This window comes from Talpa occidentalis, unplaced genomic scaffold, assembly GCF_014898055.3.
Source record: "Talpa occidentalis isolate TD23 unplaced genomic scaffold, MPIMG_talOcc4v2.1 talOcc4.6, whole genome shotgun sequence".
Lineage (NCBI taxonomy): Eukaryota > Metazoa > Chordata > Mammalia > Eulipotyphla > Talpidae > Talpa > Talpa occidentalis.
In genome coordinates this window covers 39,788,471-39,860,559 of record NW_023604972.1, presented here as the reverse complement: position 1 = coordinate 39,860,559, position 72,089 = coordinate 39,788,471, and the positions used below count along the sequence as shown (strand labels likewise).

General features: G+C 36.1%; 2 protein-coding genes and 2 pseudogenes across 6 annotated transcripts; all 4 read left to right on the top strand.

The window, feature by feature from the left end:
- Positions 1-5,158: 5,158 nt before the first annotated feature.
- LOC119260663 (UDP-glucuronosyltransferase 2B4-like) lies at positions 5,159-18,653 on the top strand. Of its 3 annotated transcripts, XM_037529665.1 has the most exons (7): positions 5,159-5,420; positions 5,760-5,882; positions 8,146-8,294; positions 13,885-14,016; positions 15,715-15,802; positions 17,106-17,325; positions 18,377-18,653. In XM_037529665.1, exons 1-7 carry the CDS (start codon positions 5,159-5,161, stop codon positions 18,651-18,653), a joined length of 1,251 nt encoding a protein of 416 aa, XP_037385562.1. The 3 variants fall into 3 exon arrangements, with proteins under 3 accessions (XP_037385562.1, XP_037385560.1, XP_037385559.1); XM_037529663.1 differs by lacking the exon at positions 5,760-5,882 and having other exon boundaries at positions 5,159-5,630; XM_037529662.1 differs by having other exon boundaries at positions 5,159-5,882.
- Positions 18,654-21,207: 2,554 nt separating this feature from the next.
- LOC119260312 (UDP-glucuronosyltransferase 2B31-like) lies at positions 21,208-21,948 on the top strand (annotated as a pseudogene).
- An 11,198-nt stretch (positions 21,949-33,146) lies between these two features.
- LOC119260664 (UDP-glucuronosyltransferase 2B31-like) lies at positions 33,147-52,570 on the top strand. 3 transcript variants are annotated; one of them, XM_037529667.1, is made up of 6 exons: positions 33,147-33,870; positions 34,753-34,901; positions 38,332-38,463; positions 39,779-39,866; positions 40,803-41,022; positions 52,294-52,570. In XM_037529667.1, the coding sequence occupies exons 1-6, from the start codon at positions 33,147-33,149 to the stop codon at positions 52,568-52,570; spliced, it is 1,590 nt and encodes a 529-aa protein (XP_037385564.1). The 3 variants fall into 3 exon arrangements, with proteins under 3 accessions (XP_037385564.1, XP_037385563.1, XP_037385565.1); XM_037529666.1 differs by lacking the exon at positions 52,294-52,570 and adding an exon at positions 42,160-42,436; XM_037529668.1 differs by lacking the exons at positions 38,332-38,463; positions 52,294-52,570 and adding an exon at positions 42,160-42,436.
- Positions 52,571-54,771: 2,201 nt separating this feature from the next.
- On the top strand, positions 54,772-71,593 carry LOC119260516 (UDP-glucuronosyltransferase 2B4-like; annotated as a pseudogene).
- Positions 71,594-72,089: the final 496 nt, after the last annotated feature.

Genomic DNA, 72,089 nt, shown 5'->3' with positions numbered 1-72,089 from the left:
CTGAGTTTAGGTGCCAGCTGAATTCTTCTCCTTGGAGACACTGATAAATCTTGGCACAAACTCACTATTTCTTTGAACCCTAAAAATAAAATGAACTATTTTGATAATCATAAAAATTTGAGGGACAACCTAACTAAGGTTGTATCCTATATGAGGCCATGCCTACAAGACAGTAAAAGGTGGTTATTTCATCTAATGCATGGAAACCAACAGAGAATTAAGAAAAGTGAAGAAATAGAGGGATATGTTCCAAATGAAAGAACAAGAAAACCACAAAGATATTAATGACATTACATAAGTGATAAAAATATTGATATCTGGGAAGCCATCTCAAAGTAAAACCAGACATTCATATGAGAGTAATTGCATTATCTTGTCCTTGAACTGCATTAAAGATATCTAGCCAGTGCCAAAATAAATTGTTTTAAGAAGATATCAAGCAAACAAATGTTTAAGAAATCATTCAAATCATGAGCACTGATAAATATGCACTTTCAGCTGAAGGACAGAATCAGTTAATTTCCCTTTTCATCTTTTCTAAAGCATATGTTGCCAATTACATATAGTCAAGAACCAGTAATTACTGAAGTTGCTAATACTAATCAATGCACATTTTAAACTACTAACATATCTTCCTCTACTTGTCCCAGAAAAGTCCCTGATATTGATCCTCTTGGGGAACATTTTAGGTTTTCTACCTAAATTCAATGAAACTTACTATACAACAATACAGTTAATGGGTCAAATGTTAAAGACAAGGAGAAAATCTTACACCAAGGAGAAAAAAACTTGTTACATGTAAGGGAACCCTCATAATACTATCTGATATTTCAGAAACTTTACAGGTTAGAAAGAACTAGCTTAAAAAAAAAGTATCAGCATAATAATTTCAAAAAGATGAAAGAAAAATAGTTGCCGCCAAGAGCAGTCTACTGGCAAAACTGACCTTCATTTTTGAAGTAATTACAAAGAGTCTTCCTGTCAAGTAATGTCAGGCCTAGCCTATAAACAGGGCTTCCAACAAATGTTAAAGGAACTTATCTAGGTTTAAGCAAAATTCAAAAAACTGAATTTACAGATACTAGTAATAAAATTGAAGTAGTAAACAAATCCTCCACAAAAGCCATTGTCCAGGGCCAGGTAGTTTCACTGGTGAATTCTCCCAAACATTAGAGCAACCTACTCACACTTTTCTTATGAGACCAGAATGATCCTGATACTAAAACCAGATAAACACACCACAAAAAGAGGAAATGATAGGCAATGTCTTTGATGAATAAAGATGGAAATATCCAAAAAGAAAATGCCAACTAGTTACATTAAAAATAGCATGACCAACTGGGAGTTATTCCAGGGATGAACTATGGCTCAACATCTGCAAATAAGTCAACATGTTATATTCCATCAACAAATGGATGTATAAAAACCATATGATCACCTCATTAGGTGCAGAAAAAGTACCTGATATAGCTCAACATCTACTTGATTAAACACTCTCAATAAAGTGGGAAAATTAAGGTCATATGGCAGGACACAGTCAAAGTGAAAAACTGAAAACTTCTTTTAAGAAGAAGAGCAATAAAAGAATGCTCTCTTGCCACTTTTATTCAACGTGTTATTACAAGTCACAACCAGAGCATTGAAGAAAGGAAAAAATGCAAAGTCATTCAAGTTTGCAGGGGGAAGTAAATCTGTCATGATTTTTAGATAACATGATCTGATTCATAGAAAAAGCTTTTAGGAAATATGAATGAATTCAGTGAAGTTGCCTGAGACAAAAGCAACATGCAAAATTTTGTTGTTACCACACACTAATAACAAACAATCAGAAAGAAAAATTAACAAAGCAGTTTCACTTACAGCTCCATCAAAAAAGAATAAAATATGAGAGACAAAGTTTAACAGAGTAAAGTAATTGCATACTAAGAACTCAAAGGAATTGATGAAAGTGAAATAAGGCACCCAAAATGGTAGGATTCTATGCTCAAGCAATGGAATATCAATATTAGTAAAATGTCCATGGCTTTATTGTCATTTGTAAGAAAGCTTTGCCTCTCAATGTCACTGGGATTTACTAAAACTTTCTTAAGGGCATTTTATCATTACATATCTGTCTGTGAAAAGAGTTCACCTGGTAGTGAAACCACCAGATCTTACTTTTATACAGTGAGAAACCTCCACGTTGTTTTCCATAGGTGGGAGATCTATCTACATCTCCGTCAACTGTATATGAGAGTTCCTTTTTTTTTTTAATTCACATCCTCTTCCTCACTTGTTGTTTCTGGTATTATTTTATGGACCACTCTCACAAGTGTGAGATGGTATCCTAGTGTGATTTTAATTTTCATTTCCCTGATGATAACAATGAAGAGCATTTTTCATGTATCTGTTTACTATTTCTGTGTTTTCTTTGGAGAACTGGCAAGTTAACTCTCTGTCCTTTTTGGGATTGAGTTAATTGTTTTCTTTTTATTGAGTTGCAGGAGTGGTTTATGTACTTGGGAATATGAGTCCTTTTTCAGATATATGGCATGCAAATATTTTCTCCCTTTCAGTATGGTATCATTTTGTTTTACTGATCGTTTCTGTTACTTTTAGTTTGATGTAATTCCTTCTTTTACATTTGCTTTGTTTTCCTTGACTTTGAATCTTAAACAATGGAATTGAATCAGCTATTACAGAATGAATTTTTGCCATTTGTGACAATTTGTATGGAACTAAGCAGGATAATCCTAATTCTAAGTAAAATGATTCAGGAGAAAAACAAGTACAGATGATTTCATTTATAAGTGTAACATACAGATAAAATGAAGGATAACACAAAACAAAGCCAGTAACAAACTCTTGCCATCTGACTGCAAAACTAAAACAACCAGAAAGGAGGGATGTATGGAGTTATGGGAAACTGGAAGGTAGGGTGTCCGATGGAACATGTTATATCAACAGCATTGTTGGGTCTATGGTGGAGGGAATGGTGTGAAAACATCTATTTGAAGATGCTTGAATCAATAGCCCCTAAACGAATTCAATGTTGTAAACCAACTTCAAATCAATGAATGTAATTGGTGGGAACAAAATGTGTAAATACATACAGATCAATTTTAAATACTATTGAGAGTCTAGAAATCAGTCTTATGATCAATGGATTCCTTTTATTTTTATTTTTTTTTTACAAGAGTACAAAGCAATTCAGTAGGAAAAGCATTGTCTTTGCAAGATGGTGCTAGGAGACACCTGGATATCCATAGGCAAGAACAATTTTGAACACTGCTGTTCAACCACACCCCAAAATTAACTAAAAAATGCATAAAGTACGTAACTGTATCAGCTGAAATCATAAAGTTCCCTTAAGAAAGTTTTAGCAATGCTAGTGACATTGAAAGGCAAAGCTTTCTTACAAATGACAATAAAGCACACCAACAGAGGAAAATAGATAAGTTGGAATTCATCAAAATTAAAAATTTTGTACCTCAAAAGGGTACTATCAAAAAAGTGAAGAAAACCCACCAATAAAAATCATTAAAGAATTTCTATCTAGGACAAATAAAGAAGTATTACAGCTTAATAATAAAAACTACAAGGTAATTTAAATAAATGGTTATATCATTATAAATATTTCATTTATAATAACTTTACCCTACATTGCCTCTTCTCTTTATAGGTATTTATGGATAACTAAATTTCAATGTGAAATCAACTATCTAAGAAGCACCAAAAAAAGCTAATACTCTGAAATTCCATGACAGACATTTATTTATTTATTTGTTTGTTTGTTTGTTTGTATATTTATTTATTTTTAGGTAACATTGAGTTGCAATACTATTTGATCCAGGCAAATAGGTTCACTTGTCGAAAGAACATATATTGCATGATTCCATTTAATGTTTTTGCTTTTTTTTTTTTTTTTTTTTTTTTTTTTAATATAGAGGCATGTTTTATTTATTTATTTATTTGTTTGTTTATTTTGTTTATACATGCACTGGGTACAGTCAGAAGCGCAGGAGGGTGAGAGAATTCACCAGAGCCAGAGCAGGGAGCAGAGCAGGCAGAAGGACCGAAGTCCACTGCTGAGGGGAGCAGCGGGCGGCAGGAGAGGTCTGCGCGCCATGCGGGACCCTCCTCCGGTGGCCGGGGTGCAGCCGGGGATCGAACTGGCGCCGCAGAGGCCCCGGGCAGCTCCGCAACCCAGCGCTCAACCGCTGCGCCACCGGGGAGGCCCCATGTTTTTGCTTTTTTTTTTAAGATTACTTATTTTTATACAAGAACCTGGGTACAGGCCAGATGCGCAGGAGTATAAGAGGATTCACCAGAGACAGAGTGGGAACAGAACAGGCAGACTGACGAAATACCCTGCTGAGGGGAACAGGAGGCGGCACAGGAGAGGTCTGTTTCGCCTTATGGGATTCTCCCCGGCAGCCGAGATCGAACCCACACTGCAGAGGCTCCGGACAACTTCACAGTGCAGCACTCAACCGCATGCGCCACCAGGGAGGCCCTGCATGATTCCATTTAGAGAAATTGTTCAGATGACGCAAATCTATAGAGACAAAACCACATGATTCTTGGCTAGAATAGGAGAGACACAGAAATTAGGCAGATCCAGACAAAGCATAAAGGTTTCTTTTGGGAATGATAAAATTCTCTGAATTTAATACCATGGAAGCTGCAAAATTCTCTGCATATACTACAAAGGACTTAATTCTACATTTTAAATCAGCAAATAAGTGGTATTAGAATTAAATATTAAGAAAGCTTTTATAAAACCAAAACAAACAAACAATCTCTTAATCAAAGACTCCAAGTCAATTGCAATTGGTTGCACAAGAGTTTTCTCTTTATTTCTTCTGACAGCAGATGCAGCCAGTCATTACCCCCTTTCCATTGTTCTTGATATGCTTCTAAAATATATTGTGTAAGATAGGTGACTTACACTTATAAGGTCATTAACTCTTGAGACATTGGACCCATTTGTCTACAAACAAGGACATGTGATTTTGCTTTCTTCACATGCCACATGAATAGCCTGATTGTTAACATATATTGACTTTAAGGTGTGGCAGTTATGATTTAACTTCCTGGTATATTTCTCCAGCGTACAACCATGAGTAACACCAGAAAGGAGAAAACAATTTTAAAAGGAGCTTCGCATTTCACCAGGATGTCCATGAAATGGACTTCAGCTCTCCTTCTGCTTCAACTGGCTTGTTACTTTAGCTCTGGGAGTTGTGGAAAGGTGCTGGTGTGGCCCACAGGATACAGCCATTGGATGAATATACAAACAATCCTGGATGAACTTGTTGAGAGAGGACACGAAGTGGTTGTTGTGACATCTTCAGCTTTCATTGTTACTATTCCCAACCAACCATCTGCCATTAAATTTGAGATCTATCATACATCTATCTCTAAATCTGAGTTTGAAAGTCTTGTGAAGAATATACTGGATGATTACACATATGATATGCCTAAAGACTCCTATTGGTCCTACTCTGTAAAATCACAAGATATCCTTTGGAAATATTTTGATGTTCTTCAACAGTTTTGTGCAGATGCAGTCAAGAACAAGAGACTTATGAAAAAACTCCAAGAATCAAGATTTGATCTCATTCTTGCAGATGCTGTGGGACCCTGTGGTGAGCTGCTAGCAGAGCTGCTTAACGTACCTTTTGTGTACACTCTACGCTTCACACCTGGATATGAATTTGAAAAGCATATTGGAAAACTTCCAATCCCACCTTCCTATGCACCTGTTGTTTTGTCAGAATTAAGTGATCAAATGACATTCATGGAAAGGGTGAAAAATATGATATATGTACTCTACTTTGACTTTTGGTTCCAAGGAATAAATCACAGGAAGTGGAATGAGTTTTACAGTGAAATACTGGGTAAGTCATGTTTTTAGTTGGTAGAGTTATGTCTTACCTTCCAGTATCTTGGAAGGTAATTTTTATAATTATATGGTCAGAGGGATTTGCCCAATATGAGTGAAGTGATGATTGTTAATAAGAATGATCACTCAATCTCAAAACTATTATGGAAAAGTTTATATTACAGGATAAATTGGAACCCTGTGTTCCATGATTATTGTAAGACACCTAAGGGATTCAAGAAACTCAAACTAAATACTGAGTATTTCTTGCCATATCATATCCAGTCTTGCTTATCTCTTTGAAACCTTGCTTTTTTTAAACAGAATTTTTTGTCCACAGCAATATTGATTGCACATTTTGCATAGAATCTCTGCATACACTGATGACTAGTTCCCCATTATCAACATTTCAAGAGAAGTGGTTCACTTTTACAGCTGATAATCCTATACACCACATCATTTAAACTTCACCTTCTTCTGTAATGGTGTTGTACATACTATGGATTTTGACAACTTCTAATTATGTGTATTGACCTTTATTATAAAATACAAAGTAGTTTCACTACTAATAAAAATCCTCTAGGTTGTACCTTTTTATCCTACATATTCATGAAACACTATTATTTATCATAGAGGAAAGACATTAGAAATTTTATTAACTAATCAAAACAGACAGTAGATGTTACATATTTCTGGCAAGCATTCCATGGAGCATAGAAGAGACTATTTATTCTGATTTTTTTTCTCAGTCTATTTATATGAAAAATCAGCTCTTTTCCCATATATTCTGGAGAACTGTTTTTAACAATAAAGAGATAGTGGCACAATCAAAAACTCAGACCTATAATCTGAATTTTTGCTATTACTACACATTCTAAGTGCTTACAAATCATCCCATCAAAAGCTTAAAATCTGGCTGTGGCATGGAGATAGAAGTTTCTAGCCTTTTTGAGAACTGTGCTTCTCATCAAAGAGACAGTGAACAAAATTAAGATCACCACTTATTTTTCCATATATCTTAAAAATTTCCAGTTTTGATTTGCTATTATCATTAATTCTTTGAAAAATGTCATTAAAATTCTAACATGAGCCAAATACAGTAGTATGTACAATAAATCAAAATGAACAGCTTAATAGGGAAAACTGATTCAAGGGGAACTGGTTTCTAACTGTAGAAACTCAACTTACAAGGTAAAGTGCTTCTGGACCTCCCCGGTGGCGCAGTGGTTGAGCGGTGGGTTGCGAAGCTGCCCACGGCCTCTGCAACGCCGGTTCAATCCCCGGCTGCTCCCCGGCCACCGGAGAAGGGTCCCACATGGCGCGCAGACCTCTCCTGCCGCCCACTGCTCCCCTCAGCAGTGTACTTTAGTCCTTCTGCTGCTCTGCTCCCCGCTCTGGCTCTGGTGGATTCTCTCACCCTCCCGCGATTCTAACTGTACCCAGTGCATGTATAAACAAACAAACAAACAAACAAACAAATAAATAAATAAAACATGCCTCTATAAAAAAAAATTAAAAAAAAAAAGGAAAAGTGCTTCCATTTGTTGGAGCTCAAATAATAAAGTACATTTTACCTCTGCCACATATGCAGCTTTACAAATTAAACAACTGCAAGCTTAATTCTATGTTTATTTAGGTTGAGTACTCATTTGTGCTCATGAATGTACTAATGTAATACTAGAGATAAAAGTGTTGACATACAAATTGTTGTTCCAACAACAAAATCCATTTATCCAGAAACAAAAATCCCAAAAAGAGTGCACCAAAAATGGTCCTGATATATCAACATATACACCTTGACAGTGTATTTGAGAAACTCTCTGTATGTCTTTGGAAGGACCTCCCACTCAGTCCTGCCAGAGGGTGAAACAACCTGAATTACTTTGGGAGAAGTAAGGCCCCTGTGAAATCCTGTACTTGCTGATAGACACATTAGGGGCACAGTCTTTCTAGGCCCTTGACCATTTAATTGACCTTACGTAAGTTTGTTAAATAGAATTCATATAAAATAACAGTGTTCATTTATTTTGCACAAAAGTATCTTAAGCTCCTATGTAATATATACATATTTACATAGGCATAACAAGTACATTTTTATATATTAAATTTTTATCATATATAGCTTTCCTATACTACACACATGGTACATATACTGGTATTATCAGACCACAAACAGTTTTACGTCTTTGTCTACACAATTCAAGCCCCTTTCAGAAACTTACCAGGTATTTAAATTAAAATATACTCATTTCCTTTACCTTTGTTTATTTCCCTTCCAGGGAGACCCACTACATTAGCTGAGACCATGGGGAAAGCTGAAATGTGGCTCATTCGAACCTACTGGGATTTTGAGTTTCCTCGCCCATTCTTACCAAATTTTGAGTTTGTTGGAGGACTCCACTGCAAACCTGCCAAACCCCTGCCTAAGGTAACCTGGTACACTTTGTTTTGCTTTCTCTTGCTTTGAAGCTCTTCACTAATATTTGATATTACAAGGAACATCACTCCTGAAAAAGAAAAATTTCCATCCCAACAATATTTGCAGCCAACCCCATTTGTTTCCCTGCTGTCACTGTAGCAACTGCTCGTTTGATGTTCGAGAGTTTGACATCCTAGAGCACCTACTAAACAGGTCTTTCTTGCCACACCACAAGTCTGTACAAAATCTTGTCCAAGACTTACAGAACATTGGCTGACAAAATAAGCACAGAGAAAAGGCACACTGCATATATATAAGAAAGACCATCAATTCTGCATTTTTGTTCAACACTAGATAATTTCTACCATCTATTATCTGAAAACTGCCCTTAGTATAAAATTGAAAAAGAAATATGTTAGCGTAAAGATGATATTTCTTATGAAGGAAAACAAAAGCTAATACATTGTAAATTAATATCATTTCAGGCAAAATTTAAAAACAAACATCCTTCTGAAATAGTAATATGAAATTTTGCACATCCTGTTGCTTTCCAATGGGTAGCAACATAAAATGACGATAATATTCAAGGCTTATACTCTCACCAAATTGAATTACAAATATTAACTATGTAAAAGAATCTTTCATAAGCTCTAGAGCCTGATGTATAATTTCCATAAGAAAATTTCATTTTTTCAACTTTATTGTGGTATAAAGGATATGTAAAATTGTAGGACTTTTAAAGTACAAACCATAATTATCTAGCTTACGTACATATTGTAAGAGGTTTCCCTAATCTGTTAATTAACACATTCATCACTTCACAAATGTGAATCTCTGTGTGTGTGTGTGTGTGTGTGTGTGTGTATCCACTCCAGCCCATTCATGAATGCTGATTAAAGAACATCTGTAATTGCAGTTTTATTTTGTTAAACTTACTCTTACTTGACATGTACGTACGAATATATGTTACCTCCTCCTTCAAATTGAGACCTCCTTAAGTTTAGAAAGGTGTCATTCATGGTTTGTTTGTTTTTTGTTTTTTTTTTTTTGCAAAATTCAGTAAGGATTCTTCCACACAGGAGACACTCAATTTGCTGTCCTTTTTTAATCAAGTTGTGTCCTTTTTTTGTTTGAGTTAGTTATGTTTAGGACATCAATCCCTTGTCTGATATATAACTTACAAATAGCTTGAATATAATAATGATTTTCTTTTTCACTTTGCCATGCAGCTGATTTTAGAACAATATATTGCATTTGTTAATATTCTTTTTTGATTGCTTTGTTATAGGAGACAAATCCATAAAGACATCACTGAGGTCAATGTCAAAGAGATTATAATTTGTTTTCTATGTATTGAAAATGTTTTGAATATGTTTTCTATGTATTCATTTCTTATATATTTACTATTTTGAATGAAATTTTGTATATGGCTTAAGATATTGGCATGGATTCATTCTTCTGCATATTGCTGTCCAGTTTCCCACACCATTTGTTATTTCCTTTCTCCCTTGCTCTTTTTTTTTTAATTATTTTTATATCATTTTTCATTTTTGCACAATATATGCATTTTCAGCTTGGTTAAACCCACGTAGAATTCCATCCTCCTTATTTTGACACTAAACCCTCTTCCCCCCCACCATATTATGTCTCTGATTTAGAGTTGCTTGTTGATTTGGATTTTTACTTTATTATAATTAGGCTTTTTCTTGGCCCCTTATTTAGGTTTTCTAAATTCCTGCTATGAGTGAGATGATCTGGTATTTTTCTTTTTCTTTCGACTTATTTCTCTGAGCATGATCCCTTCCAGCTCCATCCATGTTGCTGCAAATTGCGTGAGTTTGTCTTTTTTTGATTGCTGAGTAATATTCCATTGGATATATGTACCACACTTGATCCAGTCACCAATTTTGGGCATTTGGATTGTTTCCAGATCTTAGCCATTGCAAATAGTGCTGCTATAAACATAGGGGTGCAGGTGCCCTTTTCCTCAACCTACTAAAGATGGAACTTCCATATGATCCAGCAATTCCACTCATAGGTATTTACCCAATGGACACAGAAATTTTCTACCTTGCTCTTGATTCCTTTGTTATGTATTAATTGCCCATACATGTGAGTTTATTTCAGGATCTCTATTGCTTCTGTTGATTTGAGTGCCTCTCTTATTCAATTATCATTCAATTATCATTCAGTTTTCCTGAATCCACTGATATATTCTTGGTTCGTAGTATAGTTTGAAATTATAAAACATGGCACCTTCATTTTTGTTCTGTTTTCTCAGGTGTTTTAGGCAAATGTGGTTTTTCATGGACCAAAAACATTTGGGTATTTTTTTTTCTATTTCTGTGAAAATCATCATTGAGAGCTTAATAGTGATTGTATTAAACTACCTGTTCCTTTGGTAAAATATAGTCATTTGAACAATGCTGATTTTTCCCATGCACAAGCACAGATATCTTTCCATTTGTTTGTGTCTCCCCTATTTTAAGTGGATAACAGCACAAGAGTTTGAAAGCATTCTAAACTCCATGTTTTTACTCTCCTTTACAGACCTGGTACGTTTCAGCTGCCACAGTATCTTCTGTGCCTCAAATTTTCAGTCATTTTTTCTTTGAATAAATTTTCTTCTTTTTACTCTCCTACTGGGAGCCACATTATGCATGTTTGTCTGAATGACAGTGTTTCACATGTTCCCAAGACTGTTTCACTCTGTCTCATTCCTTTTTTTTTAATAATCTGATTGTATGGCACTCACAGTGTTGTCTTAGAATTTCTTGATCCTTTTGCACATTCTCTAGTTGGATTCGAACCATTTTGAAATTCTCATAGCTATTATGTCTTAATTCTTTGACTTCTGTTGGGTCTTATGTGCTATTTTCTAAGTCTTTTGAAATTCTCCTGTAGCTCATGCATTGTTTTTATGAACAGGGTAGCATTATGTGAGCATTATTTTGACAAATTATATCCAATAAGTCACTTATGTCCATTTTATTAATGTCTGTCCAGAGTTTGGTCATTTTTTAAAAAGTACTTCTCAGTTGCTTCATTTTCTGTGACTTTTCATTTTGGTTTTTAGACATTAGATAATATAGCCAAGACTTGAAATCTGACACAGGGGTCTCCTATAGGAGATGAACATTTCCAGACTTGTATACAAGCTCCTTCCAAAGATAGCTTTATGGTTAGATGTATGCTGTTTTGGGAGGATGCAGCTGGTGTCAGCTGGCTTACCTGAAGGATTTCAGTCAGGAGGATTTCAGTCAGCTCCTGCATGTTTGTCCAATTAGAACCTCACCTTGAGCCACAGCTTTTACTATATGCAAATAGGCCCTTTTCAGGAAAGGACTTGGTGTTGGACAATCCTTTCTGTTCCCTGAGATATGAGCCTTAGATAGTGAGCTGTGGTAAGTTGAATCCACTGAGAACTCATTTTTTTGTTTACCAAGGTATTATGATCAAAATAATCATTAATAGTAGTTATTGTTTTAAGTTGCAAAAAAATTACTTGAACCCTTCAGAATGATGTGAAATTTTCTGATTATTACATAAAGAAAGATTGCTCAAAAATTACTTGCTTTCATTAATTATTAGATACTCTCATAATAACTGTATTTCCTTTATGAGAAAAAAAGACATTTGGCAGATTGTATCATGTTTCTTAAAATGTGTATAATCTTTTACTTCATAATAATATATACAAGTGAAACTACATAGGAAAAAAGTAATGAAGATACAGAAACAAAAATGCGAAAACAATAAATGATGGTAAAAGAAAGATGGATCTATACTATTTAAAGAACTATGGAATCATTAAATGACTGATATGCACATGAAATCTAATAAGACAATTTTCCTTTTGGATGGAAAGAAATATACTTTGAGATTATAATTTTCTGAATATATATTATATATGAATATTTAGTTATGCAAATAGAACAAAACACTGGAATGAAAACTTGAACATTTGCAATGAGGTTATTTCTGGGTAAAATATTGGTATTTTCTTTCTGTTTCTTTTTTTCATGCTTTTCCAAATGTTCTTACAATGAGCATGAGTTATTTTCACAAGGATATCACAGTATGATCAGTTCATGTCAATGTTAATCTGTATATGGAGCTTGTATTACATAACACTGGAGGGACCATCTACCACAGTATGACTTTAAGAATGCAATTTGGGGCCCCCCTGGTGGCGAAGGTGGTTGAGCTCAGTGCTGTGAATCTGTCCTCAGCCTCTGCAATGCTGGTTCGATCCCACCAGCCTCAGAGAAACACATATGACAAGCAGACCTCTTCTGTCTCGCCCGCTGCTCCCCTCAGCAGTGTATTTCGTCAGTCTTCCTGTTCTGTTCCCTCTCTACCTCTGGTGAATCCTGTCACACTCCCATGCATCTGGCCTGTACCCTGGTTCTTGTGTAAATAAATAAACATAAATCTTTAAAAAAAAAAAAAGAAATTATTGTGGTGCAGCATTGGGGAAAATATGACAAAATTTATGGTAAAGATTAAAGGGATATAGGACAGAAAGACATATACAGTCATGCATATAATTAACATTCTTATTGCTCATATAGGGAAATAAAATATCAAAAAGCCGGGCCTCCCCTGGTGGCGCAGGCGATTGAGCGCCGCATTGTGAAGTTGTCAGCAAACTCTGCAGAGCTGGTTCATTCCCCGGCCGCCTGCAAGGGTCCCATAAAAAAAAAAAAATCAAAAAGCCAAATAAACTAATTCCTTAGGAAATGAATTTAGAATAAATACAAGTGATTACTGACTGATAATAATAAGGAATTAAAGAGTTAATACCTTGCTGTATGTCTTCTTTCCAGAATCTACATTAGCTATTCTAATGATGTGAATGAAGAGCCTGGGTCTATATTGTCTAACAGCTTCTACACTGCTGTGCCCTTCCCTCATAAATTACTCATACTAGTAACAAAAAGTGAGAGTTCCTCCAAACTGAAAATAGAATTACCATATGGCCCAGCAATGCCACTTTTTCGTATATATCAATGCCACTTTTGGTATACTTAATTCAAAGCAAGATCTCAATGAGGTTGCTGCGCATCCATCTTCATAGCAACTCTATTCACAGCAGTCAGTGGAAACAACCCAAGTATACAAAGTCCTGAGTCAACAAACATAATGCTGTTCACACACAAGATTCTATGAACTTTGAGCATACAATGCTGAGTGAAATGGGCCATTTACAATATGACAATTACTTAAATGATTCCAATTATATGAACTCTAGAGGAAGTAAATCCATAGAAAAAGAGTACAGTGATGGTTACCAGTGGCTGGTAAAGGGTCAAAGGGAGATCTATTATGTAATGCCTAGAGAATTTCAGTTTTGCAAGAGGAAAAATGTCTGCAGATTGTACAACCATGGGAATATACTTACACCACTAAACTAAAATCTTAGATATTATCAAAAAGTAAATGTTATGTTATTTATACTTTGCCACTTTTTGTAAAAGGCACTGTTCTAGTAATTCCTAAAATCCATGATGGTCTCTCCTTAGCTATTTGAGCAATCCTTCTAGTACGGTTGCTGTGCTGTTGCTCTTTTGTGATGCAGCAAATTTTTCCTTCACAGGAAATGGAAGAGTTTGCACAGAGCTCTGGAGAAAATGGTATTGTGGTGTTTACTCTGGGCTCAATGGTCAGTAACATGCCAGAAGATAGAGCGAATGCAATTGCATCGGCCCTGGCCCAGATTCCACAAAAGGTTAGATAAAGTATCTTAATATTGGACAACTAAATGTGACCATTAACTCTGCAGTGGATGTGGATTTATGCATGAATGGTAAATTATGAAGATAACTCTGCTTTCTCGCTGACATTAGCTCAAACCAAAATATATATGGCAGGTGTTAACACAGTGAGAAGTATGTTTCATGTGGCATTACTGTTAGGATTGAAATTAAATGTAGGTAAGAGGCACAGAGTGAAGATTTGCTATTATAATGGTATTGTGTGAAGATATTGGAAACAGAAATTCTACACTGTCATTTGTTACTTTTGCAAGAATTCTGAGTGCAGGGTATATAACCGATGTTATCAGAAAGGATTAAACTTTAACTGCAACCTTAAGCAGAAAAGCGATAGAGTTTGAAGGCATCATGCAATTTGGGCTTCTCAGTAATTCAGGCATCTTTCCCCTAAAACTTTTGGAACTAGCCTGTTTGGGGTACTGGTCATGGTACTATTCAGATGAACAATGGCCAGGCTTCACAAGCTATTTCCACGTATATTCTAGGCAGACACAGTGACTAAGAATATGAAGAAGAGGATATTATAAGGTGAACCCTACATTACCTGGGCTAGAAAAATTGCACCTCTACTCGTGAGAATACAAATAATTTCCTTTCCATTTTATAGAACACACCTCATTCTCTGTGCCTTTGTGGAGTATTGTTAGTTTTCTACTGGAACAGCTTCTACTTAGCGCCTGAGCTAAATTTTTGCCAGAATCTGAAGTTGCTTTAAAGATGCATAGCAAAACTATGTAAAACACTTGTAAAGTATAATGCAAGTTAAGAGTTTGGCTGGGGAATTCCAAAATCAGAATCACTGTTAATAGAGGTGGAAATCCTGGGTTATAGGTCTCATGTTAATCAATGTTATTAATGCCTTGCAGTCCTCACTGATATATTAACAACTAGTAAAATAAAATTTAATATATCACAATTTTGGTTTATTTCACCATCTCTGCTGTTATTTAATATAGCCAGCAGGCTCCTCTTTTCTCCATTTAAGAATTTCCAAACTGAAAGCAGAAATAACACTCTAGGTTAAAGTGAAATATTACCTCTTGAAATTTTTCTTATTATCAGTACCAAAAATAAGTTACTGTATTTTCTACCAGAGAAAATTTGTAATCCACAGAATTATTTAGTTCTCTGAATAAGTAGAGTGGATAAATTAGCCTTTTGCATATAAAAAGATGTAAAGTGCCATAAAATAACTTATGGAACAAGTAGACATAAGTAAACTTCATTCTGTGACACACAGAAGAAAGAAATACTGAAATGCCACACTGGAAGATGACAATTATATAATAAATAGATAAAAACAAGTAAGTGTGAAGATTGTAGCAATGTCCTGCTCTTTCTGCCCTAAAATTATACTGACTAAATATCTCTAAAATACTTGAATTGGTCCAATATAGACAAATATTTGTCTAATACAGACACCACAATGTTGAAACATCATGATTGTATCCATTCCTGAATGAATATTAACGCCAATGTGGTTTATCTATTATTCCAGTTTTAATAGTATACTCATATTTAATGCTTCTTCTCCTATTGCATACCTTGAGAAATGCACCTAACTAGATTATCCCTTAACTTCTGCAGAATTCAATCATGCTCTAATGTTGTAATCTGACTATTGAAGTAAGATATTTTCTTTACCTTAACAGGTTCTATGGAGATTTGATGGCAAGAGGCCAGATACCTTAGGGGCAAATACGCGACTATATAAGTGGATCCCTCAGAATGACCTTCTTGGTAAGACTCTGAAAGCAAACACTGAAATAAGGGTAACTACAACCAGAGTGCTATTTCACATGGAAAGAAATATATGGAACATTGTTATTGCATAATATGAATATAAAATTTAAGTACTTTATTTTTATATTGCAGTCTTATATGGAAAAAATAAGACCTAACGGTTGGAAATTTATGATAAACATATTCATTTCTATTTTTTTTAAAGATTTATTTATTTATAGAAGCACTGGGTACAGTCAGAAGCGCGGTAGGGTGAGAGAATTCACCAGAGCCAGAGCGGGGAACAGAACAGGCAAACTGACCAAGAAATACACTGCTGAGGGGAGCAGCAGGCTAGGCAGGAGAGGTCTGTCACACCATGTGGGACCCTCGCCCGCCCAGCAGCTGGGGATCAAATCCCCTTCCCAGCCCAGCACTCAAACACTGCGCCACCAGGGGAGGTCAAACATATTCATTTCTTATGGCCAGAATCAAAATATCTTTATTTCAAGTGTGATTTTCATAGAAAATTTTATAAAAACTATGTGGATTATTCATTTTTTTGCTCAAATTTTAGTAATTTGTCAGCTGTTTACACGTCATACTATTTGCAGGATCGATTCTCACACCTGCATATGTGCACATGCTTCACTCACCTCCACCAACACTCCCCCTTCCTTTTGTACCCCTGCCTTCCTCCCTCCCCTCATTGCCACTGGAAACCAGGATGTTTTTCACCTGGATTATCTGCCCTCTAGTTCTCCCACCTTATTTCTACTTTTTCCTTTCCATACCAGTATTCAGTGAAAATGAAAAACAATAGTACCTCTTTTATTACCAGTGACTCTAAAGGAAATTAGATTTTAAAAATTCTCTAATTTTTATGGGAAAATAACCAGAGCATTAAAATATCTCATTGTCATCTTTTCTTCTGATGACTCCAGTGTCACCAGTGTCAAACTTCCTGCAAACTTGATGTCTGCATATTTGAACTAGTGATTTCACTCTTTGTTTCATGGACTATGTCCTAATATGTCATCTTAAGTTCTTTATTTCTCACAGGCTATTTTTTCAATCCACGTTGTTCTTATGAATGTGTTCAATGCCAAATTTGTTCACCCACAAATCATCAACATTGCTAATTTACTTCTCTGAAAGGTAAAAATGCTTCTTGCTCTGAGATCTGAAAACCTTCATGAATTTTATATGTAATCTGTTATCTACACTATCATGAATCTTTCAGTGCCATATATTACCATAATCTCACTTTATCTCTCAGACTTGTAGTTAATAATATTATGAAATCTATGCTCAATTTTAGGTCATCCTAAAACCAAAGCCTTCATTACCCATGGTGGAACCAATGGCATCTATGAGGCGATCTACCATGGTGTCCCGATGGTGGGCATTCCCCTGTTTGCAGATCAACCTGATAATATTGCTCATATGATGGCAAAGGGGGCAGCTGTCAGAGTGGACTTTGACAAACTGTCAAGCACAGACTTGCTCAATGCTTTGAAGAAAGTCATTAACGACCCTTCGTGAGTATCACAATTTTTTAATGGACAGTATTTGTACATAGGTTCTTTTGTCACCTATAAATACGAGTTTCACATTTTTATGTAATAATTATGAAACTATCAGTATATTACCACCAGAGATCAAATATTTTTCAAGTAGACATTTAGTTTTTTTAAATGTATTTTTTGTTGTGCTTTAAGCAATCTTGTTTATTTTTTCACAATATAGGATTTCTTCCCTCAGGGGTGACCACTATTGTTTTCCTACCGCTTACAATCCTCTACCATGCTGTGCTCTCTTCCCCACCTTTTCTCTACTCTATGCCTCTCCCTCCATCTCCCTGCCTGAGCAGAGGCACAATTAATACAGCCTGGTACGGGAAGAAAACACACAGACCAATAGAACAGATTTGAATGACCAGAAATAAACTCACATATATATGCAAGTGAAACTAGGACAAAAGAGTCAAAACTATACCCCAGAACAAGGAAATCCTCTTCAATAAGTGGTGTTGGGGAAACTGGACAACTACATGCAAGATAATACAAGATGTTGCCAAAGTATTGAACATGTAGAGGCACATAGTCCAAACACCATATCTGAATTTAATTCTAAACGCGATAGGAAACAGTTGGAAATTTTGAGCAGGGGTGTGTCCTCACTGCACATTTATTTCAAAGCCATTCTGATGGCATTATGGGAAATAACAATAGAGGGAGAAAAGAGAGCAACACAGGGAATCAGTGAAGAGTCATTTCACACATGATAATTCTAGAAATGCTTAATAAGGATCAATCTAAAAGTTTGTTTCGACATATTTGTGTATGTTTTTCTTGGTAAAAAGATTTAATTATGCCTCCTTATATGATATTTTCCCTTTTGGAAATAGTTCTCATTCTGAATATTCTAATTTTAAAGTGAAGCTCTTCTGTGAAGACCCAATAAAACAAATACTTCATTGCAATGACATTTATTTTGACTCATATGTGTGGATTTCAAAAACTTTTAAGAAATGATATCTTAGGCAAATTAGCTTCTTTCCAATATCTATAAATTTGTGTTTCTCTCTAGGTATAAGGAAAATGTTATGAAACTATCAAGGATACAGCATGATCAGCCAATGAAGCCTCTGGATAGAGCTGTTTTCTGGATTGAGTTTGTCATGCGTAATAAGGGAGCCAAGCACCTGCGGCCAGCCTCCCATGACCTCACCTGGGTCCAGTACCACTCCTTGGATGTGATCGGGTTCCTGCTGGCCTGTGTGGCAACTGCTGTGTATGTTATCACAAAATGTTGTCTGTTTTGTTACCAGAAGTTTGTCAAAACCAGAAAGAACAAAAGAGAATAGTTGCTTCTCAGTCCTGAAGTTAGTATGTCTCATACAGGTTTCTCTAGTTTATTCCTGAAAGGAATTGAGGGTTAAGTGTCCCTTTTTCTTGTTATGTTCGATTTTTTTCTTCTAATTTCATGTCTCAGACCAAAATTGTTTTTGAGAAATTTATTACCCAATTGAGAATTAGAGATAAGTCATTCCAAAGAGAAAATAGCTGGAGAAGACTAAAGAAATATAAAAATGCATGAGTTACATTGTACAAAAATGAAAAATGATGTAAAATATAGAAAATAAAATTATTGAAAAGATAAACTCATGCCATTCGCAGCAAAATGGATGGAGCTGAAGGGATTACACTCAGTGAAATAAATCAGAAGGAAAAAGATAAATATCGGGTGGTTTCACTTACAGGAGGATCATAGGGGAACCAAATAAGGGACCAGGAAAAAAATGAAAATAAATTAATAAAGTTAACAGGCAACTATAAGTCAGAGACATTCTGTAGGAGAGGGAAAGGGATCAAAACAGGGGGGGAAAGAGCACAAGGGACTACGGTGATGGTGAACGCGTGAATTAGTGGTGGGAATTCTATAGGGACTACACCTGAGAGGAGAAAGATTACATTGCACAAAAATGAACAATGATGTAAAATATATATAAATAAATAATTTAAAAAAAAATAAATATTTTTAAATATATGTGTGATGTGATTGTGGGAGACTTCTTAGGGACCACACATGAGCGGAGATATCAAATATTGTACAAAAATAAAAAACAATATAAGAAAATAAAAAAGATTAATTAAAATAAACACTCATTTTGCTATATCCTCATGTGGTAGAAGGGACAAGTGAAATCTCTGAAGTCTTTTTCTGTAAGGGCAATAATCCCATTCACAAGGACTCCAGTCCATAACCTATCACCTAGCAGAGGACCCACCTCCTAATACCATCATATTAGGACCAAGGTTTCAACCATCTATGCTCTGGAGTGATATAAATGTGCAGTCTAAGGCAAATACTGTACTATACAATTAGAATAGTTTAGTGATAAAATGAGCACTTAAATAGTTACTTTCATAGGCTCCAATGAAAGTATTCTTACATTTAACAAATAATTCGTAAAAAAAAAAACTTTGTACCTCAAAAGGATACTATCACAAAATAGAAAATATTTCAGTCTTATCTAATATCTATAATATATAAAGCACTATTACAGCTTAATAATAAAGACAAATAAGTTAATTTAAATAAATTAATAAAAGCTTATTGCCATTATTTCATGTGGAATAATCCTATCTTACATTTTTATAAACATTTATTGAGGACTATATTCCAATGTGAAAGCACCTATCTAAGAAGAATCAAATAAAATATAAACACTCATTTGAAATCCATGACACCTATTTTACTTATTCATTTATTTATTTGTTCATTCATTCACTGTTCATTACTCATTCATTCGTGTGTTGCAACACTGCATACCATCTAAGCCAATAGCTTTGCATGTCAAAAGAACATATATTGCATGATTCCCTTTGCAGAAATTGTTCAGATAAGGAAAATCTGTAGAGAATAAAACTAGCTATATTCTTGGATAGAACGTGGGTGAGAGAGAATTTAGGAAGATCCAGCAAAAGTGTAAAGGTTTCTGTTGATGAAGGTAAAATGCTATGAATTTGATATCATGGAAGGTGCAAATTTCTATAAATACACTATAAAAACTGAATTCTACATTTTAAATGCAGCAAGAGAATAGAATGTGAGTGAAATATTAAGAAAACTTTTATTAAAAACAAACAATATCTAGGGCCTCCCCGGTGGCGCAGCGGTTGAGCGCTGGGTTGCGAAGCTGCCTGCGGCCTCTGCGGCGCCGGTTCAATCCCCGGCTGCTCCCCGGCCACTGGAGGAGGGTCCCACATGGCGCGCAGACCTCTCCTGCCGCCCGCTGCTCCCCTCAGCAGTGTACTTCGGTCCTTCTGTCTGCTCTGCTCCCCGCTCTGGCTCTGGTGAATTCTCTCACCCTCCCGCGCTTCTGACTGTACCCAGTGCATGTATAAACAAAACAAACAAGCAAACCAGCAAACAAATAAATAAAGCATGCCTCTATCAAAAAAAAAAAATAAAAAAATAAATAAAAACAAACAATATCTTATTCCAAGTAATTTGCACTCAGCTGCACAAGTGTTTTCTTTTTATTCTTCTATCAGCAGATGGCAAACTGCATCTTTTTACCCTTTCCACTGTTCTTGACTTTCTTCCAATTCTATAATTCTGTAATTAATTATTAATTCTATAATTAATTCTTCTATATTCATTCTAACATTAATTCTTACCTGGTGATAACACTACTAATCTTCAGAAAGATATTAAACCTATTTGTATACAAACAAGGTCATATATACTTTTGCTTTCTCCACATGTAACACAAATATTTTGATTGTAAACAATAATTTACTTTGAAGTGTGCCAGTCATAGTTTAACTTCCTGATTGATTTCTCCAAGATATAACCATGAGCAATGCCAGAAAAGAAAAACAATTTTAAAAGGAGTTTCAGATTTCACCAAGATGTCTGTGAAATGGACTTCAGATCTTCTGCTGCTTCAACTGGGTTGTTACTTTAGCTTTGGGAGTTGTGGAAAGGTGCTGGTGTGGCCCACGACCCTAGCCACTGGATCAACATGAAGACAATTCTGGATGAACTTGTTGAGAGAGGCTATGAAGTGGTTGTTCTGACATCTAGAGCTTCCATTCTTACTGATCCCAGTGAACCATCTGCCATTAAATTTGAAGTTTTTCCTACATTGTCTCTCAAAATGATTTTAAAAGTGCTTTCAAGCAAATAGTGAGTGAATGGACATATGAGTTCCCTAAAGACATCTTTTGGTCACACTTTTCAAAAATGCAAGAATTGGTTTGGAAACTTTTGCCTATTTCTGAAAAGCTCTGTGAAGGTGCAGTCAAGCACAAGAAACATGAAAAAACTCCAAGAATCAAGACTTGATCTCATTCTTGCAGATTCCGTGGGACCCTGTGGTGAGCTGCTGGCAGAGCTACTTAAAGTACCTTTTGTGTACACTCTACGCCTCACACCTGGATATGAATTTGAAAAGCATGTTGGAAAAATTCCAATCCCACCTTCCTATGTACCTGTTGTTTTGTCAGAATTAAGTGATCAAATGACATTCATGGTAAGTGAAAATTATGATATATGTGCTCTACTTTGACTTTTGGTTCCAAGGAATAAATTACAGGAAGTGGAATGAGTTTTATAATGAAGTACTAGGTATGTCATGTTTTTGGCGGTAGAGTTATGTCTTACCTTCTAGTATCTTGGAAGGGAATGTTTTATAATTATATGGTCAGAGGGATTTGTCCATTATGAGTGAAGTGATGATTGTTAATAAGAATGATCACTCAATCTCAAAACTATCATGGAAAGGTTAAAATTACAGGATAATTTGGAAGCCTGTGTTTCCTGATTATTGCAAGACACCTTAGGGATTCAGGAAACACAAATTAAACAGAAAGAATCAATGTAAATTCATATCCATTCTTGCTTATCTATCTGTAATGTATGTTATTTTACACAGAATTTTTAGGTCGACAGAAACATTTACTGTTGATTTTGCAAATAACTCCTGCATACATGCATGCATAAAATTCCCTCTTATCAGCACTTCTAAGAAGAGTGGTATATTTGTTGCAGTTGATGATCCTACATCATTCAAACTTCACACTCCAGTGTAATAGTGTTATGCGTTCTACGGGTTTTGACAAATTGTAATAACATGTATTCACCTTTATTATAAAATACAAAATAGTTTCACTGACTGAAAAATCCTCCTGTTATACCTTTTTATCCTACATATTATATGATACACTCTTATTTATTATTTAGAAAATGCATTAGAAATTTTTTACCTACCCTGATCAAAGCAGACACTAGAATGAGAAGTTACATATTTTTAACAAAGAATTATATGGAGCATTGGAGATTGTTTCCTCTGATATTTTTCTCAATTTACTTGTGTAAAAATTCATCTATTTTCCCATAAATACTCTGAAGAAGTGTTTTAACAATAAAGAGAGAGGCACTATTGCAAAATATGACCTATAATTTTAATTTTACGATGATTACACATTGTTTGCACAACTACATACAAATTATCTCATAAAAGTCTTAAAATCTTGCTGAGGAGTACAGTTACAAATTTTTATTAGATGTTTGAAAACTGCTTCTCATCAAAGATACAGTGAACAAAATTAAGGATCACCACTTCTTTTTCATTCATTGTAAAAATCATCCAGTTATGATTTGCAGTTATCATGCATTCTTAGAAAAATGTTATTAAAATTCTAACATGAAGCAAATTCAGTAGTGGGTAAAATAAATTAAGCCATATTTTCAGGAACTTAGTGGCTTAATAGGGAAAACTAATTCCAGGGAATAAGTTTCCCCAATTGTAGAAACTAGACTTACCAGGGAAAGTTCTTCCATTTCCTAATCTATGTGGAGCTCAAGTAATAAAGTATATTTTGCCTCTGTTGCATTTGCAGCTTTAAAGAGTAAGCTACTACAAGTTTAATTCTATATTGACTTAGGCTGAGTAATCAGTTATGCTCATGAATGTACTGAGGTGCTATTAGAGATGACACTGTTGACATCCAAAGGCAATCAGCTATTCCAACAACAAAATGTGTTTGTACAGAAACAAAATTCCCAAAAAGTGCACCAAAAGTGATCCTGATATATCATCAGTAAAAGTAAATGTTGTGTAATTGTATTTTGCCACTTCTTGGAAAAGCCACTATTCTAGTACTTCCTAATCCTGATGGTCTCCTTTTAGTTTTAAACAATCCTGTTAGTACTGTTTATTGTGCTGTTGCTCTTTTGTGATGGAGCAAATTTTCCTTCACAGGAAGTGGAAGAGTTTGCACAGAGCTCTGGAGGAAATGGTATTGTGATTTTACTCTGGGCTCAATGGTCAGTAACATGTCAGAAGAAAGAGCAAATGCGATTGCATAGGCAGATACCACAAAAGGTTAAATAAAGTATCTTCAAAGTGGACAACAACTAAATGTAACCATTAACTCTGCAGTAGATGTGGATTTATGCATGCATGCCAAATTATAAAGATGGTTCTGCTTTATCTCCCCCATAAGCTCAAACCAAAATATACATGGCAAGGATTAAAGGGTTAGAAGGGTATTTTTTATGATAATCACCTGGCATTAACTTTGTAATTGAAATTAAATATAGTTAAGGGGCACAAAGTGTAGATTAGCTATTATAATGGTATTTGGGGAAGTATCTGAAACAAAATTCTGCTCTTTCCTTTCTTCCCTTTTCCATGCAAGAATGCTGAGGGCATAGTACATGCCACAGTACAGATGTCATCAAAGGATAAATGTTAACTGTAACCTTAAGCAGAAAGTGATAAAGTTTGAAGGTATCATGCAATATTGGCTTGTCAGTAATCCACGCCTCTCTCCTCTAAAACTTTTGGAACTAGCCTGGTGAGTTCAGTTTACTGTTCAGCTTACTATTCAGATAAAGAATGGCCAGGATTTACCGAGCTGTTTCCATGTACCTGAGCCAAACACAATGACTACGATATGAGTAAGAAAAGAGAGGATTACAAGGAGTGAACCTGAAATCACCTGAGTTAGAAAAAATATCATATGCACCTCTATTGATGAGACATACAAATAATTGCTCCCCATTTTATAGAACAAACCTCATTCTCCCTGTCTTTGAGGAGTACTTGTTAGTTTTCTAACTGGAACAGTTTCTACTTATCACCTGAGCAAAATTTTTGCTGGAATCTGAGTTGTTTTAACATCACATAGCAAAACTAAGTAAAACACGTGAAAATTATACTCCAGATTATAAGTTTTGTTGGAGAATTCCAAAATCAGAATCATTGTTACTGGACATGGAAATCCTATGTCGTAGGTCTCATGGTAATCAATGCTGTTGATGCCTTGTGTAGCCTCACTGATGTATTAACAACCAGTAGAATAAAATTTGATATATCACAATTTTGGTTCATTTCATCATCTCTGCTGTTGTTTATAGCCAGCAGACTGCTCTTTTCTCCATTTAAGAATTTCCAAGCTGAATGCAGAAATAACACTCTAGGTTAGAGTAAAAAATTACCTCTTAAATTGTTCTTCCAAGTGTGCTTAGAATTAATATCAAAAAATAAGTAACTGCAATTTCTAGCAGAGAAAATTTATATTATTAAAAAATATCAATATACAGAATTATTTATTTCTCTAGAACTGTTGAGTAGATAAACATTTGCAAACGAAAAGATATGAAGTGCTGAAAATAACTTATGGAACAAGTAGATATATATAAATTCCATTCTGTCACACGTTGAAGAAAGAAAGACTGTAATGCCACATTGGATAATAACATGTATATAATAAATACATAAAACAATTAAATCTGAAATTTATTGCAATGTTCTATTCTTTCTGCCCTAAAATTATCTGAATAAAAATTTCTAAAAATTTGAATTGGTCATTGAAAATTTCATTTGTCTACTATAGACAATTATTCATATAGGCAAAGTGTGAAATATCATGATTACATCATATTTGAATCAACACAGAAGAAATACACAAATTTCTCTTGATGTCATTGTAGATATAAAAGCACACATATTTGACACCCCCAGTCCTCATTATCTATTCTCTGAGAAATGTACCTAACTAGATTATTCCTTTAGTTCTGTAGAATTCAAGCATGCTTTAACGATGAAATTTGACTAATGCCATAAGACCTTTTCTTTCTCTAACAGGTTCTATGGAGATTTGATGGCAAGAGGCCAGATACCTTAGAGGCAAACACTCAACTGTATAAATGGATCCCTCAGAATGACCTTGGCAAGACTCTAAAAACCAAACACTGAAATAAGAGTAACTACCACCAGAGTGACTTTTGGGGTCTCTTTTTACCTTTTTGAGTTTGAAATCTCTTTTATCTGATATAAGTATAGCTGTTCCTGCTTTCTTTTCTATTTGCTGGTAGGATTGTTTTCCATCCTTTAACTTCGAGTCTATTTTTATCTTTTGTAGCTAAATGTGTTTCCTGGAGACAGCAACAGGTTGGGTTTTGTTTCTTAATCCAGACTGTGACTCTGTGTCTTTTTATTGAAGAGTTTAGTCCATTTGCATTTAAAGGTAATATTGATATGTTAGTATCTGTATTTGCCATTGTGTTTGTCTTTCCTTTGATTTTATTTATTTATTCTTTTAATAACTTTTTTTTTTTGCCTTCTTTCATTGTTATTCTTCCATCTGAGATTCTGCCTTTAGGACTCCTTGTAGTATTTTTTGGTGGGGGTTTAGTCGTAATGATTCCAGAGTTTCTGTTTATCTTGGAAGGTCCTTAGTCTTTCTTCATAGAGGAAGGAAATCTTTGCAGGATAGAGTATTCTTGGTTGGCATCTGTTGTCTTGAAGTCTTTGACTATGTCCCTCCACTCTCTCCTTGCCCGTAGTGTTTCTTCAGAGAAGTCTGATGTCATCTGATTGGTTTTCCTTTCTATGTTATCTGTTTCTTCTCTCTTGTCAGCTTCATTATTTTTCCCTTGTCTTGCAATCTTGGGAGCTTTACTATTATGTGTCTTGCTGTATTTTTCCTTTCGTCATGGAAGTTTGGTGTTCTTCTTGCTTCTTGCATATCAATTTTCAGCTCCTTCTTCATGTTTGGGAAGTTCTCTTCAATTATTTCCTTGAATATTTTCTCTGTTCCTAGGTCTCTTTCCTCTCCTTCTGGGATTCCTGTAACTCTTATATTTCCTTTCCTCATGGAGTCAGATAGTTCCCAAAGTCTGTCTTCAGTCTTTTTCATTTGTACTTCTCTTTCCTTTTCTGTTTTGGTTTTAATATTTCTGTGTCTTCGAGAGTGCTTATTCGTTCTTCTAGTTCCTCTATTCTGTTATCACTGCTTTTCCCAGCATTCTTTAGCTCTTCTGCTAATCCTTTGATCTCCTGCAGTTCCTTCATTTCCCTACTTTAGGACTCAAATTCATTCTTCTGAGTTGTTTTCCTTAATGACTTCCATCAGTTTTTATAATCATGGCAATTTTAAATTCTCTTTCTGGAAGTCTCAGAAGTTCTTAAAGTCACTGTAGGTGCAAGCTGGTGGGTGGGTTATTTTGTGTGGTGTGTCTTTTTTCTGAGGTGTTACTACTTTGCTTGTAGTTTTTCTTTTCCCTGCTGCCTGTCTTCTAATTTGCCTTATGCGTTGGGACACTGTGCCACTGGTACTGGCTGGCATCTTTCTGGTGTGTTCTTTCAGGAGTTTTAGAAACTGGCCATCCAAATGGGTCAAAAACTGTTATGCCAGAAGTCTAGTGAGGCAGTGGTATTTTGAGTATGGTAATGGTCACTGCCACAGAGTCTCTCCTCCTTCTGTGTTGTTACAAAGGTGCGTCTTGAAGTCCCACATACTTCCCTGCAGTTGGGCGGCTGGATTGCACTCTGGGTTCCAAATCTCTGGATCATCCTCTGAGCTCCGACTTCCTGCCAGGTGGGACCAGGCTTGTGGGGGCCCCAGCTTACCTCTGAATACGCAGGGAATCTTCTCCCTCTGGCTCCACAGGGAGCCTTCTGCCAGATTCAAGCAGTCTTTTTTAAGAAAGGTTCCTGTTCTAAAATGACACTTTGGAGACAGGCACACTCTTCTGCACGCCTGGTCTGCTCTGGCCCTGGGTGCCCACTCCCCGTCTTGGTTCGGACTGCTGGCCAAAAGAGGTCTGGCCTGGGTGAACTTCCCAGCTCACCTCTGGCTCCTCCAGGAGCCTTCTGCCGGTTTCAAGCAGTCTTTCCTGAAGAAAGGTCCCTAATCTATGGGATGTTAGTGATTTTTTTTTCTGGTCACTATGTGGTACCAGAGATCTCTCCTAGTGTCCTTGGGGAGCTGTTTTTTTTACCCCATGGGACAGGGAAACAGAGTGGGATTGGTGGTGAAAACCTCAACGGCTTTGGAGTGCTGTGTCTGCCTTGTGCCCCACTGTCATGGGGATCCCACGCCCCGAATTTCATGCTCCGGGTCTCAGTTTCAAAGCCCTCAGGTCCAGGACGCAGGATGTAGCCCAGTTCAGTGTCCACAGAAATGGCGCCTTTTGCACCCGGCTCTCGTGTCCAAGCGCCTGGTTTCTGATTACTCAGTGAGGGACATTCACCTCAGTGAGGGCCCCCGTGTGTCTCCCTGCAAGCCTAGGTCACAGGTGCGGGGACCTGAGCAGCTGCGATCTGCATATCATTTTCAAGTGCACCGTTTTTCCTGCACAAGCTTACTGGCTGGCCTGGGGCTTTTTGTAGGTCTCCAGGAGTCTTTGTTTTTCTCTGATGGTGCCTGGAGCCGTTCGCTCACCTCCGTGGCAAATCCCACAGGGTTCTCCACAGCTCCAGTTCACGGGGTGTGGTGGCTGAAATAGTTCCTTTCCACTCACAGTCCCGCTTGATGTGTAGTTTGTTCTTGTTGGTTGTTTTAGTTTTTTTGCTTTTTCCTCCTTTCTGTTGGTCGGAGAGTGCCGACTTTGTGGGTGGGGGAGGGTAGCAGGGTTCTGAGCTTTCCTCCCTTCTAGTCCTATATTATGGCAACTTTTTTCTTCAGGTAGTTTGCTGGAGTCGCCCGTTTATCTCTCCTAGTGTTTATCTCTCCTAGTGGCCACTTTTCCTTCCTATTAGCTTTTTTTTAATGGGAGATCTTACTCGCCGCATTTCCTCACCACCATGTTGATCCCCTTCCTGCAGTCTTGAAGTCTGCCTTTTTAGAATCAATGACTAACTGTTTGAGGGGCTACATTCTAAAGTTGTATTAAATTTTTCTTCTCAGAAATGTTTTTATGTAACAAATTTGTATCCATTTTCCACCTAAAAATCAAACAACAATGTCAATTTGCAATCTCTAGTAGACAAAAATGCTTCTTGCTATGAGATCTGAGAGACTTCAATGAATTTTATGTGTAATCTGTTATCCACAACACAATGCCTCTTTCAGTTTTGTGCATTTCCATAATCTCATTTTTTATCTCTCAGACTTGTAGTTAAAAATATTCTGAAATCAATCCTCAATTTTAGGTCATCCAAAACCAAAGCCCTATAATCCATGGTGGACCCGATGGCACATGTGAGGTGATATAACATGGCATCCCAGTGGTGGGTGTTAGCCTGTTTGGGATCAACCTGATAATATTGCTCATAAGATGGCAATCAGAGTGACTGTCAGATTGGACTTTGAAACAATGTAAAGTACAGACTTGCTTGCTGCATTGAAAAAAAGTCATTAATGACCTTTTGTGAGTATCACAATTTTTTTACAGATTTATTTTTTATATATACAAAAAACTGGGGTACAGGCAAGAGGCGCAGGAGAGTGAGAGGGTTCACCAGAGACAGAGGAGGGAGCAGAATAGGCAGACCGACCAAAAACACTGCTGAGGGGAGCAGCAGGCGAGACAGGAGAGGTCTGCCGCACCATGTGGGTAGTGACCTGGGTGGCCAGGAATCGAACCTGTGCTTCTGAGGCTGCGGACAGCTTCTCAGTGCTGCGCTCAACCCTCTGCACCCCAGAGAAGGCCCCCTTTTCTGTTTTATTTGTCATGTTGTTACATAGGAGAGGAATCACTGGGTTTTATGGATGCATTTTGATATTTTGAGAAACCTCCATACTATGTTCCATCATCTGCACCACGTTACAGCCCCACCAGTGATGTAAACAGTTTCTTCCCTCCACATCATTGCCATAGCTTATGCTTTCTGATGATTTAATATGGGTTATTCTTCCAAGTAGGAGGTAGTATGTCATTGTCGTTTTAATTAACATTTTTGTACATTTGTTGAGCATCTGTATTGTCTCTTTAGAGATGTTCCTATTTTGCTTTAATACCCATGTTTTGATTGGTCTATTGGCATTTCATCTATTGATTTGTGTATGTTCTTTGTAGGTCTTGGATTTTAGCAGCTTGTCAGTTGTATTATGGACAATTATTTTCCCCAATTAATGGGGTATCTTTTCATTTTAACAATTATGTCTTTACCTATGCAGAAACTATTTAGTTTGATAGCATCCATTTGTTTATTTTTGGTTATTTTCCCTTGTTTTTCATTTTAATTCCCAAAGGCATCACTGAATCTAATGTAGTGCAGTGCTTCGTCTACTTTTTCTTCTCTTTAGATAAGGTTTCAGGTTTGTATCTCACTTGTTAGTCCATTTTATGCTCATTTTCCTGCATGGTGGTGTGATAGTGTACTAGATTCATTGTCTTGAGTTTGACCATATAGTTTCACCTATACCATTTATTGAAGAGACTCTCCATTTTTCATTGTGTGCTCATGGCTCCATCATAATAGATTCAATGCTGAAGTAAGTATAAATTTATTGCTGAACTCTCGATTCCATGCCGTTTTTTTGGTTTCTCTATTTTTATTACAATATCCTACTATTTTTTCACAGTAGTTTTGTAGTACAGTTTTAAATCTGGGAAAGTGATACATGAGACAAAGTCATATAATTTTCTAAGGAAATGAACATATATATTCCCATCATCCAACGTATCTGGATTAATTCCAAATGTGATGACAAGTCATAATTAAATTTTGAGCAAAGGTGTTTCCTAATTGCATATATGTATCAAAGTCATTCTGACTGATTGATAGGAAAGAATGGAAAGGATAAAAGAGAAGAACACAGGAAATTAGTGAGTACTCATTTCACAAACAATGAGATATTTATTCTATAATACTTAAAAAGGATCAATGTGAAAGTTTATACTGAACATTAAATATATATATATATGTATACACACATGCAAATATATAAGCACACACACTTTTTTACATACATAAATTTATTTATATAGTCTTTGATATAAAAAATTTAACTATTCTTTTTAAGATACTTTCAATTTTTGAAATATTTGTCAATCAGAAAATTCACAAGTTAAAGATAAACGATCTAGAGAGACCTAATAAAACTTAGTACATCAATCCACAAAGATGCAAATATCCAAGAAGAAAATGCCAACAAATTACATTAAAAAAAGGATGATCAACTGGGATTTATTGCAGGAATGAAGTATGGCTCAACATCTGCAAATAAGTCAACACATTATATTGCATCAACAAATGGATGTATAAAAACCATATGTTCACTGCTTTAGGTGCAGAAAAAGTACTTGATATAGCTCAACATCTACTTGATTAAACACTCTCAATGAAGTGGAATAATTAAGGTCATATGACAGGACACAGTCAATGTGAAAAACTGAAACTTCTTTTAAGAGGAACAATAAGAGAATTCTCTCTCTGCCACTTTTATTCAATGTGTTATTACAAGTCACAACCAGAACTATGAGGCAAGAAAAACTGCAAGGTGATCAAAGTTAGAAGGGGAAATAAAAGCTGTCCTAAAATTTAGATAACATGATTTTTATTCATAGAAAAAATGCTTAATTTATTAAAAGTTCATGAATTTAAATTAAATTATTTAATTAAAATTTTTAAATTAAATTCACTTAATTAAAAATTAATGAATTTCATAAAGTTGCATGAGGCAAAACCAACATATCAAATTTTGTTGTTTCTGCACACTAAAAATAACCTATCAGAAAGAAAAATTCAAGGAGCTGTTGTCATTTATGACTCCATCAACAAAGAATAAGACCTGTCTGCCCCTGTGAGGAAAGTCAGGTAAAGGGAGGGCCCAGCAGCCCACCAGAGAGCAGCAAACACCTGGGAGAGTCTTTTGGCCCACACACAGCACCAGCGATAGCATGAACTCTGGAGGGATGGGAATGGGGAAGTGGGGAGGCCAATGGAGTGTGATGTGGATTTACTGGGCCTATAGTAGAGGGAATGGCATGAGAACATACATTTGAGGAAGCTTGAGTCTATAACCCATAAAAAATACAATGTTGTAAACCAATTTCAAATCAATGAACATAATAGGTGTGGTGGGGGAAAGGTGTAGGTACATATAGATCTATTAAATATTGAGAGTCTAGAAATCAGTCTTATGATCAATGGATTCCTTTTTTTCAAGAAGAGTGCAAAGACAGTTCTGGAGGAAAAGCATTGCCTTTACAGAAAACACTGCTAGGAGACACCTGGTTGTCCATGTGCAAGAATAATTCTGAAAACTTTGCTTCACCACAATCTAAAATTCACTATTAAATGGAGAATATATATAACCTTACCAACTGAGATGATAAAATTCCCTTAAGAAAATATGAGTAAATCCTAGTGATTTGAGTTAGGCAACGTCTTCTTAGAAATGACAATAAAGCACACCAATAGACAAAAATAGATAAGTTGGACTTCATCAAATTAAAAATTTGGGGACATCAAATGGTTACTATCCAGAAAATGAACAAAACCCACAAAGAAAATATGAAAGGACTTATATCTAAGATATACAAAGCAGTACTGCAGCTTAACAACAAAGACTAATAAGCTAATTTAAAGATTATAATTATTTAATTTAAAATTCATTATTTCATTTTTAATAATTATTTCACCTATAATCACCCTACCCTACATAGCATCTACTGTTTATAAATACTTATAGATGACTAAATGTCAGTGTGAAAGCAACTATCTTAGAATTACTAAATAAAATATAATTCTAATCTGAAAGTCAGTGACATCTATTTATTTATCTGCTTGTTTATTTATTTCAGGTAACATTGGTTGCAAAACTATATACGAGCTACACAAATAGATTCACAAACCTAAAGAAAATAGATTACATGATTCCATTAACAGAAACATTTAGATTATGCAAAATTTGTACAGACAAAACTAAATTTTTTCTTGGCTAGAACAGAGAGAGACAGAACTTAGGAAGATCCAGTCAAAGTGTAAAGGCTCCTTCTTGGGATGATAAATTCTATGAATTTAATATCATAGAAGGTACAAAATTCTTTGAAAATATTATGAAAGACTGAAATCTACATTTTAAATTCAGCAAATGAATAGTATGAGAATTAAATACTAAGAAAGCTTTAAAAAACCAAACAGAGCAATCTCAAGCAATGATTCTAAGCCATTAGGACACAGCGGCGGAAGAGTTTTCTCTTTAATTTATCTGTCAGCAGGTGGCAAACATGGTCATCTCTCATTTTCTGCTATTCTTGACACTCTTCTAAAATATAGCACATAAAATAAGTGACTTACACTTGTAAGGGCATTAAATCTTAACTGGCAATAGCATTTATAATCTTCAAACAGACACTGAACCCGAACAAGTTCGCTTTGTTTGTATACAAGCATATATAGTTTCATATATAGTTTTGCAACCCAATGTTCACTTTGTTTGTACTTTTGATTTCGCCACATACCACAAAACGTTCTGATTGTTAACACTATCTATTGACTTTGAGGTGTGCAGTTACAGTTTAACTTTGTGATTTATTTTTCTTGGATATAAACATGAGCAATGAGAAAGAAAAGCTGTTTTTAAAAGAAGCACCACATTTCACCAGGATGTCTGTGAAATGGACTTCAGTTTTTCTGCTGCTTCAGCTGGCCTTTTACTTTAGCTCTGGGAGTTGTGGCAAGGTGCTGGTGTGGCCCGCGGAATACAGTCTTTGGATAACAATGAAAACAGTCCTGGATGAACTTATTGAGAGAGGTCACGAAGTGGTTGTTCTGACAACTCCAGTTTCCATTCTTGTTGATCACAGCAAACCATCTGCCATTAAATTTGAGATTTATCCTACATCTTTCTCTAAAACTGAGTTTGAAGGTGTGTTCAATCAATTAGTGACTGATTGGACATATGAGTTGCCTAAAAACTCCTTTTGGACATATTTTTCAAAAATGCAAGGTCTCGTTTGGAATTTTTTTGATGCTTTTCACCAGCTCTGTAGAGATGTAGTCAAGAACAAGAAACTTATAAAAAAACTCCAAGAATCAAAATTTGATATGGTTTTCTCTGATGCTGTGGGACCCTGTGGTGAGCTGCTGGCAGAGCTCCTTAATGTACCATTTGTGTACAGTATTCGCTTCACACCTGGAAATCAATTTGAAAAGCATATTGGAAAACTTCCACTGCCACCATCATATGTACCAGTTGTTTTGTCAGAATTAAGTGATAAAATGACATTCTTAGAGAGGGTAAAAAATATGATATATGTGCTCTACTTTGACTTTTGGTTCCAAACAATAAATGAGAAGCCATGGAATGAGCTTTATAGTGAAGTACTCGGTAAGTCTAGTTTTAAATTTATAGAGTAATATCTTATCTATAATAGCACCTTGGAGGGTACTATTTTATAACTGTATGGTGAGAGGGATTTGTCTTTTAGAAGTACAGTGATGAGTAATAATAAGAATGATCAATCTCACAACTATTACGGGACAGATTGAAAATGCAGGGTAATTTTGAGCCTTGTGATCCATGACTATTGTGAAACACCTTAGAGATTCAGGAAACTCAAATTAAACACTGTATCTCTTGCAATATCATATCCATTTTTGCTTATTGTGTTTGTAACATACATTATTTTATAGACAATTTTCAAGTTCCAGAATTTTGATTGCAGACATTGTAAATAAGTCCTGCATATATTCTGCATAGAATGCTCAACAGAAGTTCAAGAATAGTGATTAATATGTTAAAATTGATGACCCTACATATCACACTCCTACAAACTTCACAATCCAGTGTAATGGTGTTGTGCAATCTATGGGTTTTGACAATTTATAGTAATATGTATTGATTTTATTTAAAATAATCCTTTTACTGCCAAAATATCCTCTACACTGTATCTTTTTATCCCTTATATATTCGAGTAATGCATTCTTGTTCATCATTTGGAAAGACATTGAGACTTTCATTCACTACACATTAGAAGGAGAAGTTACGTATTTCTCACACAGCATTCTATGGAGCATCGAGGAGATTGTTTCCTCTGATTTTTCCTCAGTCTGCTTATGTGAAAATTGAGCTATGGGCAGAATTGTAAACTCAGACCTGTAATTGAATTTTGTAATGATTACGAACTACTTTCAAAAATTGCCATATATATTGACATTCAGATATTAAAATATTCTCATTTCATCTACTTTGGTTGCTTTTTTCCTTCAGGAAGACCTACTACATTATTTGAGTTGATGGAGAAAGCTGATATATGGCTTGTTAGAAATTATTGGGATTTTTGGTATTCTCACCCACTCTTACCAAATTTTGAGTTTGTTGGAGGATACCACTGCAAACCTGCCAAACCCCTGCCTAAGGTAACCTATCCTTGCTTGTTTCATTTGCTTTGAAATTCTTCAACAATATTCTAGCTTAAAAGGAAGCCATTCCTTCCCACTAAGAATGTGCATCCCCACAATACCTTTTGCCAAATCCAAGATTTAATTTCCTCTCACTGTAGCATTAAACAATTCTCATCTGAGATTCATGGCTTGATATCTCAGAATATAGAGGGGATTGCCTAGACCATTTGAGCAGGTGTTTGTTACCACACACCCGGTTTTTGCAAAATCTTGCTTAAGTACCATTGCAGATCATGGTTCCCCACATCAGAGAGACTGACAAATGAGAGGAAATGTACACTACTAAAAATAAACACCATAAATTCTACATATAGAACAAATATCAAACTACCTCTGCTACTAATACCTGAAAACACACCATACTATAAATTTGAAAAGAAGTCTATTAGCATAGAGGATATTTCTTGTAAAGGGAAGCATTTTAAATTGATATCATATGCACAAATGCATAATTAAAAATGGGTGTCCTTTACTGAAATATTTTACCATCTTGAAGACATCCTGGGCCTTTGTAAATGTCAGGAAATAAGACTAATATATTCAAGGGTTAACTGTACTGTTTTGATTGCAAAATTTAACGATATTGGGCAACTCTCGCAAGGTCTAGAGTACGAGGCAAGTTATATTCAGTCTTTTTTTTTAAATAATAAATTTTATTTTTATATTCCCCATATAATTGCAACCCCCCTATTCTGAAACCAATCCCTCCACTTCCGCCCTCCACCCCCCAAAAAGTGTCTCTGGTTCATAGTTTTTTGTTGATTTTGATTTTCACTTTCTTATAGTTATTCATGTTCCTTGTCCCTTATTTAAGTTTTCTAGATTCCTGCTATAAGTGAGACCATCCGGTATTTTTCTTTTTCATTGTGGCTTATTTCGCTGATCATGATCCCTTCCAGCGCCATCCATGTTGCTGCAAATGGCATGTGTTTATCTTTTTTGAATGCTGAGTAATATTCCATGGTATATATGTACCACATCTTCTTGATCCAGTCATCTATTTTTGGGCATTTGGCTGTTTCCAAAGCTTAGCTATTGTAAATAGAGCTGCTTTAAACATAGGGGTGCAGGTGTTCTTTGTAATGGATGTTTCTGTGTCCTTTGGGTAAATACCTAGGTGTGGAATTGCTGGATCATATGGAAGCTCTATGTTTAGTAGGTCCAGAAATCTCCACACAGCTCTCCATAGTGGTTGGACCAGTTTGCACTCCCACCAACAGTGCAGAAGAGTTCCTTTTTCTCCACACCCTCTCCAACATTTGTTGTTGCTAGTTTTTTTTAATATGTGCCATTCTCACTGGTGTGAGATGGTATCTCATGATAGTTTTGATTTGCATTTCCCTGATTATAAGTGATGTTGAACATTTTTTCATATGGCTGTTAGCCATTTGCATTTCCTCTTCAGAGTTTCTTTTTAGCTCTTCTGCCCATTTTTGGACTGGATTATTTTCTTTGTTGTTGTTGAGTCTCATCAGCTCTTTGCAGATTTTTGTGATCAGTCCTTTATCATTAGTGTTGTGTGCAAAAATGTTCTCCCAGTTGGTGGGGGTTATCTTTGTTTTTGTTATTGTCTCTTTTGCTGTGCAGAAGCTCTTTAATTTGATGTAGTCCCAGCTGTTTATCTTTGCCTTCACTATCACTGCTTTGGGTGATGTGTCTGCAAAGATGTCTTTCATGTGCATATAACGTAGTGTTTCGCCTATATTTCCTTCTATGTATTTTATGGTTTCAGGTCTTACGTCTAGTTCTTTAATCCATTTTGAGTTGATTTCTGTGTGTGGTGTGATGTAGTGGTCAAGCTTCATTCTTTTGCATGTAGCGACCCAGTTTTCCCAGCACCATTTATTGAACAAACTTTCTTTGCTCCAATGCATATTCTTTGCTCCTTTGTCAAATACTAGTTGACCATAAATCTCTGGGTTTATTTCTGGAGTTTCTATTTGATTCCATTGGTCTGTGTGTCTGTTCTTGTTCCAATACCATGCAGCTTTGATGATAATGGCTTTGTAATAAAGTTGAAGTCTGTACTATAGACTTCAAAAAAAGAAGTTCCTTCTTTTTTTTTTCAGGAGAGCTTTGGCTATTCGGGGTTTTTGGTGATTCCATATGAATTTCATCAATAATTGTTCTATTTCTTTGAAGAATGTCATTGAAATTTTGATTGGAATAGCATTGAATCTGTATATTGCTTTTGGTAGGATGGCCATTTTAATAATGTTTATTCTTCCAATCCATGAGCAGGGGAGGTCTTTCCATTTCTTTGTGTCTTCTTCTATTTCTTTTAACAGTGTTTTATAGTTTTCTTTGTATAGGTCCTTTACCTCTTTTGTTAGATGATTTATTCCCAAATATTTGATTTTTTTTTTGTTTCAATAATAAATGTTTTTTTTTTTATTTCTTCTTCTTCAGATTTATTGTTTGTGTATAGGAAGGCTACTGACTTTTGCATGTTGATTTTGTATCCTGCCACTTTACTGAACTGATTGATGAGTTGAATTAGTTTTTCTGTGGAGATTTCGGGGTTCTCTATGTATATTATCATATCATATGCAAATAGTGATAGTTTGACTTCTTCTTTTCCTATTTGGATTCCTTGGATGTCTTTCTCTTGTCTTAGTGCTCTGGCTAGGACTTCCAGTATTATATTGAAAAGCAGTGGTGAGAGTGGACATCCTTGTCTTGTTCCAGATCTTACACCGTGGAATATTACTCAGCATTCAAAAAAGATAAACACATGTAATTTTCAGCAACATGGATGGCACTGGAAGGGATCATGCCCAGCAAAATAAGCCAGAAAGAAAAAGAAAAAACCCAGAAGTTCTCACTGACAGCAGGAATCTAGAAAACCTAAATAAAAGACCAGGAAAAAGAATAACTATAAGAAAGAAAAAATCAAAATCAACAAACAACTGTGAACTAGAGATACACTATGGAGGGGGGTGCGGGGAAAGGAGGGTTTGGGGTCAAAATAAGGATGTTGCAATTTATGGGGAATATAAAAATTAAAATAAGTAAATAAATAAAATAGCCAAATTAGTAGAAACTGGCAGTAAAATGATAGTTGGTAGCAGAGTAGTGAAAAGGGAAGTGGATTAATGTTTAATGGTTCTAGAAATTCAGTTTTGCAAGATGAAACAGTTCTGAAATTGGTCACAACACAAAGAGAATTTACTTACCACTGATCTATAAACTTAGGAATGATTGGAATGGTAAAAGTTACCTTACATAAATTTTACCAGTTTTTGAAAGGTGCATCATGTCTAACGTATGTTAGAATAATTTGTTGGAATAATTTCTAGTTGAACTCTAGAGTTATTTAGGCAATGACTTAATAATGTTTGCTATGATGCTAGTCCTTTATGATGAACAATTTCTTTCTTCACAGGAAATGGAAGAGTTTGCACAGAGCTCTGGAGAAAATGGTATTGTCGTGTTTTCTCTGGGCTCGGTGGTCAGTAACATGCCAGAAGAGAGAGCCAATGTGATTGCATCGGCCCTGGCCCAGATTCCTCAAAAGGTTAGATAAAGTCACTTCATGTGGACAACCTCCATGTGTGTGCATTTTGTAAAGATATTTCTTGCAGGATAAGTAAACAATCATGTAGCTCCATTTTTTTTTTCTTGGATATCACTTCAAACAAAATATGCATGGCAGGTGCTAAATGCACAGTGGGTTTTTTTTTTTGAGTGATAATAATTTGGCATTAATATTGTGATCAGAATAAAATATATTTAAAAGGTAACTGCAAGTTTACATTATGAAGGTTTTGTGGGCAGGTACAGAAATAGCCATATAATGCATTGTCACCTGCTGTTTCCTTTGGGACTTCTGAAGGCAAGTACACAATGCAAGTGCTACCAGCAAGAAGTTAAATTTCAATATGTTAAGTATAAATTGATAAAGCAGGAGAGGTAATTATGCAGTGGATGTTTGTGGGCAAAGTCCGGTCTTTTTTCCCCTATATTTGAAATTGCACCATTCAGTGTGCTGTTACCCGGGTCTTTAGAGAAGTGATGGCTAAGGTCTCAGATTAATCTAGGTCTAGGTTTGATAGTGCATTGCTTAATATGCTAATAGTCACTTTAAAAAAATGGCATCATCACAATTTGGATTTTTTCAATAACTATATTTTGATTTTATATAATAAAATTGTATTTATTTTACATAATGAAAACAGACTTTCCTTTTCACACTAAATGAATTTCCAAAGTTAAAAACACCATGTCCTGGCTTCATGAAGTGCTTAATAGCCAGAGATCTAAAAGTACCTCAATGTACTTCCTAATCAGAGATTATTTACATTATTAGTAAGTTATCTGTAAACACCATTATTATTTCTCTTGATTATGGAATTACTTTGCTACCCTTTTGTAAACTAAATGATACAAATCTTTATCAATGTAGCCTAGTGAACAAGTTAAAACAAAATACTCGCTCTTAGACACTTAGAAAGAAATAAATAGGTTAATGTTACGTTGGAATTTTGAGAGTAATTAAATAAATCAGAAATTAAATTCAAAGATCTTACTGATTTCCAACACATTCTGAACGATATTATATATGTCTAAAATGTCTTTAATTTTTATAATTTTAATAATCCCAATTGTTGTTTCCCCTGTGTGAAGGGCCATGATAGGATGCATACTTTCATGAATATAAAAAAAAGTGTGCATAACTATTAGTGTTTTAACATTTCTCAGTTTTAACATCTAATGCATATGTGTGAATGAATGGTGTTAGACTTGATGATCTCCGAATGTCTTTAGAATTCAAACATATTATAACTTGTAAACTTTACTCTTGGAATAAGATACATTCTTTACCCTACCAGGTTCTATGGAGATTTGATGGCAAGAAGCCAGCTACCTTAGGGGCAAACACTCGGCTGTATAAATGGCTCCCCCAAAATGACCTTCTTGGTAAGATTCTGGGGAAAAAAAGAAACCACTGAAATTAGAGTAAGTTCAACCATTCTGACAATAAGTGTGCGGCATATCTGAACAAACAATTCACCAAGAAAGATACCCAGAGTGATAAAACATCATTAAAAATAATGTTCATTATAACTTTTAATACGGAGATACAGGTTAAAACCACAATGAGATATCATCTGATACCTGTGAAAAGTTTACAGGTAAAAAGAATCCCAGCAAGAGTGGTGGAGAGCATGTGGAGAAACAAGTGGTCCTATGAACTGTTTGTAGGAATGTAAATTGCTGAAGCCATTATGGAAAGCAGTCTGATTTTATCTTAAAATCAAAAATGGAAAGAAAAAAAAATGGAAATATCCTAAGATCCACTTCACACTAGGACATTTCTCCAAAGAAACTGAAACCAAAAAATCATATGTTCTATAATGTTTATTTCTTATTATTTACTGAATGTAGCCCTGGGAAACATCCTGAAGTCCACTGACACAAGATTGATGACAAAGACTGGTAGATCCACAGGATGGCAGAGTAATCAGACATAAGGAAAGATCAAATGCTGGGGATGTATGGCAAAATGGGAGGATCTCTAAGAAATTGTGTATAGTGTAAAGCAAGTCCGAAAGACAAACATTGGCTTACATAGCAAACAGCTATATTCCTTCAAATCGATAGACACTAATAAACTAAGTGAAGGCTCTAAAGTTAAAAGGGAGCTGAGAGGGAGAAAGAGTGAAGACCATAGAAAGTTGGTGCTGGGGGAAAATAACCTTAAGTACTCTTGTTTGAGATAGGAAAGTTATTAATGAATTTTATGTGAATAATAATCTGTTCTGGAGAAAACAATGCCACACTCAGTCTCCAAATTGTTTGACTCTCATTTTTCCCTCAGAATTAAAATTAATTTCTTGAAATTAACCCATTTAGGTCATCCAAAAACCAAGGCTTTTATAACCCATGGTGGAGCCAGCGGCATCTTTGAAGCGATCTACCATGGCATCCCGATGGTGGGCATTCCCTTGTTTGCAGATCAACCTGATAACATTGCTCATATGACATACAAGGGAGCAGCTGTTGCATTGGATTTTCAAAAAATGTCAAGCACAGATTTGCTCAATGCACTGAGGACAGTTATTAATGACCCCTCGTGAGTATCAGAATTTTTCTCAGTAGTGTTAACAAATATTATTATTAATGTTTCATCCCTTTTTTAATAAGTATGCAACTATTAAGATAATATAACCTATCAAATCCATTTTAATTTTTAATCAGACATTAATTTCAAAGTTTCATTTTGATTCTGCTTGAGTGAATGGGTAAATAATTATGCAACAATTTTCTACACGAGCAAATGCTTAATTACATAGGTAATTGTAAAAGTTTATAGGAAACACAGGAAAATATGAAGAACTTGAAGCTCTATTTGAGGTCTGTACCTAAAATTTCAGAAAGTATAAATCTACTTTAGACCAAAATATGATTTTTTGTTACTATTTTAGCAGATTTTATAGATACAATTTATATATAATAAAAATCAATAATTTACATATGAATTTCAAGTAAATATAGTATATTACAGAGTTGTTAAACTATCAGTATAAACTGTATAAACCATCAAGTATAGAACATTTTCAACATACCTAAAAATTTCTTACATAACTTAGAAGTCGGTCTCCATACCTCTCTCTTACACAACCATTATTCTATTTTCTGTCCCTAGTTGCCCTAATCTGGCTTTTTCATATGATCAGAATCATTTGAAATGATTTCTGTATTACAGCTGGTTTCTTTCTACAGTGAGATATTAGGGTAATTTCAATGAACAGCCAGAAAACCACCCCTCCTATATCACAGTGTACATGAAACAAAATATTAAAAGAAACCATTTGGTATGAACATGCAAAATACTTCAGTCCAAACACCATAATTATTTTAACGTGATGAGAAGTCAAATGGAAATGTTGAGGAGAGAGTGTCGTAATCTGAAGGGGCAAAATCTAGAGACAAGAGATGAGTTAAGCACAGAAACTATTGAGTGATTTCATCCACGATGACATAAGCTTCTATAAATGTTTCATAAGCATTATGTATGATTCTACTTTAAATCATAACATTTCATCTGATAGAAAAGTCTTAACATCCCACCTTATATTTCACCTTCATATCCAAATCTATGACATTTATTTTGGATTATATGTATGACCTTTGAAAAAATGGTTCAGAAAATGACATGCTTAGGCAAAATAGCTCCCTTCCGATATGTATAAATTTTGTTTCTCCCTAGATATAAAGAAAATATCATGAAATTATCAAGGATACAGCATGATCAGCCAATGAAGCCTCTGGATCGAGCTGTCTTCTGGATCGAGTTTGTCATGCGTAATAAGGGAGCCAAGCACCTGCGGCCAGCCTCCCATGACCTCACCTGGGTCCAGTACCACTCGTTGGATGTGATCGGGTTCCTGCTGGCCTGTGTGGCAACTGCTGTGTATATCACAGCAAAATGTTGTCTGTTTTGTTGCCGGAAGATTGTCAAAACAGGAAAGGACAAAAGGGAATAGTCGTTTCTGTGTCCTAAGGCTGATATATCTCACATAAGGGACAATAAAACAGCATTTTAATTATCACACTAAGGTTCAAAATAAATGGAGTTTAGAGAAACTCCCGTCATGCAGTTATCCCATGAAAGAGAATTAGTTGCATTTTTAAAAACTTTTCCTTGAGTGTGTGATTTCCGGTCAAACTGAGTTTAGGTGCCAGCTGAATTCTTCTCCTTGGAGACACTGATAAATCTTGGCACAAACTCACTATTTCTTTGAACCCTAAAAATAAAATGAACTATTTTGATAATCATAAAAATTTGAGGGACAACCTAACTAAGGTTGTATCCTATATGAGGCCATGCCTACAAGACAGTAAAAGGTGGTTATTTCATCTAATGCATGGAAACCAACAGAGAATTAAGAAAAGTGAAGAAATAGAGGGATATGTTCCAAATGAAAGAACAAGAAAACCACAAAGATATTAATGACATTACATAAGTGATAAAAATATTGATATCTGGGAAGCCATCTCAAAGTAAAACCAGACATTCATATGAGAGTAATAGCATTATCTTGTCCTTGAACTGCATTAAAGATATCTAGCCAGTGCCAAAATAAATTGTTTTAAGAAGATATCAAGCAAACAAATGTTTAAGAAATCATTCAAATCATGAGCACTGATAAATATGCACTTTCAGCTGAAGGACAGAATCAGTTAATTTCCCTTTTCATCTTTTCTAAAGCATATGTTGCCAATTACATATAGTCACGAACTAGTAATTACTGAAGTTGCTAATACTAATCAATGCACGTTTTATACTACTAACATATCTTCCTCTACTTGTCCCAGAAAAGTCCCTGATATTGATCCTCTTGGGGAACATTTTAGGTTTTCTACCTGAACTCAATGAAACTTACTACACAACAATACAGTTAATGGGTCAAATGTTAAAGACAAGGAGAAAATCTTACACCAAGGAGAAAAAAACTTGTTACATGTAAGGGAACCCCCATAATACTATCTGATATTTCAGAAACTTTACAGGTTAGAAAGAACCAGCTTAAAAAAAATTATCAGCATAATAATTTCAAAAAGATGAAAGAAAAATAGTTGCCGCCAAGAGCAGTCTACTGGCAAAACTGACCTTCATTTTTGAAGTAATTACAAAGAGTCTCCCTGGCAAGTAATGTCAGGCCTGGCCTATAAACAGGGCTTCCAACAAATGTTAAAGGAACTTATTTAGGTTTAAGCAAAAGAGTGCTAATTGTTCAAATGAAAACATATGAAAGTATAAATCTTATTGGTAAAGATAATATAATGTAGTAAGGGTACTGAGGACACTTGTGCAAAAGTCAAGAATAAAGGTGAACTTCAAAAGTTCTGTACTTTTATAGATTAATGGTCAGAACATTTATTTTCAAAAAGTAGCCTAACTAAAATTATTGCTATTGGAAATTATATTTTTGTAATTGAAGAGTTGGTCAAAATTGTAAAGAGAAAAATTAACAACTTTAAAAAGAAGGAATATATAAAAAAAATTAAAAAAAAAAAGAAGGAATATAAAGATATTAGTGCAGTTTTATTGAATCTCTGGAAGACTTTGGGCCCTCTGCATTTCAACACTTATGGAGGGTGCACACACAAGACTCTTATGACTATATACTGGAAAATGGAAATTCCCATACCAGAGTCTTTGTATATTTGCAATTACTAATAGCAAAACATTAAGAAATTATTTAGGTAAAGTATTTGGGAAATTAAAACAAATTTAAGGGAAGAATTAAAGGATTACAGTGCTGAAAGATAAAGTCATGGACATAATTAACTTTTTCTTAGTGCTCATATTCAGGGAAATAAAATATAGAAAAGTCAATAACTAATTCCTTAGGAAAATAACATAGAATAAATATAAGTGATTTAGTTGACTGATCACCATAAGGAATTAAAGAGTTAATATCTTGCTGTGTGTCTTCCTTCCAGAATCTACATTAGCGATTAAAATGGGGTGAAAGAAGAGTCTGGGTCTATATTGTCTAACAGCTTCTCCTCCTCAGTCCTGTGTGCTGACTGTAATAATAACCAATAAGAACAAGTGAGGGTTCCTCCAAAGCTGAAAACAGAATTACCATACACCCCAGCAATTCCACTCCTTTGTGTACATTAAAGGGACTTGAGCTCAAAGCAGGATCTCCATAAGGTTGTTGCATATTCATCTTCAGATCAGTCTTACTCACAGTGGTCAAAAAGTTGAAGCAACCTAAATATGCAAAGTCGATGAGTTGAGAAACACTGTTGTACACACAAAATGTTATATGAACTTTGAGGACAACTGTTGAGTGAAATCAGCCATTCCCACAAAGACAAATACTGTATGATTCCAAATACATGAACTTTCTACAGGAGGCAAATTCACAGAAACAGAGAGCACAGTGAAGGTTACCAGGGAATGGTTAAAGAGAATTCTTATGTAATGGCTCTAGAATTTCAGTTTAGTAAGATGAAAAAAATCTGCTAATTATTACACAATAATGGGAATATACTTATCCATTAATCTAAAATGTTAGCTACTGTTAAAATGTAAATATTATGTTACTTTAATTTTGCACTTTTTGTAAAAGACACTATCCTAGTAATTTCTAAAGTCCATGATGGTCTCTCCTTAGCAATTTGAGCAATCCTCCTAGCACAATTGCTGTGCTGTTGCTCCTTTGTGATCAGCAAATTTTTCTTCACAGGAAATGGAAGAGTTGGCACAGAGCTCTGGAGAAAATGATATTGTGGTGTTTACTCTGGGCTCAATGGTCAGTAACATGCCAGAAGAAAGAGCAAATGCGATTGCATAGGCAGATACCACAAAAGGTTAAATAAAGTATCTTCATAGTGGACAACAACTAAATGTGACCATTAACTCTGCAGTACATGTGGATTTATGCAGGCATGCCAAATTATAAAGATGGTTCTGCTTTATCTCCCCCATAAGCTCAAACCAAAATATACATGACAGGGATTTAAGCAGTAAGAAGGACATTTTTTATAATAATCACCTGGCATTAACTTTGTAATTGAAATTAAATATAGTTAAGGGGCACAAAGTGTAGATTTGCTGTTATAATGGTATTTGGGGAAGTATCAGAAACAAAATTCTGCTCTATCCTTTCTTCCCTTTTCCATGCAAGAATTCTGAGGGCATAGTACATGCCACAGTACAGATGTCATCAAAGGATTAAATATTAACTGTAACCTTAAGCAGAAAGTGATAAAGTTTGAAGGTATCATGCAATATTGGCTTGTCAGTAATCCACGCCTCTCTCCTCTAAAACTTTTGGAACTAGCCTGGTGAGTTCAGTTTACTGTTCAGTTTACTATTCAGATAAAGAATAGCCAAGCTTTACCGAGCTGTTTCCATGTACCTGAGCCAAACACAATGACTAAGATATGAGTAAGAAAAGAGAGGATTACAAGGAGTGAACCTGAAATCACCTGAGTTAGAAAAAATATCATATGCACCTCTATTGATGAGACATACAAATAATTGCTTCCCATTTCATAGAACAAACCTCATTCTCCCTGTCTTTTGGAGTACTTGTCAGTTTTTTAACTGAAACAGTTTCTACTTATCACCTGAGCAAAATTTTTGCTGGAATCTGAGTTGATTTAACATCACATAGCAATACTAAGAGAAACATATGGAAATTATACTCCAGATTAGGAGTTTTGTTGGAGAATTCCAAAATCAGAATCACTGTTACCGGAGATGGAAATCCTATGTTATAGGTCTCATGTTAATCAATGCTGTTGATGCCTTGTGTTGCCTCACTGATGTATTAACAACCAGTAGAATAAAATTTGATATATCACAATTTTGGTTCATTTCATCATCTCTGCTGTTGTATATAGCCAGCAGACTCCTCTTTTCTCCATTTAAGAATTTCCAAGCTGAATGCAGAAATAACACTCTAGGTTAGAGTAAAAAATTACCTCTTAAAGATAAAGGACCTATACAAAGAAAACTATAAAACACTGTTAAAAGAAATAGAAGAAGACAAAAAGAAATGGAAAGACATCCCTTGCTCATGGATTGGAAGAATGAAAATCAACAAAATGGCCATCCAACCAAAAGCAATATACAGATTCAATGCTATTCCAATCAATATTTCAATGTCATTCTTCAAAGAAATAGAATTATTGATGAAATTCATATGGAATCACCAAAAACACTGAATAGCCAAAGCTCTCCTGAAAAACAAAAAGGAAGAAGAAGGGAACGGAGGCATCACAGTCCCAGACTTCAAACTATACTACAAACCCATATTCAGCAAAATTGCATGGTATTGGAACAAGAACAGACACACAGACCAATGGAATCAAATAGAAACTCCAGAAATAAACCCACAGATTTATGGTCAACTAATCTTTGACAAAGGAGCAAAGAATATGCATTGGAGCAAAGAAAGTTTGTTCAATAAATGGTGCTGGGAAAACTGGGTCGCTACATGCAAAAGAATGAAGCTTGACCACTACCTCACACCATGCACAAAAATCATCTCAAAATGGATTAAAGAACTAGACATAAGACCTGAAACCATAAAATACATAGAAGGAAATATAGTCGAAACACTACGTGATTTGCACATCAAAGACATCTAGTGAAGGTAAAGATAAACAGCATTGAATTTTGATTGGGATAGCATTGAATCTGTAGATTGCTTTTGGTAGGATGGCCATTTTAATCATGTTTATTCTTCCAATCCTTGAGCAGGGGATGTCTTTCCATTTCTTTGTGTCTTCTTCTATTTCTTTTAACAGTATTTTATAGTTTTCTTTGTATAGGTCCTTTACCTCTTTTGTTAGATTTATTCCCAAATATTTGATTTTTTTGTTTCGATAATAAAAGGGATGGTTTTTTTGATTTCTTTTTCTTCAGATTTATTGTTTGTGTATAGGAAGGCTACTGACTTTTGTGTGTTGATTTTGTATCCTGCCACTTTACTGAACTGATTGATGAGTTGAATTAGTTTTTCTGTGGAGTTTTTGGGGTTCTCTATGTATATTATCATATCATCTGCAAATAGTGATAGTTTGACTTCTTCTTTTCCTATTTGGATTCCTTGGATGTCTTTCTCTTGTCTTATTGCTCTGGCTAGGACTTCCAGTATTATATCGAAGAGCAGTGGTGAGAGTGGACATCCTTGTCTTGTTCCAGATCTTAATGGAATTGCTTTCAGCTTTTCACCATTGAGAATGATACTGGCTGTTGGCTTGTCATAGATGGCCTTTATGATGTTGAGGTATGTTCCTTGTATCCCAAGAATTTCAAGGGCTTTTATCATGAATGGGTGTTGCACTTTGTCGAAAGCTTTCACAGCATCTATTGATATTATCATATGGTTTTTATATTTCTTTTTGTTGATGTGTTGGATAACGTTGATTGATTTTCAGATGTTAAACCATCCTTGTGTCCCTGGAATGAATCCAACTTGGTCGTGGTGAATTATCTTATGGATACATTGTTGGATTCTGATAGCTAAAATTTTATTGAGGATTTTTGCATCAGTGTTCATTAGCGAGATTGGCCTGTAGTTTTCCTTTTTTGTGTTGTCCTTATTCGGTTTTGGTATTAGTGTAATATTGGCTTCATAGAACTTGTTTGGTATTGTCCCTTCCTTCTCAATTTTTTGGAAGAGTTTGTGAAGGATAGGCACTAATTCGTCTCTGAATGTTTGGTAGAATTCATTTGTAAATCCATCAGGTCCTGGGCTTTAGTTTTTGGGGAGGTTTTGGATTACCATTTCAATTTCGCTAATTGTAATTGGTCTGTTTAGGTGTTCTGTTTCTTCTTAATCTAGCTTTGGGTGATTGTAGAGTTGTAGGAATTTGTCCATCTCCTCTATATTGTTGAACTTGTTTCCATATAACTGTTCATAGTAGTTACTGATTATTCATTTGATTTCTGCTGTGTCCGTTGTGATTTCTCCTCTTTCATTTCTGATCCTGTTTATTTGTGCTTTCTCCCTTTTTTCCTTTGTGAGCCTGGCTAGGGGTTTGTCTATTTTATTGATTTTTTCAAAGAACCAGCTCTTGGTTTCATTGATCTTTTGGATTGTTTTTTTAGTTTCAATTTCATTTATTTCTGCTTTGGTTTTTATTATTTCTTTTCTTCTACTGGTTTGGGGTTATTTTGTTGTTCTTTTTCTAGATTTGAGCTTCGAGATTAGGTTGTTTCTTTGAGTTCTTTCTTGTTTCTTGATGTGAGCTTCTATTGCTATATATTTTCCTCTTATTACTGCTTTTGCTGCATCCCATACATTTAGGATATTGGTGTCCTTGTCATTCAATTCAAAGAATTTTTCAATTTCTTCTTTGATCTCCTCATTAGTCCAGTGGTCTTCCAGTAGTGTGGTTTTTAATCCCCATGAGGTAGGAAAGTTCCTTGCTTTCTTTTTATGGTTTATTTCTAGTTTGATGACTTCATGGTCAGAAAAGATGGTTGATATGATTTCAATCTTGGTGTATCTGTTGATGTTTGTCTTGTGCCCCAGTATGTGATCGATCCTGGAGAATGATCCATGTGCGCTTGAGAAAAATGTGTACTCCGTTTTTTGGGGGTTTAGTGTTCTATAGATATCTGTTAAGCCCAAATGCTCTAGGTCCTTATTTAGAGCTTTAGTTTCTTTACTTATTTTTTGTCTTGTTGATCTATCCTTTTTTGATAGTGGTGTGTTGAAGTCTCCCACTACACATGTGTTTTCTCTGATGTCTGTTTTCAGAGAGGACAACAGTTGTCTGATATATTGTGGTGCTCCTTCGTTAGGTGAGTATATGTTAATGAGTGTTATTTCTTCTTGAATTATTGTCCCCTTGATCATAATGTAGTGACCATTGGGGCCTCTTTTTATTTTTTTGAGTTTGAAGTCTGTTTTATCTGATATAAGTATAGCTGTTCCTGCTTTCTTTTTTGGTCCATTTGCTTGTAGGATTGTTTTCCATCCTTTAACTTTGAGCCTATTTTTATCTTTTGTAGCTAAATGTGTTTCCTGGAGACAGCAAAAGGTTGGGTTTTGTTTCATAATCCAGGCTGCAACTCTGTGTCTTTTTATTGAAGAGTTTAGTCCATTTACATTTAGGGTTAATATTGATATGTTAGCATCTGTATTTGCCATTGTGTTTGTCTTTCCTTTGATTTTATTTATTCTTTTAATAACTTTTTCTTTTTGTCCTTCTTTCATTGTTATTCGTCCTTCTGATGTTCTGGCTTTAGGATTCCTTGTAGTATTTTTTGTAGTGGGGGTTTAGTCGTAATGAAATTCCAGCGTTTCTCTTTGTCTGGGAAGGTCCTTATTCTTTCTTCATAGAGGAAGGAGAGCTTTGCAGGATAGAGTATTCTTGGTTGGCATCTGTTTTCTTGGAGTCTGTTGACTATGCCCCTCCACTCTCTCCTTGCCCGTAGTGTTTCTTCAGAGAAGTCTGATGTCAGCCTGATTGGTTTTCCTTTGAATGTTATCTGTTTCTTCCCTCTTGTCAGCTTCATTATTTTTTCCTTGTCCTGGATTCTCTGGAGCTTTACTGTTATGTGTCTTGCTGTATTTTTCCTTTTGTCGTGGAAGTTTGGTGTTCTTCTTGCTTCTTGTATATCAATTTTCAGCTCCTTCTTCACATTTCAGAAGTTCTCTTCAATTATCTCCTGGAATATTTCCTCTGTTCCTACATCTCTCTCCTCTCCTTCTGGAATTCCTATAACTCTTATATTTCTTTTCCTCATGGAGTCAGATAGTTCCCGAAGTCTCTCTTTGTTCTTTTTCCTTCGTACTTCTCTTTCCTTTTCTGTTTTGGTTCTTTTTATTTCTGTGTCTTCAAGAATACTTATTCGTTCTTCCATTTCATCTATTCTGCTTTCATTGCTTTTCCCAGAGTTCTTTAGTTCCTCCATCAATTCTTTGATCCCCTGCGTTTCTTTCGCTTCCCTCTTTAGGGACTGAATTTCCTTCTTCTGATCATTGTTTTCCTTTATGAGTCTGTCATTTTTTTAATCACGGCAATTTTAAATTCTCTTTCTGTAAGGTTCAGAAGTTCTTCCAAGTTACTGTCATTGCCATCTGGGGGGTGGTTTTGTTTTTGTGGTGTGCTTTTTTTCCTGAGGAGTTGCTAGGTTGCGTGTGGTTCTTCTACTCCCTACTGTCTGTTTTCTAATTTGTCGTATGCATTGGGACACTGTGGTGCTCGGACTGGCCGTCATATTGGGTGATCTCCGCTCCCCTCTAGCTCCTCCAGGAGCCATCTCTGGCTTCTGAGGGAGCTTTCTGCTGGTTTCAGGAAGACTTTACTGAAGAAATGTCCCTGTTCTTAAATGGCAACGCGGGACTCAGTCCCTGAGCATCCGGTCTCAGGCACACTCTTCTGCTCGCCCGGTCTGCCCCGGCCGTGGGTGCCTGTTCCCTCTGTGAGCTCAGACTGTTGGTCGGAAGGGGCCTGGCGTGGGCTAACTTCCCAGCTGGCCACTGTCTCCTCCGGGAGCCTTCTGCTCTTTTCAAGCAGACTTAAGAAATTTCCCTGTTCTATGGGGTATTAGTGACTTTCTTTTTCTGGTCACTAGGTGGCGCCAGAGATCTCTCCTATTGTCCTTGGGGAGCTGTTTTTCGCCCCCCCCCACCCCGTGGGACAGGGAACAGAGTGGGAATGGTAGGGTAAACCTCAACGGCTTTGGGGTGCTGTGTCTGCCTTGTGCCCCACCGTCGTGGAGAACCCACGCCCCGAACTTCGTGCCCCGGGTCTCAGTTCAAAGCCCTCAGGTCCAGGACACGGGCTGTAACCCAGTTCAGTGGCGCGGGAATGGCGCCTTTTGCACCCCCTCCCGTGCCTGGGCACCTATTTCCTGCTTACTCAGTGTGGGCCTCCGCGTGTCTCCCCGCAAGCCTAGGTCGCAGGCGCGGGGACCTGGGCAGCCGTGATCCCGATCCGCGTTTGCTTTTCAAGCTCGCCAAGCGCACCGCTTTTCCGTGCAAGCTTACTGGCCAGCCCGGGTTGTGTGCGCGTCTCCAGAGTCTCTTTGTTCTTCTCTAATGGCGCCTGGAGCTGTTCGCTCACCACTGTGGCGAATCCTGCAGGGTTCTCCGCAGCTCCCGTTCACGGGGTGTGGTGGCTGCAATAGTTCCTTTCCACTCACAGTCCCGCTTGCTGCGTAGTTCGTTCTTGTTGGTCGTTTTAGTTTGTTGTTTTCCTCTAGCTGGTCGGAGAGTGCCGACTCTGTGGGTGGGGGAGGGGAGCAGGGTTCTGTGCTTTCCTCCCTTTTAGTCCTTTTTTATGGCAACTTTCTTCTTCGGGTAGTTTGCTGGAGTCGTCCGTTTATCTTCCGTGTCCCAGTTCTTACTGGGACCTGCCGCTTTTCCTCCCTATTAACTTTTTTTTCCTGAATTTAATTCTAAACGCAATAGGAAACAGTTGGAAATTTTGAGCAGGGGTGTGTCCTCACTGCACATTTATTTCAAAGTCATTCTGATGGCATTATGGGAAATATCAATAGAGGGAGAAAAGAGAGCAACACAGGGAATCAGTGAAGAGTCATTTCACACATGATAATTCTAGAAATGCTCAATAAGGATCAATCTAAAAGTTTGTTTTGACATATTCGCGTATGTTTTCTTGGTAAAAAGATTTAATTATCCCTCCTTATATGATATTTTCACTTTTGGAAATAGTTCTCATTCTGAATATTCTAATTTTAAAGTGAAGCTCTTCTGTGAAGACCCAATAAAACAAATACTTCATTGCAATGACATTTATTTTGACTCATATGTGTGGATTTCAAAAACTTTTAAGAAATGATATCTTAGGCAAATTAGCTTCTTTCCAATATCTATAAATTTGTGTTTCTCTCTAGGTATAAGGAAAATGTTATCAAATTATCAAGGATACAGCATGATCAGCCAATGAAGTCTCTGGATAGAGCGGCCTTCTGGATTGAGTTTGCCATGCGTAATAAGGGAGCCAAGCACCTGCTGCCAGCCTCCCATGACCTCACCTGGGTCCAGTACCACTCGTTGGATGTGATCGGGTTCCTGCTGGCCTGTGTGGCAACTGCTATGTATGTTATCACAAAATGTTGTCTGTTTTGTTACCAGAAGTTTGTCAAAACCAGAAAGGACAAAAGGGAATAGTTGCTTCTCAGTTGGTATGTCTCACACAGGGTACTCTAGTTTATTCCTGCAAGGAATTGAGGGATAAGTGTCCCTTTTTCTTGTTATGTTTGATTTTTTCTTCTAATTTCATGTCTCAGACCAAAATTGTTTTTGAGAGATTTATTACCCAATTGAGAGTTAGAGATAAGTCATTCCAAAGAGAAAATAGCTGGAGAAGACTAAAGAAATATAAAAATGCATGAGTTACATTATACAAAAATGAAAAATGATGTAAAATATAGAAAATAAAATTATTGAAAAGATAAACTCATGCCATTCACAGCAACATGGATGGAGCTGAAGGGATTATACTCAGTGAAATAAGTCAGAAGGAAAAAGATGAATATCGGATGGTTTCACTTACAGGAGGATCATAGGGGAACCAAATAAGGGACCAGGAAAAAAATAAAAATAAATGAATAAAGTTAACAGGCAACTATAAGTCAGAGACATTCTGTAGGAGAGGGAAAGGGATCAAAACAGGGGAGGAAAGAACACAAGGGACTATGGTGATGGTGCACGCGTGAATTAGTGGTGGGAATTCTTAGGGACTACACCTGAGAGGAGAAAGATTACATTGCACAAAAATGAACAATGATGTAAAGTATATATAAATAAATAATTTTTAAAAAAAATAAATATTTTTTAAATATATGTGTGATGTGATTGTGGGAGACTTAGTAGGGACCACATATGAGTGGAGATATCAAATATTGTACAAAAATAAAAAACAAAATAAGAAAATAAAAAAGGTTAATTAAAATAAACACTCATTTTGCTATATCCTCACGTGGTAGAAGGGACAAATGAAATCTCTGAAGTCTTTTTCTGTAAGGGCAATAATCCCATTACAAGGGCTCCAGTCCATATCCTATCACCTAACAGAGGACCCACCTCCTAATACCATCATATTAGGAACAAGGTTTCAACCATCTGTGCTCTGGAGTGATATAAATGTGTAGTAAAGGCAAATACTGTACTATACAATTAGAATAGTTTAGTTATAAAATGAGCGCTTAAATAGTTACTTTTATAGGCTCCATTAAAAGTATTCTTACATTTAACAAATAATTCATAAAAAAAAAAACTTTGTACCTCAAAAGGATACTATCACAAAATAGAAAATATTTCAGTCTTATCTAATATCTATAATATATAAAGCACTATTACAGCTTAATAATAAAGACAAATAAGTTAATTTAAATAAATTAATAAAAGCTTATTGCCATTATTTCATGTGTAATAATCCTATCTTACATTTTTATAAACACTTATCGAGGACTATTTTCCAATGTGAAAGCAACTATCTAAGAGCAATCAAATGAAATGAAAACACTCATTTGAATTCCATGACACCTATTTTACTTATTCATTTATTTATTTGTTCATTCATTCACTGTTCATTACTCATTCATTCGTGTGTTGCAACATTGCATATCATCTAGACCATTAGGTTTGCATGTCAAAAGAACATATATTGCATGATTCCCTTTACAGAAATTGTTCAGATAAGGAAAATCTATAGAGAATAAAACTAGCTATATTCTTGGATAGAACGTGGGTGAAAGAGAATTTAGGAAGATCCAGCAAAAGTGTAAAGGTTTCTGTTGATGAAGGTAAAATGCTATGAATTTGATATCATGGAATGTGCAAATTTCTACGAATATACTATAAAAACTGAATTCTACATTTTAAATGCAGCAAGAAAATAGAATGTGAATTAAATATTAAGAAAACCCTTATTAAAAACAAACAATATCTTATTCCAAGTAATTTGCACTCAGCTGCGCAAGAGTTTTCTTTTTATTCTTCTATCAGCAGATGGCAAACTGGACCTTTTCACCCTTTCCACTGTTCTTGACATTCTTCCAATTCTATAATTTTCTAAATAATTATTAATTCTTTAATTAATTCTTCTATATATTAATCTATCATTAATTCTTACCTGGCGATAACACAACTAATCTTCAAAAAGATATTGAACCTATTTGTATACAAACAAGGTCATATATACTTTTGCTTTCTCCACATGTCACACAAATATTTTGATTGTAAACAATATATTTACTTTGAAGTGTGCCAGTTATAGTTTAACTTCCTGATTGATTTCTCCAAGATATAACCATGAGCAATGCCAGAAAAGAAAAACAATTTTAAAAGGAGTTTCAGATTTCACCAAGATGTCTGTGAAATGGACTTCAGCTCTTCTGCTGCTTCAACTGGGTTGTTACTTTAGCTTTGGGAGTTGTGGAAAGGTGCTGGTGTGGCCCATGACCCTAGCCACTGGATCAACATGAAGACAATTCTGGATGAACTTGTTGAGCGAGGCTATGAAGTGGTTGTTCTGACATCTAGAGATTCCATTCTTACTGATCCCAGTGAACCATCTGCCATTAAATTTGAAGTTTTTCCTACATTGTCTCTCAAAATGATTTTTTTTTATTAGATAATAAATTTTATTGTTATATTCCCCATACAACTGCAGCGCCCCCATTCTGACCCCAATCCCTCCCCTCCCGCCCCTGCCCCCCTAAAAGTGTCTCTGGTTCATAGTTTTTTGTTGATTTTGATTTTCACTTTCTTATAGTTATTCATTTTCCTGGTCCCTTATTTAAGTTTTCTAGATTCCTGCTATGAGTGAGACCATCCGGTATTTTTCTTTTTCTTTTTGGCTTATTTCGCTGATCATGATCCCTTCCAGCGCCATCCATGTTGCTGCAAATGGCATGTGTTTATCTTTTTTGAATGCTGAGTAATATTCCATGGTATATATGAACCACATCTTCTTGATCTAGTCATCTATTTTTGGGCATGTGGGTTGTTTCCAAAGCTTAGCTATTGTAAACAGTGCTGCTATAAACATAGGGGTGCAGGTGCTCTTTGGAATTGATGTTTCTGTGTCCTTTGGGTAAATACCTAGGAGTGGAATTGCTGGATCATATGGAAGCTCTATGTTTAGTAGGTCCAGAAATCTCCACACAGCTTTCCACAGTGGTTGGACCGGTTTGCACTCCCACCAACAGTGCAGAAGAGTTCCTTTTTCTCCACACCCTCGCCAACATTTGTTGTTGCTAGTTTTTTTAATATGTGCCATTCTCACTGGTGTAAGATGGTATCTCATGGTAGTTTTGATTTGCATTTCCCTGATTACAAGTGATGTTGAACATTTTTTCATATGCCTGTTGGCCATTTGCATTTCCTCTTCAGAGAAGTTTCTTTTTAGTGAGAACCGGGACACGGAAGATAAACGGACGACTCCAGCAAACTGCCCGAAGAAGAAAGTGGCCATAAAAGAGGACCAGAAGGGAGGGAAGCACAGAACCCTGCTCCCCTCCCCCGCCCACAGAGGCGGCACTCTCCGACCGGCAGAGAGGAGGAAAACAACAAACTAAAACTGCCAACAAGAACAAAGGACGCAGCAAGCGGGACTGTGAGTGGAAAGGAACTATTGCAGCCACCACACCCTGTGAACGGGAGCTGTGGAGAACCCCCGCAGGATCCGCCGCGGAGGTGAGCTCCGGGCGCCATTGAAGAGAGCCCCGCCCAGGAGGAGACCAGCCCCAGCACACAGCCCCGGCCGCCCGGTAAGGCTGAGCGGAAAGGCGGCGCGCTGGAAAAACAGACGCGGAGCGGGATTGCGCGGGGAAAGCGGCGCGGATTGCGCGGATCGGATCGCAGCTGCCCAGGTCCCCGTGCCTGCGACCTAGGCTTGCGGGGAGACGCGCGGAGGCCCTCCCGGAGTGAGCAGGAACCAGGCGCCCAGGCAGGGGAGCGGGATTCAAAAGGCGCCATTCCCGCGCCACTGATCTGGGCTACAGCCCGCGTCCTGGAACTGAGGGCTTTGGAACTGAGACCCGGGGCACGAAATTAGGGGCGTGGGTTCCCCACGATGGTGGGGCACAAGGCAGACACAGCACCCCAAAGCCGTTGAGGTGTACCCTACCATCCCTGCTCTGCTCCCTGTCCCACTGGGTGGAAAATCAGCTCCCCAAGGGCTCCAGGAGAGATCTCTGGCGCCACCTAGCGACTTGAAGCCAGCACAGGCTCCTGAAGCAGCTGGTGGCCAGCTGGGGAGTTAGCCCACTCCGGGCCCCTTCCGAACAAGTAGTCTGAGCCCACAGGGAGAGCGAGCACCCACAGCCTGGGCAGACCAAGCGCACAGAAGAGTGTGCCTGAGACCGGACGCGCAGGGAGTGTGTCCCACATCACCATTATAGAATAGGGACATTTCTTCAGTAAAGACTACCTGCAGAAGGCTTCCTCAGGAGCCAGAGGTGAGCGGGGGAAGTTCGCCCACGCCAGAACCCCTCTGGCCTGCAGTCCAAGCCCAGAGGGGGAGCAGGAACCCACCGCCGGGGCAGACCAGGCGCACAGGGGAGTGTGTCCCCACATCGGCATTTTAGAACAGGGACCTTTCTCCAGTAAAGACTGCTTGAAACTGACAGATGACTCCTGGAGGAGCCAGGAGGGAGCAGAGAAGCCAACCCAAGATGCCGGCCAGTCCCAACAACACAGTGTCCCAACGCATACGGCAAATTAGAAAACAGACAGTAGGGAGGAGAAGAACCACACGCAACCTAGCAACTCTCCAGAGAAAAAGCACACCACAAAAAGAAAACCAGCCCCCAGATGGCAACGACAGTAACTTGGAAGAACTTCTGAGCCTTCCAGAAAGAGAATTTAAAATTGCCGTGATTATATTTGCAGACGATATGATATTATACATAGAGAACCCCAAAAACTCCACAGAAAAGCTAATTCAACTCATCAATCAGTTCAGTAAAGTGGCAGGATACAAAATCAACACGCAAAAGTCAGTAGCCTTCCTATACACAAACAATAAATCTGAAGAAGAAGAAATCAAAAAAACCATCCCTTTTGTTATTGAAACAAAAAAAATCAAATATTTGGGAATAAATCTAACAAAAGAGATAAAGGACCTATACAAAGAAAACTATAAAACACTGTTAAAAGAAATAGAAGAAGACACAAAGAAATGGAGAGACATCCCCTGCTCGTGGATTGGAAGAATAAACATTATTAAAATGGCCATCCTTCCAAAAGCAATATACAGATTCAATGCTATTCCAATCAAAATTTCAATGTCATTCTTCAAAGAAATAGAACAATTATTGATGAAATTCATATGGAATCACAAAAAACCCCGAATAGCCAAAGCTCTACTGAAAAAAAAAGAAGGGAATGGAGGCATTACACTCCCAGACTTCAAGCTATACTACAAAGCCATAATCATCAAAACTGCATGGTATTGGAACAAGAACAGACATACAGACCAATGGAATAGAATAGAAAATCCAGAAATAAATCCACAGATTTATGGTCAACTAATCTTTGACAAAGGAGCAAAGACTATGCATTGGAGCAAAGAAAGTTTGTTCAATAAATGGTGCTGGGAAAACTGGGTCGCTACATGCAAAAGAATGAAGCTTGACCACTACCTCACACCATACACAAAAATCAACTCAAAATGGATTAAAGAACTAGACATAAGACCTGAAACCATAAAATATATAGAAGGAAATATAGGCGAAACACTACGTGATCTGCACATCAAAGACATCTTTACAGACACATCACCCAAAGCAGTGATAGTGAAGGCAAAGATAAACAGCTGGGACTACATCAAATTAAAGAGCTTCTGCACAGCAAAAGAGACAATAACAAAAACAAAGAGAAACCCCACCAACTGGGAGAACATTTTTGCACCCAACACTAATGATAAAGGACTGATCACAAAAATCTGCAAAGAGCTGATGAGACTCAGCAACAACAAAGAAAATAATCCAGTCAAAAAATGGGCAGAAGAGCTAAAAAGAAACTTCTCTGAAGAGGAAATGCAAATGGCCAACAGGCATATGAAAAAATGTTCAACATCACTTGCCATCAGGGAAATGCAAATCAAAACTACCATGAGATACCATCTTACACCAGTGAGAATGGCACATATTAAAAAAACTAGCAACAACAAATGCTGGCGAGGGTGTGGAGAAAAAGGAACTCTTCTGCACTGTTGGTGGGAGTGCAAACTGGTCCAACCACTGTGGAGAGCTGTGTGGAGATTTCTGGACCTACTAAACATAGAGCTTCCATATGATCCAGCAATTCCACTCCTAGGTATTTACCCAAAGGACACAGAAACATCAATTCCAAAGAACACCTGCACCCCTATGTTTATAGCAGCACTGTTTACAATAGCTAAGCTTTGGAAACAACCCAAATGCCCAAAAATAGATGACTGGATCAAGAAGATGTGGTACATATATACCATGGAATATTACTCAGCATTCAAAAAAGATAAACACATGCAATTTGCAGCAACATGGATGGCGCTGGAAGGGATCATGCTCAGCAAAATAAGCCAAAAAGAAAAAGAAAAATACCGGATGGTCTCACTCATAGCAGGAATCTAGAAAACTTAAATAAGGGACCAGGAAAATGAATAACTATAAGAAAGTGAAAATCAAAATCAACAAAAAACTATGAACCAGAGACACTTTTAGGGGGGCGGGGCGGGAGGGGAGGGATTGGGGTCAGAATGGGGGGGCTGCAATTGTATGGGGAATATAACAATAAAATTTATTAAAAAAAAAAAAAATAAAATTGCCGTGATTAAAAAACTGACAGAAGTCATAAAGGAAAACAATGATAAGGGAAAAATAATCAACGATCAGAAGAATGAAATTGAGTCCCTAAAGAGGGAAGTAAAAGAAATGCAGGAGATCAAAGAATTAATGGAAGAACTAAAGAATTCTGGGAAAAGCAATGAAAGCAGAATTGATGAAATGGAAGAACGAATAAGTACTCTTCAAGACACAGAAATAAAAAGAACCAAAACAGAAAAGGAAAGAGAAGTACGAAGGAAAAAGAACGAAGAAAGACTTCGGGAACTATCTGACTCCATGAGGAAAGGAAATATAAGAGTTATAGGAATACCAGAAGGAGAGGAGAGAGAAGTAGGAACAGAGAAAATATTCAAAGAGATAATTGAAGAGAACTTCCCAAATGTGAAGGAGGAGCTGAAAATTGATATACAAGAAGCAAGAAGAACACCAAACTTCCACGACGAAAGGAAAAATACAGCAAGACACATAATAGTAAAGCTCCCAAGAATCCAGGACAAGGAAAAAATAATGAAGCTGACAAGAGGGAAGAAACAGATAACATTCAAAGGAAAGCCAATCAGGCTGACATCAGACTTCTCCGAAGAAACACTACGGGCAAGGAGAGAGTGGAGGGACATAGTCAACAGACTCCAAGAAAACAGATGCCAACCAAGAATACTCTATCCCGCAAAGCTCTCCTTCCTCTTTGAAGAAAGAATATGGACTTTCCCAGACAAAAAGAAACTCCGGAATTTCATTGCAACTAAACCCCCACTCCAAAAAATACTGCAAGGAGTCCTAAAGCCAGAACCTCAGAGGGACGAATAACAATGAAAGAAGGCCAAAAAAAAAAAAAAGTTATTAAAAGAATAAATAAATAAAATCAAACGAAAGTCAAAATGATTTTAAAAGTGCTTTCAAGCAAATAGTGAGTGAGTGGACATATGAGTTCCCTAAAGACATCTTTTGGTCACACTTTTCAAAAATGCAAGAATTGGTTTGGAAACTTTTGCATATTTCTGAAAAGCTCTGTGGAGATGTAGTCAAGAACAAGAAACTTATGAAAAAACTCCAAGAATCAAGACTTGATCTCATTCTTGCAGATTCCGTGGGACCCTGTGGTGAGCTGCTGGCAGAGCTACCTAAAGTACCTTTTGTGTACACTCTACGCCTCACACCTGGGTATGAATTTGAAAAGCATGTTGGAAAATTTCCAATCCCACCATCCTATGCACCTGTTGTTTTGTCAGAATTAAGTGATCAAATGACATTCATGGAAAGGGTAAAAAATATGATATATGTGCTCTACTTTGACTTTTGGTTCCAAGGAATAAATTACAGGAAGTGGAATGAGTTTTATAATGAAGTACTAGGTAAGTCATGTTTTTGGCGGTAGAGTTATGTCTTACCTTCTAGTATCTTGGAAGGGAATGTTTTATAATTATATGGTCAGAGGGATTTGTCCATTATGAGTGAAGTGATGATTGTTAATAAGAATGATCACTCAATCTCAAAACTATCATGGAAATTTTAAAATTACAGGATAATTTGGAACCCTGTGTTTCATGATTATTGCAAGACACCTTAGGGATTCAGGAAACACAAATTAAACCGAAAGAATCAATGTAAATTCATATCCATTCTTGCTTATCTATCTGTAATGTATGTTATTTTACACAGAATTTTTAGGTCGACAGAAACATTTACTGTCGATTTTGCAAATAACTCCTGGGTACATGCATGCATAAAATTCCCTCTTATCAGTATTTCTAAGAAGAGCGGTATATTTGTTGCAGTAGATGATCCTACATCATTCAAACTTCACACTCCAGTGTAATAGTGTTATGCGTTCTACGGGTTTTGACAAATTGTAATAACATGTATTCACCTTTATTATAAAATACAAAATAGTTTCACTGACTGAAAAATCCTCTGTTATACCTTTTTATCCTACATATTATGTGATACACTCTTATTTATTATTTAGAAAATGCATTAGAAATTTTTTACCTACCCTGATCAAAGCAGACATTAGAATGAGAAGTTACATATTTTTAACACAGAATTATATGGAGTATTGGAGATTGTTACCTCTGTTTTTTTTCTCAATTTACTGTGTAAAAATTCATCTATTTTCCCATATATATTCTGAAGAACTGTTTTAACAATAAAGAGAGAGGCACTATTGCAAACTCTGACCTATAATTTTAATTTTGCAATAATTATACATTCTTTCCACAACTACTTACAAATTATTTCATAAAAGTCTTAAAATCTTGCTGAGGAGTAGAGATACAAATTTTTATTAGATGTTTGAAAACTGCTTCTCATCAAAGATACAGTGAACAAAATTAAGGATCACTACTTCTTTTTCATACATTGTAAAAATCCAGTTATGATTTGCTGTTATCATGCATTCTTAGAAAAATGTTACTAAAATTCTAACATGAAGCAAATTCAGTAGTGGGTAAAATAAATTAAGCCATACTTTCAGGAACTTAGCGGCTTAATAGGGAAAACTAATTCCAGGGAATAAGTTTCCAAATTGTAGAAACTAGACTTACCAGGGAAAGTTCTTCCATTTCCTAATCTATGTGGAGCTCAAATAATAAAGTATATTTTGCCTCTGTTGCATTTGCAGCTTTAAAAAGTAAGCTACTACAAGTTTAATTCTATATTCACTTAGGCTGAGTAATCAGTTATGCTCATGAATGTACTGAGGTGCTATTAGAGATGACACTGTTGACATCCAAAGGTAATCAGCTATTCCAACAACAAAATGTGTTTGTACAGAAACAAAATTCCTAAAAAGTGCACCAAAAGTGATCCTGTTATATATCATCATGTACAGCTTGACAGTGTGTTTGAGAAATGCATAAAAAATGGAGAGAAATAGAGGGCTTTTTTTTTTTTTTTTTTTTTTAGTTTGTCCAGAGGGAGACATAGTCTCTTGTCCAAATCCAAGGTTCATAACTCTCTGTATGTCTTTGGAAGCACCTTCCTCTCAGTCTGCCAGAGGGTGAATAAACCTCAACTCCTTTGGGAGATGTAAAACCCCTGTGGAATCCTATACTTGCTGATGGACACATTCAGGGGCACAGTCTTTAGAGCCTCTAGACCATTTAATAAATAGAGTTTATATAAATTTATTAAATAGACTGTATGTTTCATAATAGTGCATATATTGATATATACAAGTATGATGTACATATATAATGTAAATGTTTTATATATTTTTTCATGTATTTTTATCCCATATTACACATTATACATATATTTGTATTAGCAGACCACAGAAAATTTTACATCTTGGTCTACATCATTTCAAGCTCCTTTCAGAAATTTACCTGTTATTTAAATTACAGTATTCTCATTTCCTCTACCTTTGTTTATTTTACTCCTCCAGGGAGACCCACTACATTAGCTGAGACCATGGGGAAAGCTGAAATGTGGCTCATTCAAACCTACTGGGATTTTGAATTTCGTCGCCCATTCTTACCAAATTTTGAGTTTGTTGGAGGACTCCACTGCAACCTGCCAAACCCCTGCCTAAGGTAGTCTATTCCACTGTGTTTTGCTTTATTTGCTTTGGGACTCTTCACTAGTATTTTTTTTAAAGATTTATTTTATTTATACCAGAGCTGGGGTACAGGACAGAGGTGCAGGAGGGTGAGAAAATTCACCAGAGACAGAGCCGGGGAGCAGAACAGGCAGACGGGTCACCGACGCTGCTGAGAGGAGCAGCGGGCGACACAGGAGAGGTCTGCTTTGCCATGTGGGTTGCTCCCTGGCCTGCTGGGAATCAAAACTGCCCTGCAGAGTCTGCGGACAGCTTCATGGCACTGCGTTCAACCTGCTGTGCCATCGGTGAGGCCCTCTTCAATAGTATTTGACATGCCAAGAAAGAGTATTCCTCAATCAAAAATGTGTGACTGAACAATTTTGGCAGCCAAACTGTGCTGTCACTATAGCACTGAAATCACCGCCCATTTGATATTTTAGTGTTTGACATCTTAGAACACCTACTAAACAGGTTTTCTCGCCATACTCCAAGTCTGTACAATATCTTGTCAAAGACTTACAGAAATCTGGCTGACAAATAGAGCATTGAGAAAAAATACGCTACATATATAATAATGACTATTAATTCTGCATATTTATCCAATACCAGATAATTTCTATCTGTATCTGAAAACTGCCCTTCATATAAAATTGAAATAGAAATCTATTTACATAAAGATGAAATTCGTTATGAAGGATAGCAAAATCTAATAGGTTTTAAACTGATATCTTTGAGATGTGGTACATATATACCATGGAATATTACTCAGCATTCAAAAAAGATAAACACATGCAATTTGCAGCAACATGGATGGCGCTGGAAGGGATCATGCTCAGCGAAATAAGCCAAAAAGAAAAAGAAAAATACCGGATGGTCTCACTCATAGCAGGAATCTAGAAAACTTAAATAAGGGACCAGGAAAATGAATATAAGAAAGTGAAAATCAAAATCAACAAAAAACTATGAACCAGAGACACTTTTTGGGGGGTGGGGGGCGGGAGGGGAAGGATTGGGGTCAGAATGGGGCGTTTGCAATTGTATGGGGGAATATAAAAATAAAATTTAATAAAAAAAAAAAAAAAGAAATCCACAGATAAACTAGTTATAAATAGTGATGTATATTATATTTAAATAGGAAATCATGGAGGAAAGTGTTTTAAACCAACTTTTAATATGGAAATATTAGGCATTGGACTAAAGAAAATGGTTCTGTAAGACACATCATGCAGTTGGGCCATATTTAGACAGGGAATTCTGTGTGTGTCCGGACCTCACCAAAGCTGTTGTATGCAACTGAGAAAGGGCTGTCCCCACAATCAGAGGTGAGCCAAAGGCCCCCAAAAAAAAAAATAAAAAAAAAAAAAAATAAACTGATATCTTTGAGCCAAAACTAAATAACGAGCATCCTTTATGAAATCATTTTATGGGCTTGGAACATCCTGTTTGCCTACCTTCTGATTTGCCGCAACATAAAACAGAGATCGTGTTCCAGGCTTAACCTATTAATCTTTATTTACAAAATTTAACTATATAAAGACTTTCAAAAAGCTCAAAATTTGACTGATGTATAATTTCTTTTCAACCAATCTTCATATTTTTCAGATTTATTGAGGTATAATGGATATATAAAATTATGTCTTTTAAAGTATTCATTGTGAGGATTTGACTTACACATTCATTGTGAAGAGATTTCCCTCATGTAGTTGATTAACACATCCATCACTTCACATATGTGTATTTCTGTGTGTGTGTGTGTGTGTGTGTGTGTCCAGTACTGCCTTTTAAAGAAATACTCAGTTAAAGAATATCTATAATTGCATGATATGCCTTTGTTAAACTATGATCATGCTTGACATTAACGTGGGATTATATGTTACTTTCTCTTTTTGGATTGAGACCTCCCTAAACTCAGAAACTACCAGTCATGTTTTTCACACAATATACATCATGGTGTCTTTCATAGGAGACACTCAAATACAATCATTTGTTGAGTCAATGAATACAAGTTCTCACACAGCAAATTTCAATTATACAATATATTGTTATCAAACAAGCTCAGTAGGAGTTATATTAGGTTATACAATATATTAGATCTAATGCCAAATTTTTCCTATTTACTCCACTCCAATTCCCTGGGTTTGTTGGTGATTTCCTTTGCTATTCAAAAACTCTTTTGTGTGAGGATTCCCACTTGTTATTTCAGCATTTGTTGCCTGTGTATTTGGTGTTCTATAAAATATCATTGCCGAGACAATTATTAAGGATTTTTTTTTCCTTTCTGATAGCTCATTGTAAATATATATATACAAGTGAACCTTTCAAAGACAATTAACAGATGCATAAAGAGTATTTGGCAGTTATTAAGAAAAGAAAATGTTGGATCTATTCTAAATTTCCAAAACTAGGGAATCATTAAAAGATCTATATATATATTAAAACTAACATGAAAAGGGCCTCCCATGGTGGCGCAGTGGTTGAGCGCTGTGCTGAGAGGCTGCTTGCAGCATCTGCAGCACTGGTTGGTTTCCTGGCCGCAAGCGAGGATCCAAAAAAAAAAAAACCCTAACATGAAAATTCATTTGTTGGAAGGAAAGAAATGTATTTTAAGATTGCAATTTTATGAATATACATTATATACTTATATTTAGTTATATAAACAGAACAAAACACTAGAATGAAAACAAGCAAATTCATAGAAATAAGTAGAATGATGGTTGCCAGGGACCAGTTAAGGGAAAAGGAAGAATTATTGTGTAATTGTTAGAGAATTTCAGTTTTGTAAGACAAAAACTTCTGAAAATTGTTTGCAAAACAGCAGGAATATACTTACCCCTACATTTGGAAATTGCTAAAAAGTAAATGTTGTGTGATTTTATTTTGCCACTTTTTGTAAAAGCCACTATTCTAATAATTCCTAATCCTGATGGTCTCTTTTTAGTTTTAAACAATCTTGTTAGTACTGTTTATTGTGCTGTTGCTCTTTTGTGATGGAGCAAATTTTCCTTCACAGGAAGGGGAACAGTTTGCACAGAGCTCTGGAGAAAATGATATTGTGGTGTTTACTCTGGGCTCAATGGTCAGTAACATGCCAGAAGAAAGAGCAAATGCGATTGCATAGGCAGATACCACAAAAGGTTAAATAAAGTATCTTCATAGTGGACAACAACTAAATGTGACCATTAACTCTGCAGTAGATGTGGATTTATGCATGCATGCCAAATTATAAAGATGGTTCTGCTTTATCTCCCCCATAAGCTCAAACCAAAATATACATGACAAGGATTAAAGCAGTAAGAGGGTATTTTTATGATAATCACCTGGCATTAACTTTGTAATTGAAATTAAATATAGTTAAGGGGCACAAAGTGTAGATTTGCTATTGTAATGGTATTTGGGGAAGTATCTGAAACAAAATTCTGCTCTGTCCTTTCTTCTCTTTCCATGCAAGAATGCTGAGGGCATAGTACATGCCACAGTACAGATGTCATCAAAGGATAAATGTTAACTGTAACCTTAAGCAGAAAGTGATAAAGTTTGAAGGTATCATGCAATATTGGCTTGTCAGTAATCCACGCCTCTCTCCTCTAAAACTTTTGGAACTAGCCTGGTGAGTTCAGTTTACAGTTCAGCTTACTATTCAGATAAAGAATGGCCAGGCTTTACCGAGCTGTTTCCATGTACCTGAGCCAAACACAATGACTAAGATATGAGTAAGAAAAGAGAGGATTACAAGGAGTGAACCTGAAATCACCTGAGTTAGAAAAAATATCATATGCACCTCTATTGATGAGACATACAAATAATTGCTTCCCATTTTATAGAACAAACCTCATCCTCCCTGTCTTTGTGGAGTACTTGTTAGTTTTCTAACTGGAACAGTTTCTACTTATCACCTGAGCAAAATTTTTGCTGGATACTGATTTGTTTTAACATCACATAGCAGAACTAAGTAAAACACATGGAAATTATACTCCAGATTATAAGTTTTGTTGGAGAATTCCAAAATCAGAATCATTGTTAGTGGACATGGAAATCCTGTGTTGTAGGTCTCATGGTAATCAATGCTGTTGATGCCTTGTGTAGCCTCACTGACGTATTAACAACCAGTAGAATAAAAATTTGATATATCACAATTTTGGTTCATTTCATCATCTCTGCTGTTGTTTATAGCCAGCAGAATCCTCTTTTCTCCATTTAAGAATTTCCAAGCTGAATGCAGAAATAACACTCTAGGTTAGAGTAAAAAAATACCTCTTAAATTGTTCTTCCAAGTGTCCTTAGAATTAATATCAAGAAATAAGTTACTGCAATTTCTAGCAGAGAAAATTTGTATTATTAAAAATGTCAATACACAGAATTATTTATTTTTCTAGAACTGTTGAGTAGATAAACGTTTTGCAAATGAAAAGATATGAAGTGTTAAAAATAACTTATGGAAGAAGTAGATATATATAAATTCCATTCTGTCACACTTTGAAGAAAGAAATACTGTAATGCCACATTGGAAGATGACATGTATATAATAAATACATAAAACAAATAAATCTGAAATTTGTAGCAATGTTCTATTTTTTCAGCCCTAAAATTATCTGACTAAAAATTTCTAAAACATTGAATTGGTCATTGAAAATTTCATTTGTCTACTGTAGACAATTATTCATATAGGCAAAGTGTGAAATATCATGATTACATCATGTTTGAATCAACACAGAAGAAATACACAAATTTCTCTTGATGTCATTGCAGATGTAAAAGCACACATATTTGACACCCCCAGTCCTCATTATCTATTCTCTGAGAAATGTACTTAACTAGATTATTCCTTTAGTTCTGTAGAATTCAAGCATGCTCTAACGATGAAATTTGACTAATGCCATAAGACCTTTTCATTTCTCTAACAGGTTCTATGGAGATTTGATGGCAAGAGGCCAGATACCTTAGAGGCAAACACTCAACTGTATAAAAATGGATCCCTCAGAATGACCTTGGCAAGACTCTAAAAACCAAACACTGAAATAAGAGTAACTACCACCACAGTGATATATTTCACAAGGAAATATAGACAACATTTATTATTCCATAACTTGGAAGGTAAAATTTAACTTGCTTGTGTTTATGCTACTGTCCTTTGTAGAAAAGGATAAGATGTAGAAGTTAGTTAGCAAATTAGTATAAACAGTTGCATTCATTATGATCAGAATAACAATCTCTTTATTTCAAGTATAATTACCTCTCATAGAGAATTTTTCAACCACAGTGTGGATTTTCTCAATTTTTCCTCAAATTTTAGTAATTTGTCAGCTGATTACACATCTATACCATTTGGAGCAAATATTCTTATACCTTCATTTGTGCATCTGCTTCACTCGCCTCCACCAACACTTCCCTTCCCACATCCTATCCCCTCCATGCTCTCTTCCACCATTTGCACAGGAAACTAGTATGTTTTTCCCCTGGACTATCTGCCTCTCAATACACCCTCCTCATTTCTACCTTTTCCCTTCTATAGCAGCATTCACTGATAATGAAAAAAATAACAGTCCCTCTTTGATGACCAATGACTCTAAAAGAAAATACATCTCAGGCCATTTTTCTTCTGATGATTCCAGTGCCACCATTGTCGAATTCCTGAAGTCCTGCCCTCTGCTGTGTTAGAATCTGTGACTTCAGTTTGATGGGCTGTTTTCTAACATGTCATCTTAAATTCTTAATTTTTCAGAGACTCTTTTTTACCTATGACAATTTTATGAATTTTTTCACCAGAGAAACTTGTATTAATTTTCAACCTAAAAATCACACAATGATGTTAATTTACCTCTCTAGAAAGCAAAAGAAATACTTCTTGCTCAAGATCTGAAAAACTGCAATGAATTATATATGTAATCTGTTATCCACAACACAATGACACTATCAGTTTCTTGTGTTGCCATAATCTCATTTTAGCTCTCAGATTAGAAGTTAATGATATTCTGAAATCCATTCTAAATCTTAAGTCATACAACACCCAAGATCATAACTCATGGTAAACCAATGGAGTCTATGAGGCAATCTACCATGGCATCCCAATGGTGGGCATTGCCCTGTTTGCAGATCAACCTGATAATATTGCTCATATGAAGGCAAAGGGAGCAGCTGTCAGATTGGACTTTGAAACAATGTCAAGAACAGACTTGCTTTCTGCATTGAAGAAAGTCATTAACGACCCTTCATGACTGTCACATAGTTTTAATAGATAGTAGTTATGCATAGGTCTTTTGTCACTGATAAATATGAATTTCATATTTTTAGATATTACTTATGAAACTATTAGCATGATATTGCCACCAGAGATCCAATATCTTTCAATTAAACATCTATTGTTTTTTAAAGTTTATTATTTTTTTATGTTCTAAAAATGCTTGGTGATTTTTCACAATATAGGATTTTTCCCAGTGGGTGCAGTCACAATAAACAGGCAGGACTACGTCAAACTATAAAACTTCCGTACAGTGAAAGAAACCAAAACTAAAACAGAAAGAAACCCTACTGAATGGGAAAGAATACTTGCATACCATACATCAGACAAAGGACTGATATCAAAGATATACAAAGAACACAAAATTCTACAAAAACAAAACAAAAATCCAATCAAAAGATTGCCCAAAGAACTAAACGGACACCGCTCCAAGGAAACATAAAGGCTGCAAAAAAGCACAGGGGTAATGTTCGCCGTCAAGTATTATTAGAGAAATACAAATAAACACCACAATGAATTATTATCTCATACCTGTGAGAATGGCCATATTGAAAGAGGAGAAAGGATAGGTGCTGACAAGGAGGTGGGCAAAAGGGAACCCTGGGACTCTCCAGTGGGATTGCAAATGAGTCCAGCCCTTCTGGAAGAGTCAAAGGGGTCTCAAAAGATGAAACTTTCATCTGATATTTGACCAGGTAACCTCACAACAAGGCATCTGTCAAATAATTGAAAATCACGAATTTGAAAGCAAACTTAATTTATCACAAAAATTTAACTTTTGTGAACACCGGCACAAGAACATAGGCGTGCATGTAGCACTTTAGATTACTATTTTGTATTTTTCAAGTTGATCCCTAGGAAAGGAATCACTGGGTCATATGGTAAATGAATTTTAATATTTGGAGTAATCTCCATTCTACCTGCCATCAACTGGACCATGCTACATCCCCACCAATGATGTAGAGGAGTTCCTTACCCCACATTATTGCCATAGCTTATTGTTTCTGATGATTTTGATATGGGTTACTGTTCTGGATATGAGGCAGTATGTCATTGTGGTTTTAATTATTTTCCTAATAAGCTTTACTGAACATGTTTATGTGTTTGTTGGGAATTTGTATGTTGTCTTTGGAGACATATTTATGTCTCTTCAATGTCCATTTTGATTGGTTTATTTGATTTCCCTCTGTTGATTTGTGTATGTCCCTTGTAAATCTTCGTTTTTAGCGTTTTGTCAGATATATTATGGACAAATATTTTCACCAATTCTTAAGGTATCTTTTCATTTTAATGATTATTTCCTTCCCCGTGAATAAACTATTTAGTTTGATAGCATCCAGTTGCTTAGTTTTGCTGTTCTTCCCTCATTTTGCATTTCTATCCCCAAAGGCATCATTGAATCTGATGTAGTGAGTGCTTTGCTTGATTTTTTGTTTATTTATTAGTAGTTTTCAGGTCTCATATCCTACTACTGTGTATGGCTTTATCTGCTCATTCTTCTGCATGGTTGAGATAGTGTTCTCCATTCACTGTCTTGGGTTTGGTCATCTAGTTTTACCCAAACCGTTTGTTAAAGAGACTCTTCTTTCTCCATTCGCACTTGTGGCTCCTCTGTAATAGATTAACTGTTGAAATCAGTGTGGCTTTATTTCTGGACTACCAATTCTATGTCATTTCTTGTTTTTCTATTTTTATTACAATATCATACCGGTTTGATTACAGTACATTTGGAATCTGGGAGAGTTTGAAATCTGGGAAAGTGAAACAGGAGACAACAATTTGCCAAGGTAATGAGCATGTATGTTCCCATAGTCCAAACTCCATATCTGAATTAATTCTAAATGTGATGAGAAATGAGATAGAAATTTTGAACAGAAGTGTGTCCTAATACAAACTTGTTTCAAAGTCATTCTGATTGCATGATGGAAAATAAGGAATAGAGATCTCAAAATAGAAAGATATAGAAAATTAGTGAGTAGTCATTTCACACACAATGACATGAATCTTCTATAAATAAAAAGGATGAATGTAAATGTTTTTTTGATCTTATATATACGTGTGTGTGTGTGTGTGTATTCCTTGATAGAAAATATTTAACTATGCATCTTTTTGGGAATTTTCATTTTTTGAAATATTTGTCAATCAGAACAGTCCCAGATTAAAGATAAGCTATCTAGAGAGACCAAATAAAGCACAGTACTTCAATTCTATGACATACACTTTGAATCATATTTAAAAACTTTCAGTAAGAGACATATTTAGGCAAATTAGCTTACTTTCAAAATCTATGTTTATGGTTCCTGCCTAGACATAAGGGAAATGTTATGAAATTATCAAGAATACAGCACGATCAGCCAATGAAGCTTCTAGACAGAGCTGTCTTCTGCATCGAGTTTGTCCTGCGAAATAAGGGAGCCAAACACCTGAGGCCAGCATCCCAAGACCTTACCTGGGTCCATTACCACTCCTTGGATGTGACGGGGTGCCTGCTGGCCTGGGTGCCAACCCCTATGTATGTCGTCACAAAATATCTGTTTTGTTGCCACAAGTTAGTAAGAAAAGGAAAGCTTAAAAGTGACTAGTTGCCTTTGAGTTCTTGGCTGGTTTGTCTCACAGATGGGGCTACTCTAGCTGATTACTGCAAGAAATTGTATACCCTTGGCTTTTTCTTCTAATTTCATTTCTCAGATCAAGATTTGTTTTTGAGAGATTTACTAACCTCATTGAGATGTCTCTCTCACTACTTGGACTTTGAGTTTCTTTTACTTCATCCCATGCTGCTCCAAAAATTGCCACCCCACAAGGTGACAAAAGGGGTCTTCTCAATCACTCAAGGAAAAACTGAAGGAGTTTGCAAAAACTAAACCCACCTCACACAGCAACCAAAACTGATTAATCAAGTAATTTTTAAAAAATGAACTTACAGATAATGGTAATAAAATAGAAGTAGTAAACAAATCCTCCACAAAAGCCAATGTCCAGGCCAGGTAGTTTCACTGGTGAATTCTCCCAAACATTAGAGCAACCTACTCACACTTTTCTTATGAGACCAGAATGACCCTGATACTAAAACCAGAT

Excerpts from the sequence above, each read along its gene's own strand:
- LOC119260663 (XM_037529662.1), top strand. The coding sequence starts at position 5,159 with ATGTCCATGAAATGGACTTCAGCTCTCCTTCTGCTTCAACTGGCTTGT. Across the intron at positions 14,017-15,714 it reads TGGCCCAGATTCCACAAAAG|GTTCTATGGAGATTTGATGG; the intron begins GTTAGATAAAGT and ends TTACCTTAACAG. Across the intron at positions 15,803-17,105 it reads CCCTCAGAATGACCTTCTTG|GTCATCCTAAAACCAAAGCC; the intron begins GTAAGACTCTGA and ends GCTCAATTTTAG.
- LOC119260664 (XM_037529667.1), top strand. The coding sequence starts at position 33,147 with ATGTCTGTGAAATGGACTTCAGTTTTTCTGCTGCTTCAGCTGGCCTTT. Across the intron at positions 33,871-34,752 it reads GCTTTATAGTGAAGTACTCG|GAAGACCTACTACATTATTT; the intron begins GTAAGTCTAGTT and ends TTTTTCCTTCAG. Across the intron at positions 38,464-39,778 it reads TGGCCCAGATTCCTCAAAAG|GTTCTATGGAGATTTGATGG; the intron begins GTTAGATAAAGT and ends TTACCCTACCAG.